The following is a 60,050-nucleotide window of genomic DNA, read 5'->3' on the forward strand; positions in this document are numbered from 1 at the left end:
CGTAAGATACCTTCATTTATGCATAAGAATTCCAAGTATGATGAGATAATACTTTTGATTTTAAAAATGGTAGAGGATTGTTAGTGTATTTTCAAAATAAAATAGCTTTTGAAGTAGTTTACAAAGAAAAGTGCTTTTGTTTTGTAAAAGTGGTTGCTTTAGATTAGAGAGTAAAGTAGCTTTAAAAAGATAGTCCCACATCGGTTAGGCAAAAAGTAGAAGAGAGGTTTATATAGCTTTTTCCACTTCTCTCTATTGCTTTATGGCACAATGGGTTTTAGCCATTGGGTGGACTCGTGGGACGGTGCAACGCACCGTTCGCACACCGCACTCGCACGCATGGTGTGGGCAGTGGATTGTAGGGCGCTAGTAGCGCTTTTTATAGTGCACTTTGCACTTCGTACGATGCATCGTCGAAAGGAGCAATTGGAGCACTTAAATTTTTCCATATTACGTAGTCACAAGGAGCAATTAGAGCACTTAAATTTTTCCAGATTAGATCTGGAACTGTGGGACCCGATCCCGCGAGATGGGGTGGGGCACGAGCCGCCACGCCTTCTCTCTTGGTCTCTCGTACCCACGCGATTGGCGTGTGCTTCTTAGTATTGATTTTAATTCATCTTTTATGTGAACTTGAGATCACGAAGGCAATCCGAATTCCACACAAAAGAAACTGACAGAGTCGCCACCTAGATGTGAGATCTAGGACTCGTAATTAACCAGAAATCTAGACTCGCTACCTGGTTACGAGAATGGAAGGTATGGGGAGTTATCCACCACATGCACCATTCCTGCCCGATAATCGGTCTTCGATTCCAAAAGCTAACTCTTTTAAATTTATTTTAAATGGCTCATTCAACTCTATGTTATTGTGCTAACTACGGGACATGCATCCCATGATCTAATTTCAATGTGAATCCTAAATGTGTATCTTGATTTCTTAATTTGTCTGGATTCAATCTACGTGAAAGTTCTCCTAAAATTCTAATTTCATGGAAAATCCTAAGTGATTTGATTAAGCATTTACAAGAAAATTAATATACAAAACACCACAATTTGTTGTGGTGCCGACTCGCGGTTGGTATGCCATCAGACATCCAAGCTGCCTACGTACCCAAGCCTCACTGGGATCAGAGTCGACGTAGTTCGGTGCACCTAAGCTAAGCTACTTATGCCTAACTCAACTAAGACACCGACCTAGACGGGATTGACTGTTTCAACAGTTTTAGGAGAAGTTATTTAATTCAAGTTGAAGATTTTATTATCCTAGGATTTCATCTAAGATGCTATATGATTCTTATCTAAATGCAAGTTGTTCCTTAGACTAATGCAGGTTAGCCTACATCCTAGTTTACTAGGCTTGTCCTAAGGAAAGATTGGGTGACTAGTGTAACTAGACCTATGGCACGGTTGCTATCCATAGCAAACGTACGTGATGAGGCTGGACTCCTAACTCTAGGACTCCCTAAAACCTAGGACACGACCTGATATAAGTGTTCCTAAACTGGGCTCTAATGGTTCCTATGACGGAAACCATAATCCAATGGTTCCAAAAGACTCGAGACAAATCGATTCAAGTTCTTGAAGTTAATGAATTTCAGATTTCAAGGATTTTCAGTTTCTGGACATTTAAGGATTACCAATGGTTCTAGGGTTCACCAATTTCGGCCCAGAATAACATCCAAGGAAGGGGATCGTGCGCTCTTTCCTTGTGCAATTTAATACTTAGGTTATAGCATCTTATTGCCTGGCATATCTCAGGATTTCCGTGGACAGTAACCTCGGAGCCAACAACATGCTATAGCTTAAATATTCAAATTGTCAAAGATCGGTTGCAATTTGGATACGATTATGGATGCACCGGCCATTTTTCCAGGGAAATCTAAAGATCCTAAGATTTCTGTTTCAATGGATTGAGGAGTGAATATGTGACAAAAATGTTAGGTTCTTTAGAAATTTTGATAATGATTTTTTGTTAATTTCGAATTTTCAATGGAATTTATCAATTTTAAACATGTGAGTGATTTTACAACTGAAATTGTTGCAAACGAATTCGAAATAAATCGAAATTTCTACAGCAGCAAGATGGGAATGTATGTAGCTTACTGGATGAATTTTACAGATTTTTACATTAAGCTCATATTTAATTTTGATTTAACAACAATAAGACCAGATTGCAAAAATAACACAGAAACTACTAGAAATAGAAATCTAAATTCATTAAAATTTCTAAATAAATAAAATATGAGTAAATATAGCATGCTGTGAGATTTTCATGAATTTTAGAAACTAGTTACTATCAATTTCGGATTTTTCAATTTTCAGCCTAGATTATGAATTAACACTACATCCCATATGAAAAAAGATTCAAAGCACTTGAAACTTTTACAGAAACACAAAATACAGAATATAAGACTACTGTAAAAATTTTAAGAATTTAATCTGTGATCTGATGTCTGTAAAAATTCTCCCAAAATCTGATAATTTTCAAAGAAAGCATAAAATAATATACCAAACCAATTCCAAAAATTTTCAAAAATTCATGGTAGAATGTATCAGTATCATATTATTTGCCCACAAAATTTCATTAGTTTTGGAATCTGTTTAGTATATATTTCATTTTTCTTCGTCGAAAAGATATTTTTGAAGAGTTTTCTATTTTTAAAACACGATTTTCGAGAAAATTACAATTCCGGAAAACGTCCTCCAACCTTGTTCTGATGTGATGAACACAAGAAAATTTTAAAATTCCAAAAAATAGATCATCCTGAGATGGCTATTTTTTCGAATTTCGTAATTTCTTAGCCAATATTTTAAATAAAATTCTACTCTTCACTCAAATTCTAAAAAATCGTTGATCCAATGTCCGATCCGATCCGATAGTTATTTTACTCTATTTAAGTAAAACATCGTATTAAATTTTGGGACAAAACGGATTTGAAACACTCATGCAGATCATGATTTTTAGTTCACACATTTAATATTGAATTAAATTTAATTAAATGCTAAAAACCATGCAAAATTCATAAAAAATGCCAAATCATGTAGGAAAAATCCGAGAATAGTGTACTAACCTGTAGGCGAGATCTCTGCCGAGTCCAAGAGTGAAAAATTCGAAATTGTCCCGTCGACGCTCGATCCGCTCCGCCGTCTTTCACTTTCTTCTCTTTTTTTTTCTTTTCTTTTTCTTTTTTTTTTCTTGCTGTGAATGGGGTGGATGAGAGAGAGGCCGAGAGAGATGTAGTGAGGGAGAGAGTTGCAGGTATAGAGTGAGAGAGAGATACAGACACAGGAGTGAGAGTGCAGCCGAGAGAAAGGTTGACAGAGAGTTTGAGAGAGATAGAGGGTGTGAAAATAGAGGGTGACAGAGAGGATAAGAGAGTGGAGGGTGGATGAGGGAGAGTGATAATGGGATTAAGAGAGAGAGAGAGAGAGAGATGAACAAAAACAAAAAAACAAAAAAACAGAGGCTATGAGGTTGAGGGAGAGTGGGTGAGATGGAGAGCACGGTTTTTCTTCCCAGTGTGGATCGAGTGCTGTTGAGAGAGAGTTAGGATGAAGGCCAGAGGGGGAGAATAAGAGCTTGAAATGGTGGGCGAGGAGAGGAGAGAAAACAGGGGATCGGAAAAATAGAGAATACGCGAAAAATACACAGAGGTATCGGTGAAAACCGATACTCTGTTTTTCTTGTTTTTTTCTTTTCTTTAATGTGGGTTAGGAGAGAGAGATAGGGAGGGAGAGTGTGAGGGGAGATGGAGATGTGGAGAGTAGGGAGAGATGACGAAAAAAACAGAGGGTGGGATGCTCTATTTTCGTTCTTTTTTAAGCTAGAGAAAGACGAGATGGCCGTTAAGCATGAGAGAGTGGGGAGAGAGCAGAGAGATTCAGAGAGATAGAATCGGTTGGGAGATATGAGGCATAGAGGGGAAGATGGGAGAGAAACACAGAGGGGAAGATGGGGAGGGATCGATGTTCTTCTTCTCTCTCTTCTTTTTTTTTCTGCTTCTAAGTTGCTCTTCTTCCCCTTTTTTTTTAAACAGAGCACCGTATTCTTCTTATTAGAATTCTCGCTTGCCCTTTTTTTTTCTTTCTTTTATTCTAGAAACTTATCATCCCTCACAGCAACTTTCCTTGTATATAACATACATTGCTTTTCTTAAGTGGAGAACCGATCGTTGCTATTCTTTTCTTTTCTATTATGGAACCTTGCTAAAATTCATCAAAAGACCAACCTCCTTCATAGCAACCCTCTTTACATTAATATATACCCTTCTCTTTCTTTCTATTATGCTATTTAAAAAAATGACATGGAGCTCAACCTGGATATAGAAAGGAACCGAACCAAAAGCATATTCCCGCGATCAAACAAAAACCTTATTTATTTTTAAATGACGAAACTACCCTCATGCCACATTCGACCAAGGCACCTCTCAAAAAAAAAAAATTTCGAAGTAATCCCAACTGTCCAAATGATTGGGCCATAATATAAATCGGTACATCCTATAAATCACATTCGTGGGATGATCCAAACGGTTCATTTGGTGGGTCACAGCGTGAGAAGCCATGAGCTCAACACTCTCACTTGAAAATAATGCGGAGCTTACTGACTTGATCCCATTCCAGTAAAAATGTTCGATGCGGGCCCACCCAATGGGTCTGAATTCTCTCTGGTTTGGATTTTTCCTGAATAACCCTTCTCAACACTTATCGGGAAAATGCGAAACATGGCAGAAACAATTGAAAAGATTGAGAAAATATAGGAGACAGGCACAGGGATGGAAAACACCGAAGAACCGATAGAAAAACACTAACTTCTTTGTTGATTAAAGTGGAACAAAATGGGGGTGTCTACAGGAACGTTGGTTGGATCGGTCGAGTGTATCGGTCGGATCGGGGTCGGTCAAGAGGCTTGATCGGATTGGGTCGGTCATGAGGCTCAGTCGGATCCGTGGGATGACCGAACGGTTAGCCCAGTGCTCTCCAATGGCTAGTGCTAAGGCGGGCGTGATCCAAGTCGTCGGATCGTATGTAACGACTAGTGGATGATGACCGTTGGATTGTTTCCCATCTTCCCAACGGTCATGAGCCCAAAGGGTACGATCCGCACCGTGGATGATCGATCAAGCGGTTACGAGACTGGAGGGAGGTTTTACACAAACCAATAGTCACTCCAGGATCGATCTAAACTGTAGAGTCACGGATGGGCGCGATCTAAAGGGCCAAAATCGAACCCGCTCAAAATAAATGCCCTGTAAGGGTGCTTTTCAAATAGAAAAGGCACCAGAAGCTGTATAAAAACAGCAGAAACGTTCAATTGCAGATAGAATTTCAAAATTCACAAGTGGGAACCAAATTTCCAAAGCAAATTACTCTCTTGAAAGGCTTTCAAAACTATTGTATACTTTCTTCAAAAGAAAAACATTTAAGTATACTATTTTCTGCAGAAACAGTAACTTGTATCTCAAATACTTGTTCCTTCCAAAGGTGATTCTTGGGCTTGTTTCCTCTAAGTGCAAAGCCTCAACACGCATTTTGGTGTAGACTACACCGGGCTTCATTGCATCTTGGAGGCAAATTCATGGTACCCCTTGCACATTTACTGGTGGGGGCGAATATTGTCTTAAGGAAAGAGACATCCATCTCTTTTCTTGTTCTATTTCCCACCCTCCACAACAAATTTCTCCAACAGCAATTAGGTTGTCTTCCTCGAATTTTGGATTTTCCCTTCTTTTTTCTTCCTCAAACACCGCATAGAAAGTAAAAAGAAATATGCACCACGAGAGCGAGCCTGTTCATGAGTATACAAATGAGAATGCAAGAAGCAAGTGGACTTTCCGACCTGAGGAGGGCGTAAAATAGCATGTGACAGGGTCCTATTAGCTCTATTAGCAAGTCAAGCCCTTTATTAGTTCTTATTAGAATAGTATCCCCTAAATGCTACTATACTAATAAGGGCGTTGTGATGCTTGCCCCTCTCCCTCTTAACTGACTTTCCGACCACTAGGCATGTTGCACATCTTCATCTTCCATCTCTTTGTGTGCAATACATCGGTGCAAAGCGTCTGTTATAAGCTTGAAAATTGACTTCATTTTAATGTGAACTAGCCTTGAATTGCTTGAAACAGCATTCTCCAAGCGTTCGATCAAGGTTCTTTGGCAAGAGGACAAAATGGTTGAAGAAAGAAAGTGATAAGGAAGACCGAACCAGTCACATGTACTAATGCAATTTCTAAAACCAACATCCCAATCAGGGGCGGAGGGACATATAGCGTGGGGGTGGCCATGGCCCCCAATGACTTGCAAAACCCATTTTCACTACAACAAAAATAATGGTTTTACCCGCGTTCACGAACGTCGGTAAGTGACCCCTCCCAAAGTGTAAATTCCTGGCTCCGTCCCTGATCCCAATCCTCTGTGTTTCAAGTGTTTGACCTGGTGTGTTAGTATTTTAATAATAAAATAAAATGAAGTCCCTTTTTGCCTTTTAAGAAGATTCCTTTTTTTTTTTTGCTTTTGAAACTTTCCACCCAAATTTGAAGTTTTCAAATTAATTCTCTCTTTTGTACTTTTCCCACCAAAGAATGCTTTGAAGTAGGGCTGCAACTCGGGTCGGGGGTCGGGTTTTTTTTCGGAAAACCCACGATTCCCAAACCCGGCCCTACCCATGATAAATCTAGGGTTGGGTTTTTTTACGTTGATACAATTTTTAAGGAAAACTCTTGTTTGGCAAGGCAACTCAACTAATAGAATTAGAAAAACTCAAGCATGGCAAACTCTTTATTGCATTAACTAATAACTAGTCCAAAGAGAATAAATTTATGCATTACCAAATGAAAATGATTATACTCATATGAGATAAACAACAAACTATTTAGTGCATTAGCTATTTAGTTGAAACTTGAAACCCTAGAGCTAAAGGGGGGGAAACGAACAGAAGATGGAAAGAGTCACTGTGATTGCGTGCGTGCGTGAGTTTTACTTTTAAGTTTCACTTTTAAAGTAACAAAGTTTTAGAAAAAAAAAATACATACTATAAGTTAAGTAACTTGGGTCGGGCCCCTTCAAACCCGGCTCGACTCAAGATTCATGCGGGCTTTTGGATCGTAGAGCCGGCTCAACCCGAAACTCGAGAAACATGAACCCAACCCAAGCTATTTTTGGGTCAGGTCGATGCGGGTCGGGTAAAACCCGACCCAAGTTGCAGCCCTACTTTGAAGTGAGCTCTCTTACCTCCTTAAAAAGATAGTCCCATATGAGAAAGTGGGAAAGATTTCTACACCCATATAAGAGGGATTGTTGAGTAAAGGCTTGGGCCCTTCAAGGGCATTCAACTTTGTTTGGGTTGGAGCTTTTACAAAGAACAAAATTCAAGTTAAAAACAAACATGCGCGCACGCCGGGCCGGGTCGGTCGGTCAGGCCATGGGCGTGGATGTGGGTGTGAATTTGGGGTTTCTTTCCTAAACAAAGTTATCTTTTTTAAACTTTTAGGGGTCGGTCGGTCAGGTAGCTCGGTCTGTACGGCCTGAGAGCTCGGGCCCGTGGGATGACCAAACGGCTAGTACTCGGGCGGGTGCGATCGGACTCGTCTGATCGTGAAAACATGTCCTTTTAATCCAACCGTTAGAACTCTTTTAGAAACGTTTTAAAACAGATTTATTTTTTAAATACTATTTAACGGACGCGTCCTTCCGTTTTAAAGGATATGAATACGTTTTTAAAGGGGTGCTTTTACTAATTTTAAAGGGTATCTTAACATACACGTTTTGCCTATAAAAGTAGATTATTACCAACGTTTTTCATATACTACCTACATACATTTTCGTTCTTCTCTCTGATTCTTATTCTATATAGCTTCTGTCTTTACAGAACAACGTTTTTTCGCTCTCTGTTGGTTCCGTCTTTAACCGGACAATTTTTCTATCATTTTCTTCCTTTTCACTTTTGTTTTGTTTGCTGGGCAATCGGAATGTTCGTTGTTTGGTTCAGATTTAACTGATCGTGCAGTTCAGATAAATATTGACAGTGCGTTGAGCTGTTGTATCCTGGGGGTGACTGCGTTCGGATCTGTTGCACCGGAGGTTTTTCCGCAGAGGTGCAAAATCACCTTAAAGAAAGCGACGGTTTCATCTGATCATTTATTTTTTTGTTTTCCACAGAAATCAGAAATCAGGTATGCCATAAGTTTAATTTAGGAGAAAAATTCTATAACATGGTGTTGGTCGCTGTAGTAAAATCTTTTAGCACCAATGGCATTACAACACCATTGTTTCCTTCCTTTGAAAAAATGGGATATTTTGAGAAAATTTGAAGATGAGAGAGGAACTCATTTGCAATTTGTTTATATAAAGCTGTTGTTCCTCTTGAAATTCTCTGTTTGCCAGAGGATTGTAAGGACTTTTTACGAACCAGGTTAAATAACGATTACAACAATTAAATTTGATCTACCTACCAAAAAAATAAATTTGATCTCGAGTGGTAAACTCCAACTCGATCCTTAGTTGGGAGCCCAAAACCTACTACAGTGAATTTGCAGTTAACGGTGTGATCCATTGATCTATTAGAGACCCGAAACCCTTATGGCTGGTTCTAATGTAGATATTCCATGGCAAAGGATGTCCCAGTTCAGGTCAGCCTAATTAAATGACCCGATTCATAATCAGCTTAAAATATGTGATCAAACCCGACCTAATCGGACCGATCTAAATAGTTTAGATAGCTAGGTAATTGGACAAAAAGTACACAAATTGGGCAATCCTAATCTACTTCTTGAGGGTTTTTTTTCTGCAAAATATGGAGCGTTGATTAATTCTATTTCCAACCATCCGAGTAAAGGGCATCGATGATTAGGAGCTCTTGATCAGTGTGTTATTTACGATTTGATCTTATGTATCGGGGGTCTATAATTGATTTCTTCTGTGTAATACTAATTGATAGGGCCTCATTGGTAAGTGCTACAAGATCTCGTGCATTGGAACCCATGGTTATGGACCCCCAATAGCTGGAGACAAGAGATTCATATGAGAAAACATTAGTAAACGAGCCCCGTCAATTCCTTTGAGTTTCATTCTTGCGAACGTACTCCCCAGGCGGGGGCCAACCAGCGCACTGTAAAAATTGGATAGGTTCGATGTTTGTATCATGGAGCATCCATGGTTGACTGCACTAAATGGGCGGTCAAGATCTTCTAACATTACAGTCATATTTACAGATTGACATGCAGTTCTCTATTTCAGCCGTCCATTCACTGGGTTCTGATTAACGTGCAAAAAAAAAAAAAAATCTAGAAAGCCGCTCTTTGAGAAATAAACATACTCATCCTCAATTGCTTTCTCTGAACATTTAAGGGCCATTTGGATACCCAGATTTTAGAATCTTAGATTTCCAAATTCCTGGATGAGAGATGAGAAAAGGAGACCATCCCATTGGCTTCTCTTTAGAATCTTGGATTTTCAGTAAGAAATCCAGGTTTTAGAAATCTCCCTCATCCTGAGATTTCTAAAACCTGGAAACATAGGATGATCTCCTACTGTCTTACTGATGGAAAGGAGGGTGAGAAATCAGAAAACGAATGCTGATCTCCTTCTCTCGTCTCATTTCTACAATTTTGAGCAAATCCAAGATTCTAAAATCCGCACAACCACACAGCGGTCATTTGGATGCGCGGATTTTAAAATCTAGGTTTTTAGTTTGAAAACAGTGTAAAAGAGGGTTCATGATCAAGCTGTTGTATGCTGTCCTGAAAGTTTCTTGGATTTTAAGTGAGAAATCCAGGTTTTAAAAATCTCTCCTGCATCCTGAGATTTCTAAAACCTGGAAACATGGGACGATTTGCTACTCTCTTGCCAACGGAAAGATGGGCGAGAAGTCAGAAAACAGCTGGTTCGCTTCTCGTCGTCTCTTATCTACAATTTTGAAGAAATCCCGGATTCTAAAATCCGGGTATCCAAACGGCTTATAGTTGAGGAGACTTTGCTTCTCTTTTTTTTCCTTCTTTTTGTAGAAAAAGGTAATTGGTATTCAGAAAAGCAGCAGTACAAGATTAGGTCCCAGGGAAAAAAACAAACATGCGCACTTTGCATTGGCATTGCATATTACACTGATAAAAAACAAAAAAACAGATATTTGTCCAGCCCCAATGAATAATGTTGGCTTACAACAGACAGTACTCTTACAGAAAGCCTTCAACACCACGACCAGATGTGGTTTCCCTATATATGGAGAGTGCTTCTTCCATGACTTTGGCATGAGACAAAAACTTGGCCCTCGTCTTTCCGGACGGATGGGTGGAGAGATAGTCTCTCAATGATGAATCACCAGTAACCTGTCCCAGTTTCTCATACACACTGGGTGCCACGCGAGGGTCATATCCAGCTGAAGCTACCAACAGCAACCCAATATAATCTGCTTCCATTTCCATCCTGACAAAAATATGACCAATGATAAAGTGGCACCTCATTACAGAAACTGCAAGAAACTTGGAATTGGTATTATCAACAACTGTTTACTAAGGCACGGACAATTGATTACTGGACAGAGAAGCACTAATCAACTCAACTAAGCCTTTGTCCCAAACTAGTTGGGGTCGGCTAATGAATCCTTTAGAAAATTTTCATGAAGAAGGTGAAATGGTCTACCCGGCTCAAATTGACTAAGTCTAATCCTGAAACTAGTTGGGTTCGTCTACATGTATCATTTTCTTCCATTCTCTCCTATCCAAGGTCATGTTCTCTGATATGTTCCTAGCCATCAAGTCTTTCCTCACTGTTTCTACCCAAGTTGTTTTCGTTCTGCCCCTGCCACATTTTACTCCATCAACTTGGCATGAGGCACTTCTTCTCATTGGAGCATCCAAAGGTAGTTGGATATGCCCAAACCATATTATATCACTAAATATATCACTAATCCTAACAGGAAGCACATACAATAATACACACACACACACACACACACACACACACACACACATATATATATATATATATATATATATATATATATATATATATCACTAAACAATGTAGCAGTATAAGAGGGGAAATGATATCGGCACAACCATATTATAATAATTGCACTGACCTATCTTGTCTTTTACTATTTAAAGAGATGTCAAAGATTATTACAGTTCCCAACTAGCTCTCACAATCCATTTAGAAAAGAAAAGACAAGCTGAGTTAGTGCAATTATTAAAACATAGTTGTGCTGAAATCATTTCCCTATGAGAGCCATCACCTTTCAAGAACTGCTACTTGATCAAAGAAAAGAGGACAAGGTATAAGATAAGCATCACAGTAAGTTTTTACATTGTAGAGAGGCAACTCAAGGTTAGGACAATCAGGTGGCACAACCATCCAAAAAAATTGCTGCTAAAAAATGTATCAAAGAAAATATAGGTCTGGATATAGATATGCATATGCATTGTGGTTGCTATCAATGCATAACGGGATTGATTCCCTGAAAATTAATATTTTCTGGTTTTGAATGTGAGGTCACCACAGAAATTGATACTGGGATCACCAAAGTCATGAAACAAACCAACTTTTATGTCAGTGGATAAATTCCAAGTTCTAAAAATCATATTGGTTACAGAACTGCACGGTCTGCACCTATGAAATTTTTAAATAAACAAAACTATATCAACAAGTTTAACCAGTACTGAAGCTACATTCACCTTAATTATTTTTATTTTTTTGAGAATGGGTAATTTGATTGCCGACCGCAACTAGTTTGGGACAAAGGCTTAGTTGAGTAGTTGAGCTGAGAATAGGTAATTTGATTCATTCAGAAAATACAACAAATACAAAAAGAGGAAGGAGGACCCAACGGAACTATAATACAAGTATCAAATTTACATAATAGCATCACTCCAATATGTTCAATGCCTTTTTAGCTGGCGTATCTGCTTCTTCGTTTGCTGCTCACAATCGGTGATGAAGGGTGGGCTAAATCCGTTTACACACCACAATTTCGAGAATGGTTGAGGCTAACCTCCATGTTCCCTTAGATGTATAGTTTTCCCAAGAGAGTACATTGCTTGAATCACCTTCAATTGTGCACTTTAATAGCACTTTCGCTTCCACTTCATTTGCAACTACTAATCCATACGGCCCGGAGTACCATTTCAGAGTTTTGCCATCGTGGTTTCTAAATATACCTCATAATCCAGCTGACCTGGATTGCCTTTGGAACTTCCACCAAAATTTAATTGGATCACATCAATTGGGTGGGTCGTCCAATGTGGTCCTGCTTTGTGATTCACATTCTTTTCCCTAATTATTGTCTTCCAACAGTTCATTGTAACAATTGTCGGTAGAGTTCCTACCAAGGAAGAAGGATACTTCCTTGGGAGTGGGGAACCTCGATTCCCGGGTTCTCGAATCCAAAACGGGAATCTTCTCGAATCCCCAAAAACTGGGAATCCCAGTTTGGATTCGCCGGAAACCAGATTCCTACTTTTGGGAATAGGGGTTTATGATTCCCCGGAAACCCGATTCCTACTTTTGGGAACCGCGGTTTAATATTATGTGAAACACGATTTCCCGGCGATTCCCCAGATATTCCCTGGCGATGCCCAACTCCCCGACAATTCCCCGGCGACTCTCCGGTGACTCTCCGACGACTTCACGATTCCTGCTTCCGACTATCCCGGGAGCCTTCGATTCCCGCTCTGCCAACCTTGGTTCCTACAGCCATTTTGTCTGACACATGAGAACAAATTTGCATTAATTCCATTTATTATTCTTTCGATTGATTACTTTCATTCTTGAAAGATTCGGTTGTTATGCTCTAACCAAATGTACCATATGATGGCAAATGGAACCAGTTTCCATAGAGCTTTACTATTATGACCAAAAGGATTCGCTTCCCATCAAAAAAGGATGAAAGAAATGGAGTTTAGAAGTGCCCAATACATAAAGAATTCAGATAGGATAGCTCCCCATACTTGAAATGAGAAGTGACAGTGACTCTTAAGGCGATTGAGGGATTCATTGTCTTGCTCGCAAAGAATACACATACTGGCAAGGTGCATATTGCGCTTTTTGAGGCATTCGCAAGAATCGATCGTTTTTGGCACCACTGTCCAAGCAAATGCCGTTATTCCTGGTGGTTCCAAAGAAACCATATCTTTTAGCAACGGTTGGGAGCGTGAGGCCAAATCACCAAAAAAAGGACCTAAGTGAGAAGTTTCCTCTTGGGTCAGGAGTCCAGATCCTTCTATCAGGTTCTCGGTGAGGAATGTATACACCATCGAGAATCTTAAGAAGGGAGGAGAAACTGTCAATTTCACTATGCTTGAGATGTCTTCTGAGGGTTATGTTCCATACAACATTTCCATCCCCTTCTCTCATACATGCCTTTGATCCTCACCCCTCTATGGTTAGCTACTAAATATAGATCCGGGAAAGTATGGCACAAAGTGATTGATCTTTTTTGCCGCCAGTGTTCAACCAAACGTCATTATTCTAGGTGGTTCCAAAGAAGACCGTGTCTTTGACCAACAGCAGTTGGGGGCATGAGGGCAATTCACCAAAATGAAAAGGACCGAAGTTTCCTTTTGGGCCGGGAGTCCAGATCCTTCTATCAGATTTTTGATAGGGAATGTAAACACCATCAAGAATCTTAAGAAGGGAAGCAAAACTGTCAATTTCATTATGCTTGAGATGCCATATGAGGGTTATGACCCATACAGCATTTCCATCCCCAATCTATCATACACATCTTTGATCCTCACCCCTCTATGGTTGGCTACTAAATATAGATCCAGGAAAGCATGGGAGAAAATGAAGGATCCTCACCTAACCAAATGTCCACCCAAAATCTAATAAAACCCCCGGCACCCTATCTAATGTTGGTAGAAAATAAAGGAAGACACTTACACACGGAATGCCATGCCATGCTCCCAATCCTTTGCCTACATGCGGGTTCTTACTCTCCCATCCTATCCCGTATTTTTCCCCAATGATGTCATGCCATAAGGCCTCTTTTTCTTGCCCAAATCTCCAGTCACTTTCCCAATAAAGCTTTGTCTCTTCCTTTGAGGTTTCCAATACCAATACCATAATTTCTTTTTTGTTTGCATACATTCTCCCATCTGATGAGATGTTTGAATCAATTGTTTTCTTCTCTGTCATCCCATAGAAAGTCCCTTTGAACTTATTCCAATTTTTAGATACTTTTTGAGAGAATTTGGAATAGAGGCATAACAAGTCGGCAGATTTGGTAACGATGTTTTAATCAGTGAATCTACCCCCGAATGACAGATCTTTTTCCGGGTTGCTAGTTTCTTTTTAACTCCTTCAATTACTGGGTACCATAGGTGTGGTGCCGGTATTCCAACTCCAAGTGGTAGGCCAAGATAGGCTACAGAAAATTTTTCAAAAATGCATCCCAATAATGTTGAATAACTTGATAATTTGCTTTCCTCCTAGTTAATACATGCCCACCAAACTTTTCTCAAAGATGATATTTAAAGAAGATAACAGTTCGAACCATCTAAAGATCTTTTTGATGTTCCTTATTTTACACTTCCTTGGCATTGAGGAATACAAGTATCTCATCCACACATTGCAAATGGGATATAGTCTATGATCCTCTTTTTACTTGGAATCGTTTTATCAAGTTTCTTTCCTAACCTTACTTGACTAACCTGCTCAAACTTCCTAACCTTGATTAACATGCTGAATGTTCTACCACCAATATGAAGAAATAGGGTGATAGTAGATCTCCTTGGTCCTTACCTGATGGGGGACATCCAAGATGCCATAGAGAATCAAGGAGTTAAGAAGATGGAGCCCGTTGTTAATGTTTTTTTTTTTTGAATGGCAGCCCACTGTTAATGTTAAAAGAGTTTTATTTATGTTTTAGAAATGCTATTTTAGTCTTTTTAACTCATAGGGGAAGTAAAGTCTTTTCCCATCAAAATCACTTAAGTTCTTTGAGGTATGAGTGTTTTACATAGGCTTCGCACGTGTATTATGAACATTTTAATGGGAGAGCAAGTCTTTAAGTCATTAAAGGGTATTTTAATCCAAAGGTGTTAGGTTTCTGTTTAGGGTTTTAAAACTTTGTAGTTCTCTTCTTTTCTTATATATTGTAAGCCTCGAGACACATTACTTTGATACCATGAAAATGATGGACAATGTTATGATGGGATGAAAAAGATTTAGGGGCAGTTTGGATACTCGGATTTTAGAATCCAGGATTTTAGTTTGAAAACAGTGTAAACGAGGGTTCATGATCAAGCTGCTGTATGCTATCCTGGCAGCGTTTCTTGGATTTTAAGTAAGAAATTCAGGTTTTAAAAATCTCTCCTGCATCTTGAGATTTCTAAAACCTGGAAATATGAGAGGACCTGCTACTCTCTTGTCGGAAAGAAGGGCGAGGCTGGTCCACTTCTTCTCTCATCTCTTAGCTACAATTTTGAAGAAATCCAGGATTCTAAAATCCGCGTATCCAAACGGCCCCTAAATGTTTTTTTATCCCTTATGTGGATGGGATATCTGTTCTTAAGGGTGCGACCCCTTAAGAATGAACTTTGGGTTTGGCGGTGATTGGAACATGCAACCCCTCATTAGCATTGGGGTTGACGAATGAATTAATGGAGAAATTGGAAGCGCCACTTTGGCGCATTCAATGATGTTTCATGATGAAGGGAGTTCCATATTGGATTATTAACTCCCCTTTCGTATCCAGTTGGAGGCGATACGTTGTTGATTGGCAATCTTTCTCTGTCTCCTGTGGGTTTGGGATCTGGAACCCATAAGGAGAGTTCGAGCGACTCGATATCTTCTTCTCCCTTTGCCATTGGCAAAAACAGAAGGATGCCAGTGGATTTAATTGAGATGGAGACCTGCCTCGGAGTTCTGGAAAGAATGGTATTCGCTGAGGATATTGCATCCATTCACTCGCCAACTCCAAAGGAAGTTGCCAGGGATACTTTATAACAGCAATGGGAACTATTAAAAGAAGAGGCCTCCAAGACGCCGGAAGCTCTCTTCTGGTTTACTGGTAAATGGACTATCGAAGAATCACAATCCCCTCTGCATAAACACCCCCCCTTTATCAACCTATTGGAGGAGGAACGGACCTTAAGGCGCCTTCGCTGGGAGGAGGGCAAGAAGATGGGAATCTAGAAAGTAGAGGAGATGATTACTAGAAAGAAAGCTTCAGAAGTGCAAAGCCCATCGGATGAGGATCTCTCAATCTTGAGTCTAGACGAGGATGTGTTTGTCTCTGAGGTGGCCGGCCTAATTCTGGATTTAAAGAAATCTTCCACCTAGTCTGTCCTTCTGGGGTTTCGTGTAAAGAGGTTCTTGAGTTTTTTAGATAGAAGGTGCCGTCAGGTATGGCTTGAGTGACCATGGTTGTTTGTTTGCCTAATGTTTTTTGGTGAGGCTTTTGCATCGCAATCATAAGAGTGACCTGATGAATTTTAGGGCCTTCATTATGCGGATCAGATTTGGGGGAGTAGTGTGAGTGATGGGATAATGACGTTGAATTTTGACTAGATAGGTATCACGGGAGTGGTATGATGAAGGAAATGTGTAATGGTTGTAAAATTGTTTCTGTTATCTTTACCCATACTGGTTCTGAGCATGCCCGATCCAGGCTTATTGATATTTTGTAATGCAAGACGGGACTCCTGGTCCCCATTGCCTTTATAATATCAATGAAATTGTCACTTTTCAAAAAAAAAAAAAAAATTCCTTCACCTCACCTAAAATCTTAATTTTTTTTCCTTGTTTTACCCGTCCCATCTCACTGTAAACCCTGTGCCCCATAGTCTCGCTAAAAACACTTATCTGCACCTTCCAGGCATATGTCTACACCTTTCCAACATACGTACACCCATCTAAACCTATGCTAAACCTAGTATAAATATTTATCCATTTTAATCACATATTTTAAAGGATTCAAGAGGTGTTGGATATGGATGATATGGATGAAGTAGTCCAAGGAATACCACATGGAGAGAAGTTATTTATAGGAGGAGATTTAAATGGTCATGTGGGAGGAACTAGTGGAGGTTTTGAGAGGGTTCATGGAGGATTGGGTTCTGGCAATAGGAATGAGGGAGGAGAAGATATTTTAGAGTTTGTAGTGGCATATGATTTGATGTTAACAAATACTTTTTTTAAGAAAAGAGATTCACACTTGATAACCTTTTGCAGTGGCAACAACTGTAGCCAGATAGATTTTATCCTCACTAGGAGAGAGGACAAAGCTGCGTGTAAAGATTGTAAAGTCATACCCGGGGAGTGTTTAGACACATAACATAGGCTAGTGGTGTTGGATATATGCATCAAACGTTGGAGGAGAAAAGATAAAGATGTTAGACATCCGAGGACTAGGTAGTGGGATCTTAAAGGGGAAAAACTAAAGATGCTTAAGGGATAGACTACTTAAAGAAGGACCTTGGAGTCTTGATGGAGGGACTAATATTATGTGGAATGGGATGTCTAGTTATATCAGGAAAGTGGCTAGGGAGGTACTTGGAGAATCTAGAGGAAGTGGGCTGCCGTCTAAAGACACATGGTGGTGGAATGAGGAGGTCCAAAAGGCGATTAAGTCTAAAAGAGTGTTATAAATGTTTGCATAAGTGTAGAAATGAGGAGAACATTGAGAAGTATAAATTGGTTAGAAAAGAAGCTGAGAAGGCAGTAAGGGAAGCTAGAGGCAAGGCATATGAGGATTTGTACCACAGGTTAGGGACGAAAGAGGGTGAAAAAGATGTCTACAAGCTTGCTAAGATGAGAGAAAGGAAGAGCATGGACTTGAATCATATAAAATGCATCAAAGACGAGAATCAAAGATTGTTAGTAAAAGAAAACGAGGTTAAAGAGAGGTGGAGAAGTTACTTCGATAAGTTGTTTAATGGAGAACCTGTAGCGAATTTGGGAGAACTTGATAACGCTTTTGATGATACAAATCAGAGGTTTGTTCGTAGAATCCGAACATCAGAGGTAAGAGTAGCTATGAAAAATATGAAATTAGGTAAGGCTAGGGGGGCCTAACGATATTCCTATTGAGACTTGGAGATGCTTGGGTGATGTAGGTTTGGTTTGGTTAACTAGATTATTTAACAATATTTTGAAGACTAAGAAGATGCCTGATGAGTGGAGGAAGAGTACATTAGTACCTATTTATAAGAATAAAGGGGATATTCAGAGTTGCACCAATTACCGGGGAATTAAGCTAATGAGTCACACCATGAAGCTTTGGGAGAGGGTAATTGGGCATAGACTAAGAAAAGAGACTACAGTGTCAGAGAATCAGTTTGGCTTCATGCCCAGACGATCGACTATGGAAGCTATCTTCTTGATTAGGCGGTTAACGGAGAGATTTAGAGAAAATAAAAAGGACCTTCATATGGTTTTCATTGATTTGGAGAAAGCGTATGATAGGGTTCCCAGGAGTGTTATGTGGTGGGTCCTTGAAAGGAAAAAAGTGCCTACTAAATATGTTGATGTGATTAAGGATATGTACGATGGAGCAGTAACTAGTGTCAAAACCACGGATGACACGTCTAGTGAATTTCCAATTACAATAGGACTGCACTAAGGATCAGCTCTAAGCCCTTATCTTTTTACGCTAGTTATGGATGATCTTACGGAGGGTATCCAGGATGAGGTGCAGTGATGTATGTTATTTGCAGATGACATAGTATTAATCGATGAAACCAAAGCAGGAGTAAATGCTAAATTAGAGTTATGGAAAACTACTTTAGAATCTAAAGGTTTTAGACTGAGTGGGACTAAGACAGAATATATGGAATGCAAGTTTAGTAATGTAAGGAAGTGGGACGAGGATGTAGTAAATATGACTGGACAGAAGGTACCTAAGAGGGATATCTTTCGCTATCTTGGTTCAATTCTACATAAGGAATGAGAGATTGAAAATGATGTTAACCATAGAATAAGAGCAGGTTGGTTGAAGAGGAAGCTTGCCTCAGGAGTTCTGTGCAACAGTAAAATACCTAACAAGTTGAAGGGAAAGCTTTATAAGACAACTGTGAGGGCAGCCATGCTGTACGGCTCAAAATGTTGGGCCACCAAGAAGCAGCATGTTCATAAGATGAGTGTAGCGGAGATGTGAATGCTTAGATGGATGTACGGCCACATAAGGCTGGATAGAATTAAAAATGAAGACATTCGTAAAAAGGTGGGGGTGGCTCCAATTGAGGAGAAGATGAGAGAGCACCGCTTAAGATGGTTTGGACATATCCAACGTAGGCCTTTGGATGCTCCGGTGAGAAGAGGCGACTCGTGCCAAATTGATGGAGTAAAAAGAGGTAGGGGCAGACCGAAGACAACTTGGGTAGAAACATTGAGGAAAGACTTGATAGCTGGGAATATAACATAGAACTTGACATTGGATAGGATAAAATGGAAGAAAATGATCCACGTAGAAGAACCCAACTTGAACTAGGATTAGAGACGGGTAGATTCCTTTTACCTTCTTCATGATTTTTTTTTCTAAAGGATTCATTTAGCCGACCCCAACTAGTTTGGGACAAAGGCTTTGTTGAGTTGAGTTGAGTTGAGTTTTAATCACATGTTTTACGATCCAAAACCCTAATATCCACCCATCATTTTCACCTCTAACTTCTCTTCCATAGATCCGTCCTACATCAGTTTGGTATTAGAGCGAAGTATTAGTCCTTCGATCGTCCTGCGTCAAATTGCTATTAGAGCTGCAAATTAGTGTTTTTCTCTGAATAGCAACAAATTAGTACTTTCTTAGCACTTGTCCTACATCAGTTTGGTATCAGAGCTACAAATTAGTATTTCCTTGGCACCCGTCCTACATCATTGCCTTAAGCCTCTTAAGCTTCCAAAGTAACAACTGAGTGCCATTAAGTAATATGGAGAAGGAATCCGTTGATAAGCATGCCTTGATCCAATTTCCCCAACGTGTGCCACCCATCTTTGCTTGTACGAAGTCCACAAATTCTCATTCGACATGGTCATACTCATTTTCCATACCAATTTTGCAAACTATTATTGGGTTACCTTCTATGTTACTAGAATCCAGACATTCACTTGATATAGTATACCATCTAAAATCTGTTTACCCTTAACTCTCCAACCACTTGTTTTAAGCGAATAGCCAAAACTTTTGCTAGAATCATGTCGAGGCTGTGGATAAGGCTTATGGGTTGAAAGTCGTCAATATCCAATGCACCTCTTTTTTGACATCCAATGCACCTTCTTTCTTCGTAATCAAAGTAATGAAACTCTAGAGTTTTCAAATAAATCTTTTTACTTCTTCAAAGGTATGGTAAAATGCCATTGAAAAGTGATCAGGTCTGGTGCTCTTGTCTTTTTCATAGAAAATACCAATTTTTTTTCTTTCTTCTTCAAAATCTCTTTCCAAATGGATGATAGTGATTTGAATGTTAAGCAGTCCACTCTTGGTCTTTGCAAATGATTTTCTCCACCCTGCCTTCATTTTCATAAACTTGAGTTTGCTACAAAATGGAAATCTTTTCGATCCACTGTATGAGATTTCCTCATCAAGATTTCAACTTTTCAGTGAATTCTTTATATTCTAACCATGCTATGTCCATTCTGAAAAGAAATGATGTTCGAGACCTTTTTTTTAATTTTAATAAGAGGGGGTGGTGGTTAGATATTGGTCTTGGTAGGGCCTTTTGCATAAAGGTTGTGCCATTGTCCTCTCAATCCTTAGAAATTAGGAATTAATCCAATCTAATCACAATAGGAGTATTTTGTTCATTGAACAAAGTGTATTTATGTCCCGAAAGGGCTAGATCAATTAGTTCATTCTTTTGGCTGAAATCTGAAAAGCGCCTCATGCTTGTGTTGATTCATGGAAATCGAATACTATTGAAATCACCAATGATGATCCAAGGACCTTGCCAAGTATTTCTTATAGAGGTTAGTTCTCCCATAATCTTATTCTGCTTTTTGGATTTGTAGGGCTATATGCCACCATTAATAGTAAATGGTAACCTTGGCTAAGAGCGGCCCAGTGCACGAGGCTCCCACCATTGTGGGGTCTGGGGAGGGCTAGATGTACACAGCCTTACCCCTGCTTTGTAGAGAGGCTGTTTCCGTGACTCAAACCTGTGACCACCAGGTCACAATGGAGCAACCTTACCGTTGCGCCAAGGCTCGCCCTCTAAATGGTAACCTTGGCTATGTGAGTAAATTCACCCAATAGTAAGAATTCACCAATATTGAAACTTTTAACTTGGAAAGAGCTTTCTTTCTAAGCCAATATTATCCCTTCTGCAGTGCATACCGTGGGATGAAGGACCATTCCTGTTGTGTCTCCCCAAATTTGATTTATTAATCCTTTGTTTACCAACTGAAAGTTTGACTCCAAAATTTCCATTGCTTCTAGTTGCCTTCTGACTAAATCTCGGATCACCCTATAGTTTTTCGTCAAAATTTTCATCATTTATGATTCGGTGATAGTTCCCCTTCTCCAGCATCCTCCATTTGATATCACCAGGTCTCTTCTTGAATTTGGGGAAATACCTTCTTTTTTTTTAATGGCAAAGAATTGTATTAGAAGAGAATAAGATACAAGCAGGAACCCCTCAGGATCGAGATGATGAATATAAGAGACAAGACTGAAAAGGAAAAGAACCAAACATTAACTGCATCAAGGGGGGAAGGAAATCGAATATTTCTAAGGCCTCCCTCGAAGCTCCCTCCCTCGCTAGTCTATCGGACCTCACTGTTAGCCGATATTCTTACATGATGAAAGGAGATGGATGAACCCACCACTCGGTCCATAATTTCATCATCCCAATCCTCACCTCCCTTTGAATTGCACATTGTTTCCCAATTCAGAATGTGTTTAAGCTTATTACCCTCCTCTTTTACCTTTCCATAAGAAACCCCTTTGTAGTCCCTCTATTCTATCAGCCAACCTGTTTGGGAAGCACGAATGAAGACATAAATACGTGGATAAGTCAGGCAATGAAGCCTTAATCAATGTAATTTGTCCCTTTCTTCTGTGTTGTAATGTTTTTCTACTTTAATAAATTATCTGTTGTTATCAACTGGAAAAAATGATATGGTTCATTGTCGATGACCCATTGAACAAAACCAGAGCATCTTGGTAGGAAATTGTCTGCAGATGGCAAACCCCTCAATGTGATATGTGGGGCTCAGGTGGACAGTAACACTTCGCAGATCATGCCAATTTTTTATGAGATACTGGAAATAATACATGTGCCAGATGATCCACAATTTCGCAGGGAGGATACCATGGTGATGGAGAGTAAATATGGGAACCATCGGTTGTGAGGACTTCTTCCATTTTACGGGCTAAGTTACTACACATTTGTTGGCATCCAACTTCTAGGTCGCTACAATTTTGAGATGTTGACACAATATAAGAGCAACTCTTCCAATCCATGCATCACTTAAGACTTGTCTCATTTTGAGACATTGCAATTGCTTTTCTAAGAGCAACTCTTCCAATCCATGCATCACTTAAGACCTGTCTCATTTTGAGACATTGCAATTGCTTTTCCTTTCATTAATGTAAGAAGTGACATAAATAGGTTGAAGCAACTCCTCCAATCTGCACATTATTTGGAGCCAATTTCTCAAGCTTATCCATGCCAAAAGAGGATAAGAAACCACTGCATTGTTAGTATCTTTATATCACTGCCTTCATTGTAAACCACAACAACTAGTAGAATTCACATTTGTGATGTTACTCTTACCAACGTAGACCAGCACATCATTGGGAAGGAAGCAATTCAGCCAAATTTTGTCCATCTTCCCTCCTTCATATATAGGCATAAGAAAAGCCCCACTATAGGGAATCTGTTCAAATTTGATAGAAATCCACTTACATATCTAATTACTTATCAAGAAACATATATCAGTATGCATAGTGACTTTATTATCATAGTCTCCTCCAACCCAAACATTACTAACCAAGAAGCTAGTGACTACTCTGCAAGCTTCAAACCCCAAAACTAATAAAGATCCTAATTGTTAAGTACCCAACAGGCCCTAATTCCCATTTATAAATCCAAGTGAACCACATGGATATAGCTAATAGATTGATTCAGTTAGGCTCTTGCAGCTCTCAAATTTCCTTTAATGCCCTTAACAAACTAAACTTATAGCTAATAGATTGATTCAGTTAGGCTCTTGCAGCTCTCAAATTTCCTTTAATGCCCTTAACAAACTAAACTAACAGTATGAATGGGAATGAAAGCAGTTCAGTCAATTCTTGGCTATTTCTCTTCAAAATGTGAATAGGAGAGGTCCCAATATAGAAAATGTACTCAAGTTCAATGTCATTCTCCTTACATAAAATTACTTACAAAAAAGGAAAAAAGAAGAAACCTTGTTACAAATGATTTCAATAGAGAAATTTCTACCAACTGAAGCTAACCAAGAAACCACCCAATGATTTCTCATTTTCCTCCGGAAAAATTAAGAAAACAATAGAATTATATGGATTGAGTCCATGTTCGGCCCTTCTACGCATGCTACACACTATTGGATAAGTTACCATTTCAATAACTTAACAACGGTATAGACCGTACGCTTGTCTTGTATTCTAAGGGAAACTCAAGTCATAAATTCAAGTCACATATACCCTATGATTTGTGGGCGTGTCGTGTGTCGACACTGACACGGAGTGTCGGACACTGCACACCCCAAAATTTTAGAAACAGGGACACGGCTAAAATAGAAAGTATATATAATCATAATTTGTCGATATGGATTCGTGTGTCGAGTTTCGACACAGATATAAGTTGTCTTATATGGCAACACATACATACAAATAAAATTATTGATTATTACACAAACGTGTGTCCACACACCCACATTAACTCTAACATTTCTAGTAATATATTTAAAAGTGTCCAAAGAAGTGTCGACAAGTGTGGACATGTGTGTTGTGTCAGACACGGCAGGACACGTGAGTCGGCAATCAATTCAAAGTGTCGGCTACATCATAGCATATACCTAAGAAACAGTGATACCAATGCAAGTCATTTCTGGTCGAGATAATCATGAACAGAAAATTACATACAAAACAGCTACAGAAAAACAGTAATATGCAATATGCATCCAACATAGGTATACAGTTGGGGTGCAGTACCAATGTTCAACAGGTTATTAAATTCAAAAGTGCAATTCAAACAAGTAGAGATCCTTTTTTTTTTTGTATAATTAGTAACAGATGAAATGAAAAAATTTCCAAAGTTCAGAATAGCCTCTCAGACTAACTTATATTAGTGAATTTGATGCCAAAAACTAATAGCTGCTGCTGGGACAACACCCCACAAGTTCAGCCACAGGCCCACAGCCATGACCACAATGCAGCAGGTGTAGGATATCATAGAACTCCATTATCAAAGAAACTTGGGAATATTTTGCAAAACCAAAACACAAAGAGAACAATCCTCAGGGTTTATCCCAACGTGACGATGACCATTGGAAAAATAAATAAATGGAAATTCGAAAAATTCATTAAAAGAATGCTATTACAAAAGTTACCTCCGAGAGAAAGGAAGTTTTAGGAGAAGCTGTGACATCGCGTTAACAAGATCAGGCATGGAGATAAATTGTAGAAGAACCAGCTGTACAATCATAAACCACATGTTCTTTGTGATCCCTTCCGCTGCATGTCGCGCAACAGCATGTCCAACCTAATCAAAACAACATAAAATCATATTCCTTTTTTTTTGAATGGTAACATAAAATCATATTCTTACAAGGGTGTTATATTATAAAAGATTAAATAACACCATCTCCAACAGATTAAGCTTTTGGAGTAATTGGTTGTTTCACATGGTATCAGAGCAAAGGTCCTAGGTTCAAAACTCCTTGATATTAAAAATCCACATGTAATGGGCAACCCAAAAGGAGGGGCCACATGTGCCACGTGTAGGACATGTTAGAGAATTTTGTTAAGAAATCTGTTTTTAGGAATTTCTGTTAATATTAATTAATATAGATCTAATCTATCAAAATAGTAAAAGTAAATTAATCAAGAAAAGGTTAGAAATTGCCTGTGTAATGGATAGAGGCACATCAGAAATGACACACTCTTTAGAGTCAAAACGCCCCCGTCTGCACTGGGTTCACTGGCGTTTAGCTCCCAAGATTCAACCATCCTTCAGGGTCTCTTCCGTGCAGGGAATTGATCCCACGAACTCATCATGCCCGTATCGCAAACAACAATAACATAAAGAAGTGGTAAACTGTGAAAACCAAGAGTAACTTGTACGGGGGTTTTCCAATGAAAACTTGGTTAGTTTTTGGAGAAGAGAGTGCAAAGGAAGAAGAGGACGTTGTCTTCCAAAGAGAGATAGTTTTGTATTTAGAGAGAGGGAGAGATATTATAGGGAATGGTGAGATTTAGAAACGCCACACTCCTTAAAATCTCTCTTACTTCCTCTTAACCGTTTCAATCCCTCAATTCACTCTCTTATACCGTTTTAGTTTCCCCATAAATAGTAAAATACGTTTTCTACCTTCTCAACTCCTAAAAGGTAGGTAACAACAAATCTCCTAATTTACTTGCTAATTAAGAAAAGCTACGATTGAAATATATTTTTTTAAAGATTTTAAATCAAAAAAATCTAACAATCCCCCACATGATTTAAAATTTTAAAATAAACATGCAAGTGACTTTACTGTGCAGTAGGTGCAGGTGTCTTCCGGACTTGAACCTACACTTAGTGTTAGTAAGATTCCATCCAAAAGAGCCTAGTGAACTAATTCTTGAACTAGGTCCTTGAGTTCAAACTTCATCTTACCACACACACAGTACGGGCAATTACTTGAGTTCTAGTCGGTTTGGCCCTTTACGGTCGTGAGCCCTATCTTGTTTTCATGAGTGTCTTTACAGAGTAGCCCAGCTTCCCACAATAGTGACCTCACTACCACACTCGCATAGAATATATAGATCAAGAAAATGTTAGAAATAACCTGTGTATAATGGATCGAGGCACATAAAAAATGACGCTCTTTAGAATCAAAATGCCCCCGTTTGCACTGGGTTCACTGGCGTTTGGCTCCCAAGATTCAACCATCCTTCAGGGTCTCTTCCGTGTAGGGAATTGATCCCATGAACTCGCCATGCCCTTTCCTGATATCCCTTTCTCCCCCTATCTTCTTTTCTTTCACTTTTCTGATCTCTTCCTGTTCTCTCTTTCTGCTTTTTCTACTCCCCCTCTTTCTTCCTCTCTGGTCTCTCTTTCTCTTAGACTATCTTTCCTATTTTTTGATCTTTCCCTTTCTCTCCCTTGATGGGCAAGTGAGGTGTTAGTGGCTGGATGATGCCCGGAGTTGGGCAGATCTCGCAGGGGATGCATCAATGGTGGACGAAGGTGCGAAATGGCCGGATCTGAGTCTGAGTGAGCCAGATTTATTGGGGAAATGATCGGATCTGGGTTGGGTGGATGGAGAAAGTGGGCTGATGAGTTATCGGAAGTGGTGGACGTGGCCGGAGTGTGAAAAAGGGTGGCCGGATTCGGGGGGAAAAGGTAGAGGTTGGATGTGGAGGGTAAAGATGGGGTTTGATCGAGGTGCAAGGTTGGGGCTAGAAGGGTAGGATTAGGGTGACCAGTTGTGGGCTCTAGGATTAGATGAAAATAAGGGTAGGATTAGGATTTTAGGTTCTGGTGAAGCTGAAGGGGAAGAAGTTAGGGTAAAAAACGGTAGTCTCTAGGGTTAGATTATGGTTTTTGGCTTGGTGGTTTAATGGGGATCCCCCGGAATGGGCGGTGGCACAAGGTGGAGGCTGCCGATGATCGGATTTAATGGATTGGCTATCATGCACGGTTAGAGGGGCACAATAGCTTTAGGCCTTTGAGCAGGATTTTTAAATTTTGAATTAGACAGCTAGAAAGTGGTAGAGTAGTCTGAGTGTCGTGTCAGGTCACAGCTATGATTTGATAAGGTCCACAAATATGGCACTTTCAAATGAGACATTTGTGCAATATAAAGGAAAGGAAGGGGGAATGGTGAAGGCATTTTCAGCTGCAGTAGTAGATGAAGAATTCGAAAGGGAAGTGAAATAGGTATTCGGTAGGGTGACAACGTATGGAAGTGAGGAACTCATTGTAGTGGTTGAGCCAGAAGATTATTTTTTGGCTTTTTACTGGTCTAGGAGCATGCTCCTAGCCACCCTTAATTGATTCTATGTAATGCAAGTAGGGACCTCTGGTCCCCAATGTAATCTTCATAGTATCAATGAAATTATCAATTTTCAAAAAAAACAATAACATAAAGAAGTGGTAAACTGTGAAAACCAAGAGTAACTTGTGGGGGGTTTTTCAAATAAAAACTTGGTTAGTTTTTGGAGAAGAGAGTGCAAAGGAAGAAGAGGACGTTGTCTTCCAAAGAGAGATAGTTTTGTATTTAGAGAGAGGGAGAGATATTATAGGGAATGGTGAGATTTAGAAACGTCCCACTCCCTAAAATCTCTCTTACTTCCTCTTAACCGTTTCAATCCCTCAATTCACTCTCTCTACCGTTTTAGTTTCCCCATAAATAGCAAAATACGTTTTCTACCTTCTCAACTCCTAAAAGGTAGGTAACAACAAATCTCCTAATTTACTTGCTAATTAAGAAAAGCTACAATTGAAATATATTTTTTTAAAGATTTTAAATCAAAAAAATCTAACAGAACCCTAAAAGGAGGGGCCACACCTGAGGAAGAGTGTTAAATTATCAAAGATTAAATAACGCCATCTCCAACGGCTTAAGCTTTTGACTTAATTGGCTGTTTCACGAAGGGAATAAAACCAAAAATCCAACTCTACATGCTTAAACAAAGACCAAATCATACTAAAAATGGGGCACAATACCTCATGGCCAATAATGGTAGCCACCTCTGCATCTGACCTAAAATGATCGAGTAACCCCGTGAACACTACGATCTTCCCACCAGGAAGACAAAAGGCATTAATCATGGCATCATTCACCACTATAACTTCCCAATTCAATCCTTCCAAATGCTGAGTCGCGGGCCCACGCTCCTGACCCGCTTTCCTACTCTTTTCAACCCAATTCTCATCCAGAATCTCATCCTCACGATGCCACTGCCCTTCCATTTTACCTTCTTCGTTCGATGAACTACTGAAAGACCCCTCAAACGATGGTTTATCAATCAATGCCGGTTTTTCAACAACATAGTCCAAATCTTTCCACACTTGTTCATGCCTTATCCCTCTTTGCAAAGCATCTATTATCTCCTTAGATATCAATCTCACTCTAACACTCATTGGGTGCAATGCAGGTAGAATTTTCCCCTTAAAAGAAGCCTTCAATTTTTCGAATTCTTGTTCTCCAATCTGTCTTTCTAAATTCCTAGACAAAAGAACAAAGTGGTTGCGTTTTGTGTAGGGAACAGTCTCTAAATTCCCAAAATAGAGGGTGATCGTTACCCCGGATCCGATGGCCACGATCGCAATCACCATGCGGGGGTTCTGAAACCATCGGCGCGGACCCCTCTGTTTGAAGTGTTGGACCTTGTACCGATCCACATGGTAAAATCTTCGTCCAGAGCAAAAATTAGGGTTTGGGGAAGAAATCAAAGATGAAGGTGAAAACCCAAGTTGGATTTTCTTACCAGGATTTCCAATTTGGGTGAATTGGGTGCGGATTATTGAATTTCGGGCAGTGTTTAGTAGCAAAGTTCCTCTAAGATCAGTGCCAAAGAGGATTCTAGAAGCTAGGGCATGGTATGCATTGATTGCTAACTTTGATTTCCTGTAGTAATCCATATGGGGCAAACCAAATAAAGCCCTAATTTTTAGAGGTTTTGGGTATCGGGTGGGGGAATTAGTGGGATCATTCGTCGTTCTCAGAATCTTCTTGGGTCTCTGTCAGTATAAACAGAGGGGGCGAAAAAAAAAAGAATTGAAATGGTAAGGGGCGAAAAGTTTCACAATAAACCGAAAGAAAAAGTACAGAAAATATCGTCGGACGATGGTACGATTAAAAGCAAGATAAAACAAACCACAGCAACAACAAAAAAAAAGAACACAAAAAAGAACACACAAATTTTTACATGTCCGGGAAAGCCGACGTCCACGGGCGACCAAGGAGAAATTTCAATAATCAAGAAGTAACAAAGATTATAAAAGGTTCCTCAATCAGTCTAACACTTGATCGAATCCCAAAACCCTATATTTCCTTCTTTCCTCTCTTTTTGCCCTAAGAGAGCTCAAACCATATCTGTGTGTTTTCTTTTCTTTCCCTCAAAGAGAACCGACCATCCCACTTTACTTGCTTGTAGTGGTCGTATCATAGAAACCTTACGTCTTAGGTTTTCCAATAGAGAAATAAAAGCCACTTTCCGTTTTGGCTTTCTAGCAAAAACGGCAAGCCATAGTGGCGTGAGAAACAAGCCACTTTCCGTTTTGGCTTTCTAGCAAAAACGGCAAGTCATAGTGACGTGAAAAACAAGCCACTTTTTCAACAATCTACACCTTGTCTTGTTTCAAAGCCAACCAAAAATAAATTGTATTGTGAACCATAAAGAACACAGCTCCACACCACCTGCACATGAGGTGCTCACCCCACTCTATGGGGTGCCCCACCAATCATCAATGTCTGGGGATGTTGCCCAAGTCCAAGCAATGCTTGAACTTAATTGATGTAACTGGCTCAGTCAACATATCCATTACATAGTCATTTGTATGTATTTTCTTCAAGTGAATACTTTCATCTGCCGCCCACTCTCTTATCTTGTGGTGTCTCACATGAATGTGCTTAGTCCTGGCATGATACACTTGATTCTTCGTCAAATAAATAGCATTTTAACTGTCACAATGCAATAAGACACCTCCTTGCTTCAGTCCCATCTGGCGAACAAGACCACTCAACCAAATGGCCTCCTTGGCAACCTCACCTGCCGCCATATACTCTGCCTTTGTCGTCGACAAAGCAATCGTACGTCGCCTTCCATGAAATAGGTCAATCGGCTAATGTAAACATATAACTTGTAGTAGACCTCCTCTCATCTAAATCACATGCATGATTGGCATCCACATATCCTAGTAATTGTGTAGAAGTTCAATGCTCATCAAACATGATACCAAGATCCGTAGTTCCCTTCAAGTATCTGAGAATCTACTTTATCGCATTCCAATGCTCTTTTCCTGGATTGCTCATATACCGACTAACCACATTGATTATCTGTGATAAATATGGCCTACTGCACACCATAGCATACATGAGGCTCCCCACTGCACTGGCATATGGAACTCGAGACATGTCGTCCAACTCCTCATATGTAGTAGGACATTGCCCTGCAAACAACCTGAAGTGATTCGCTAGTGGAGTGCTAATTGGCTTAGCATTTGACATGTTGAACCTCTCCAACACTTTCTCCACATACTTCTTCTTCATTACCCATAGCTTCTTTCCTTTCCTGTCACTATGGATCTCCATCCCAATGATCCGTTTTGCAGCCCCTAGATCCTTCATATCAAACTCTTTGCTCAACTTAGACTTCAGAGAAGTAATGTCATATTTGTTCTTGTCAGCAATCAACATATCATCGACATATAACATCAAGAGAATAAAAGAACCATCATTAGTAGCTCTAAAATAAACACAGCAATCATACACACAACGTGTGTAGCTAATCCGCAACATGTAGGAATCAAAGCGCTTGTACCATTGCATGGGAGATTGCTTTAATCCATAAAGCGACCTCTTTAGCTTGCAAACATATTCTTCTTTGCCCTGCTCTTTGAACCCATGTGGTTGCTCCATATATATTTCCTCCTCCAACTCACTATGAATGAATGTTGTCTGTCATAACATCGAGCTGTTCTAGCTCTAAATTTGACATAGCTACCATCGCTAATAAAACACTTATGGATGTGTGTTTATCTACAGAAGAGAAGATGTCATTATAATCGACCCCCTCTTCCTGTGCGTAGCCTTGAGCTACCAATTGAGCTTTAAATCTCTCTTCTTCCTTCTCTGATATAGCCTCTTTCTTTTGAAATATCCACTTGCACCCGATCACTTTTCTGTCCTTGGGCTTTTCAACAAGCTGTCAATTGTTCTTCTTCTTGAGTGATTCCATCTCTTCCATCATAGCCGTCATCCACCTATCACGCAACACATTGCTAATAGCATCCTGAAAAGTAGAAGGGTCACCCGTACCAACAACTAATGCAAAATGATAACATATCTTCAAAACCATACATGACCAGTGCTTTGATATTTCTCTTTGCTCTGCCATTTGCAAGATTCTCATGCTACCTCTGTGGCTCCTTGCTACTGCTAGACTGTAGTGTTACAATGCCCTCAATTTACTTAGGATCTGCATTTGTATCACTAAGCTCCCACCTCTATCGAGGTTCCATCTGCATGAATTGCCTGTTGCTGAGATTCTTTACCATTGTTTCCTTTCACCGTCAAACACCACATCTCTGCTGATGACCACCTTTTGAGCAATTGGATCACAAAGCTTATAGCCTTTATCTCCATCTTCATAACCATGAAATATACACGGCTTTGACTTGGGATCCAACTTTGACCGTTGCTCACTCCGAATGTGAACATATGCTAAACAACCAAATATTCTCAACGCGGAATAGTCAATTGTCCTCCCTGTCCACACCTCCTCTGGAATCTTAAAGTCAATAGGAGTAGACAGTGATATGTTCACTAGAAAACATGTCATGTTAACTGCCTCAGCTCAAAAATGCTTTGGAAGATCTGCATTTAATCTCATGCATCTTGCTCTTTTCAAAATGTCATGTTCATGCGCTCAGCTACACCATTCTGCTGTGGACTACCTGGAGTAGTGAAGTGTCTTGTAATTCATTCTTCCTTGCAGAATTTGTTGAATTCCCTGTTCTTGAATTCCAACCCGTTATCTGTTCTCAAGTACCTTATATGTCTACATGTCTGCTTCTCCACTTTTAATTTCCATTGCTTAAATTTTGTGAATGCCTCTGACTTGTGTTTCATAAAATACACCCATACTTTTCTGGAGTAGTCATCAATAAAAGAAATAAAGTAAACTGCTCCACCTGTAGATGGTTCCTGTAAGGGTCTCCATACATCCGAATGTAAGTAATCTAAAACATCATTGCTTGTATGTCGCACTGTCTTGAACCTGACCTTACACTGCTTTCCATACAAACAATATTTGCAGAAGCCCAGTTTACACATTCTTACTCCCTTAAGCAATTCAAAATCATGTGCCATAGAGCCATGTCATATGTACCTGAGTCAACTGCAGTAGTAACAACTACTCCACCTGTCACTGTATTCCCTAGCAACATATACAAGTTGTCTTCATTCTTTCCCTCCATGACAATCATTGCCCCCTTAGTCACTTTAAGGTTTCATCATGTTGCCATGAAACTGCATCCACTTGTATCTAAGGTCCCCACGAAAATAAGATTTTTCTTCAGATCTGGGACATGCCTCACGTTAGATAGAGTTCTCACCATCCCATCAAACATCTTGATTTTAATGGTGCCTATGCCGACTGTCTTCCATGCTACATCATTCCCCATCAGAACGGTTCCTCCATTATAGGGTTGGAAGGTGTCAAACCAATCCCTATATGGACACATATGATAAGAACACCTTGAATCTAAAATCCAGGTCTCACTTAAGTGATTTACTTACGTGGAGACTAATAAGACATCTCCATCACCGTCTGAACTCTCAGTTGCAACACTGGCCTGATCAGAAGTTTCATTCTTCTACTTTTCCTCCATTTCTTGCTTATATTGTTTGCAGTTCCTCCTCATATGGCCTTCCTTGTTATAATGGAAACATCTGAATTTACCACATTTTCTCTCAACTTAGATCGAGATCCCTTTCTGAAAGGACTTCTATCTTTTGGCCTTCCTCTCCCCTGGTCACTACTTTTCCCTCTTGCAATTAAGCCTTCACCTTGGGAATCATCCCCACATGTTTTTTTACGTAAATTATTTTCTAATAATACTGCAGCGACATCATAAAAAGCCAAAGTGTCTTTCCCAAATAACAAAGTAGTAACCAAGTTATCATACGATGGGGAAGGGACACGAGAAGAAGTAAAGCTTTATCTTCTTCTTTAATCTTCACCTCAACACTCAACAATTGAGTTATAATTTTGTTAAAGGTGTTAAGGTGAGATATAAGAGGAGTCCCTTCTTCCATTCGGAGTCCATACAATTGTTTCTTAAGAAATAATTTATTTGACGAAGATTTAGCAATGTACAGACTCTCTAATTTCTTCCATAATTCATGTGCGGTTTTAATTCCAAGGACATTGTACATTACCTCATCTAAGAGACATAGCCGAATAGCGTTGAGTTCCTCCCACTCTTCATCTTTCATTGTTTCCAGCTTCTTGCTTTTCCCCAACAATGCCTTGTATAACCCTTGTTGAACCAAGAAGTCTTGAACTCTTTGTTGCCATAGGCTGAAATTACTCTTGCCATCAAACCGCTCCACGTCAAACTTCGTGTTTGAGCCTTTCGCAGCCATCTTGGACCAAACCCACAAACTCGGCAAGAAAACTCCACCTCGACGAGAATCTACCACAAACGCCAACGCTCTGCGGTTCTTGCCCGGCAAGATTGATCCAACAGCTCTGATACTAATTTGTAGAAAATATCGTCGGACAATGGTTTGATTAAAACCAACGATTTAAGGCAAGATAAAACAAACCACAATGGCAACCACAAAAGGACACACAATTTTTTACGTGGTTCAGCAAAGCCTACGTCCACGGGTGATCCAAGAGAAATTCCACTAATCAAGAAGTAACAAAGATTACAAAGGTTCTTCAATCAATCTAACACTTGATCGAATCCAAAACCCTTCCCTTGCAATCCTTTACAAAACCCCATCTTGACTTCCTCTCTTGTAGAAACCCAAGAGAATAGCAATAGCAAGATTTCCCTTACCTCACGTACTTGCGAGAAATCCGTCGCGTTTCCTCCCTTTCTCTTCCAAGCTAGAGAATCCAATGAGAATATTTCCTTCTTTCCTCTCTTTTTGCCCTAAGAGAGTTCAAACCATGTCTGTGTGTGTTTTCTTCTCTTCCCCTCAAAGAGAACCGAACATCCTACTTTACTTGCTTGTAGTGGTCGTATTATAGAAACCTTCCCATCTTAGGTTTTTCAATAGAGAAATAAAAGCCACTTTCCGTTTTGGCTTTCTAGCAAAAACTGCAAGTCATAGTGGGGTGAGAAACAAGACACTTTTTCAACAAAAAACTTGTGGTTCTAAAAGGGATTGAATTCTAGCTTTTGAACTCACTTGTACAAACGGATTCTTGTAAGATTTGAGCAATAAAAAAGTAAAGAAAGACGGAAAATTTTCACATAATTTGATTAAATTAATGTTTTCACAAGAATAGATCCAACAATCGGGAAATGCTTGGAAGACGAAGTATGAGTTTGCCAGGTAAAGAAACTAAGAAGACACAAATTAGAGCTGAAATGACTAAAATACCTTTTTAATATGTCACTCTTTGGAGCGTCCAAAACCAACCCCGAATAACATCTACCAATCTACCACCTGAGAACACATGGAAATACCCAAACATCTTGTACAAACAAGATTGAGTAAATATATACCAACAAACCACAACCACCGAAAGGAAGCAAAACAAATAGCCACAAGAAGACAAGAATATACGTGGTTCACCACAATGGGCTACTCTACAAACAAGGCAACACTCAATCTACTATTTAGAACCAAAATAGTACCTCCACCGATAAAACCCTTATCTCCAACCTTCTATGTAATTACAAGGTAACCCTCAAGTCTCTGCACCGAGTATGAGGAAAACCCTCCAATATAATGCTTGTCTAGCAAAGAAGAAAACTGTATAGAGAAGAAGTGTTGGTGGGAATACTTGTATTGATAGTGTTGCTTTAAGGCGTGAAATCGCTTTCCTTAAGACAAATTCTACCACCATCAATTGTGTGCAAAGGGGATCTATGAATTGCCTCCAAGATACCTTGTAGGAAGGTCCTACAAATGTTTGACAACACTTTGCACAAGCGGAATCAAACCCAAATGCCTTTGTAGAATTTCAAGCCTTAAAGAAATCACTTAGTACTGTTTCTGCAGAATAACAATACTTAGAATGCAAATTTTTTATGAGAATCAACTTGAAAACAGTAGAGTAGGGGATTTAAAAAGAGAGTATGAAAAAGTACAGCTATAACTAACTCCGTATCTCTCTGTATATATCTAAAAAGACAGAGTTTCAACTCTTTTAATAGAGCTATTGATGTTTTTTCAATGTGAAAAGCATCGCTTCAAAACATCCCATAGATTGGTTTCAATAGTGACCATTTGATCACAACTCTTTGCAATATAAGCGGTTTGGATCATCCAAAAAGTGTCCCTTCAGCTTAAAATCATTCATGACTGTTGTAAAGGAAAAAGACATGAAGATGTTTAAAATTGAAAGTGAAAAGACTCGTCAAATTTTCCCAATGGATAGATTTTTGCACGGCCGCAGTCAACCGAGCTTGGGTTGGTCTCCCACCTTTAAGGCGCTAGAACTTTTTATTCTTTGTGATCCGATGAACCGAGGTTGACCGGCCCTCCAAGGTCGCCCGGAACCACCCTTCTGAAAGTAAAATAAATTTCCAGTAACCAAACCGCGGTCGACCGACACTCCACGGTTGACCGGGCCTGAATGTTGTTCACTTCCTTTTTCTTTTCAAAATACTTTGATAAACTTCTTTTTCAAATATTTGACCCCAAAAATATTTTGAAAATTTCTACCAAGAAGAACACACCTTGAGTAAACAAGAAGATGAAGAAAAACCCTTTTTGCTTCACCACAAAATGCTTTCCAAGAGCCCGAGAGAAGACCCCTCTTTTTGCTCTAACCTTTCCTCCTCTGCTCTCTTCTAAATACCTTGAGTAACCAAATAGAGAGCCTTGCTTTTACTTCAGCGCAAAAGCTCTCCAGAGCCCCAAGAGAAAACCCCTCTTCTTTCCCTAGACTTTCTCATCCTCTATAATGTTCTCAACACCTTGAGTCCTTATCTTTGCTTCACCATAAAAAACCCTCCAGATACCCAAGAGAAAAACCCCTATCTAGATACCCAAGAGAAAAACCCCTATTTCCTTGTGCTAGATTTTTCCTCTCTTCTCTTCTCTTCCCTCTCAAAGCCATTCTCTCTTTTCTTCAAACCCTTCCTTATGGACTCGTGTTTTTGTACTTACAAAGTTTTTATATGGTGAAAGCACTTATAGCCCCATTTTTTCAAAAAGTACTGTACGGACCACATCATAGGATGATCCAAACAGTCCATATGATGGAACTCAACATAAATAGGTTGTGCCCCAAAAATCATTTTCATAGGATGATCTTAGCCCTCCGATCTATAGAGATTTCCATAATATGAAATTCCTCTATAGATCGGAGGGTTGGGATCATCCTATAGAAATGAGTTTTTGGGCACAACATATTTACGTTGTGGCCCATCACATGGACGGCTTGGATCATCAGAGTGGTCCATACAGTACCTTTTGAAAAATAAGGGACTTTAAGGGCTTACACCATATATAATCTCGTATTTACAAACACCCCACCCACTTAACATACCAAGTGGGACCCACACACTACAAAAGAAAAAAATAAAAATGAAGGTGATTATGTATCACCGACTCTCTCTCATTAAATTATCATCTTTTGTGCTCTTTCTCCCACTCTTGCATTGTCTCATGCAGTTGCAGTCACATGGAACTAATGAACTGCCAATCACTCTATGGTGATAGTTCATTTTGTGACGATTTTATGTTTTTTTTCTTTTTTTGTCCTACATTCACCATTTTGTTCTGATTTTATTTTCTCGGTTAGATCTACAATGGCCCAACATAAAAATACATACATGCACTAGTTTAGATATTCTCTAATCGTCACCCGTTTGGTTAACGGACACTACCTTTATATGATAAAACATGGAATTTGCTAGGGACAATCACAGAAGGCATTTTACAAGCAGGCTGTTGCATGAGGGACAACCACCTATGATAATAAGACAAAATCTGTTGAAAAGTGAGCCAATGTGGCTGCTTTCACATGCAACAGCCTGCCCGCAAAATTCCTTCTACGATGGTCCCTAGCAAATCCCTAAAAACATTATTTTTAGGAATTTTCTAGTGACCATAGCATAAGGCATTTCACGGACGGGCTGTTGCATGTGAGAGCAGCCACATAAGCTCAGATTTTGTCTTATTCAGTTAATTCATTTGACGTGGCTGCTCTCACATGCAACAACCCATCCGCAAAATGCCTTCTCCCTAGCAAGTCCCTTATTTTTATGCTATACAAACGCTACCCAAGAATAATAAGAGATTTCTAGTGACCATCGTAGAAGGAATTGCTCGGACGGGCTTTTGCATGTGAGAGCATCCGCATAGGCTCAGATTTTGCCTTATTCAGTTAATTCATTTGAGGTGGTTGCTCTCACATGCACCAGCCCATCCGCAAAATGCCTTCTGCAATGATCCCTAGCAAATCCCTTATTTTTATACTATGCAAACGCTACCCAAGAATAATACAATCACTTTCTTAAAAGGGGACACAATCTATCTATATCTATAAAGCTGAATGTGGTAAGCGGGGTGTTGCCACGTGGCACCCCCACGTGACACCCCGAAATTTAAAAACGATTGCATTCCCTTATTTAAAAAACGTTGTTTTTTTTAAGGATAATACCACAAGGAATTCCAAAAGTTACTCTTTCCAAATTACATGGCATGTTTCTTAATGCCTTAATTAATAAATTATCGATATTTATATTGTTGATAATTTATCTTTGAATGATTTGGTTAGACGACCCATCTTATTTTTCTCCTTTCCTGTCTCAAACAGGGGCGGAGCCAGGAATTTACAGTTGGGGGGGCCGGATTAATATACACTTGTCTGCATTGGTCATTGGGGGGCCATGGCCATTAAAATAGCTAGGCATGCATGTATATGTCCATGAATCATAAAAGGAATTTTGCAAGTCATGGGGGGTGCGGGGGGGGGGGGGCATGGCCCCTCTCAAGCTATATGTGCCTCCGCCTCTGGTCTCAAACACGTTTTATATTCCTAAGCAAGAGTTAAAACTCAAACGACACTTCTCTTTCTCTCCATCTCAACGAATACGCCACGTGCATCGCACGGGACTGCAACTAGTATCTTCATAAAATACAAACCCCAACCTTTTGGTTTCTTTACTTAATATATTTCATCCTTTCCAAAAAAATAGGGAAAGAGGTGTGTTTTACACTCTACTTGTACAAATATATGAAAGAAGATTGCTCACATAAGTAGTTGATGGTAAATAAAAGTCTGTTTTTATCAGGCAATAATTAAATTTTCTTATATATCAAATATTATCCATAGAAGGATTGGAAGTGGACCTTCATAGATCGGCTTTGCTGCGGCAAGAACCCCCGCTAGAAATCTAGTTATTGGAGACTACACAAAGCAAACAATGACAAATAGCCTCCAACAACTCACAGAATTAGCCCAAACGAGTGTATGCAACAAATCAAGAGTGGAGTGAAATAAAGAAAGAAAACAAGAGAGCAAGAGATACAAGAGATTTACACGGTTCGGCACTTTGGCCTACTCAATGGGCAAGCCGGCAAGTATAAATTTACTATCAATGATGGGAAATCACAAACAAGGGTCAAAACCCTTACCTCTCCAACATTGGTGAAAACCCCACCAACACCCTCTTCTTGCAACCCAAGCAAAAACAATACCTTCTTCCCAATGCCTTCAAAACCCAAAAACATCATAAAAGAAGCCCAATAACCTTGGATCAAAGCCTTTGCAAGAGAAGAAGAAGAAGAAGAAAAAGAAGAAGAAGAAACCCTCGGAGAGAGGAAAGTTCTTTTCTTGTAGAGAAAAGCTCTAAATTTCTTCTTGATAGGGATATCAACAATGGGCGTGGATTCAAAGTTTACAAGCACAGACATGGACGAGACTCATGGCGGAGACTCTAGAATGGGCCACAGACATGGGCATCATATTTTATTATTTACTTTCTATTTTCGTCATTTTATTTGTAGTCTACTCTTTAGGTATCAAATCACAACATTTGATAATCCATATGCATAGGCTTAAACAAAACAACTTATCTGTTGACGAATACATGAATCAATTCGATGAGGCCAAAATCCATAGCGGAGTCTGAGAAAAATCTGCGCAAACTCTCACAAGATTTCTGGATGGACTTAAACCAGAAATCAGGAGGGAAATGAGAGAGTGCATCTTTGGGGTGATGTTGATCAAGCTTTTCAAGAGGCTTGCGAAATTGAGAAGCACCAAAAGATGTTCTTCCCCAGGAAGTTTAGCAATCAAGCTTGGAAGGCTTCTTACAAGAAACCTTAACAATCAAATCCCAATTATCCCAAGTCCGACAATAACTACAAACCTCCCAAGGACTTTAAGGGTAAAAGAGTTTTGGGAGAAGGTCCTAAGAAAGGACAGTGCTTTCAATGTAAGGGTTATAGACATTATGCACGTGACTGTCCTTACCGTGTTGCATTTGTAGAGCCCCGACAAGATGAAGGAGTGGAATATGATGATCAAGGCAATGAGGACGAGAATGATGAGGAAAATTATGTGGCTGATGGCTATATTACTGAGGAAGAAGAATTCGAAGCAGAAGAAAATTCGAACAAGGTTGGTTTGATGAGATGTATGATCATACAACCAAAGGCAGATGAGGACTGGAGAAGAAGCAGCAACTTTTACACTTTCACTAAACACCATGGCAAGAACTGTAGAGTTATCATTGATAGTGGAAGTTGTATGAATTTAGTTTCTGCCGGTGGAGTTAGCCGAATGGGACTTAAACCTGATCCACACCCAAATCCATATAAGGCTACTTGAGTAGATAGTCAACCATTCTGGTTACCCAGAGATGTCGTGTGCCTCTTCAATTCTTATCATACACAGACATAATCTGGTGTGACGTAGTTGAGATGAGTGTTGCTCACATTTTACTATGACGGCCGTGGTTGTATGACAGAGATGTGGTACATTATGGAAAATCTAACACATATTCATTCGAGCACAAAGGCAAGAAAATTACTTTGCAACCATGCCCACCGCAACCATTCAAAGTGGATGAAAATAAGGATGTTGCTTCCACTAGCAAGTCAAGTCCAAGAAACCCTTAGGTATTCTTAATCAAAAGAGTTTTGAAAAGGAGTGTAAAGAGTCTACAAAGATTTATGCTATAGTAGAAAAAGATGAATATGTCCTCCAGAATGAGGCCCTTATTGAAATTCCTCCTGAGGTGAAACCGTTAATGAAAGAATATGAGGAATTATTTCTTGAGGAACTGCCAGATGAACTTCCTCCTCTGCAAGACATTCATCATGCAATTGATCTAGTTCCTGGATCCTCTTTGCCAAACTTGCCTCACTTCGCATGAACCCAAAGAACATGCCGAGTTAAAGAGGCAAGTAGATGAACTTTCGAACAAAGGCTTGATTCGAGAACGCCTGAGTCCATGTGAGGTACCAACATTGCTTATGCCAAAAAAGGATGGAAGTTGGCGCTTGTGCGTCGATAGTCGAGCCATAAACAAAATCACTATCAAGTATCGATTTCTAATTCCCAGGCTTGATGATATGCTTGACATGACGGCTGGCTCTGTCATCTTTTCAAAGATAGATCTAAAAAGCGAGTATCACCAAATTAGAGTTCGAGTTGGGATGAGTGGAAGACCGACTTTAAGACAAATGATGGTTTATATGAATGGTTACTTATGCCTTTTGACTTAACAAATGCACCAAGAACATTCATGAGAGTAATGACACAAGTGCTTAGACCATTCATTGGCAAGTTTTTGGTTGTTTATTTTGATGATATCTTAATTTATAGTAAAACTAAAATTTCCCACTTGTCACATCTTCGAAAGTATTTGAGACACTCTAGAGAGAGAAACTGTAGGCAAACCTGAAGGAATGCACGTTCTTCAGCAATCAAGTTATATTTCTTGAGTTTGTTGTCTCAATTGATGGTGTGGAAGTTGATCCTGAGAAGGTACGATCAATTATTGAGTTGCCAGAACCGACTAATATTCATGAGGTTCAAACCTTCCATGGATTGACAACATTCTATCGAAGGTTCATTAAAGGGTTCAGTTCCATTATGGCTCCCGTGACGGATTGCATACAAAAAGGGGAGTTCATGTGGACCAAGAGGGCCACAAAAGCATTTCAAGAAGTTAAGAAGCTCATGATTGAGGCCCGAGTATGGCGTCTACCTAACTTTTCTAAGGTATTTGAGGTTGCATGTGATGCATCTGTGTAGACACCCCATTTTGACAGAACTCCAAACCTTGTTTGGATAAAAACCCCATCAAACTATTGAACTAGAGTCCCAAGTTTCATCATAAAGTAGTTTAGGATCCCAAGAAGGTCCCTTTAAATTTTCTTCGAAATTCATCAAAGTTTGCCTAATAAATGAGTGTAAGTTGTAGTATAGTTTAGTATAATGTAGCAGAAGGTGAGTGATTTATCTGGTTGAGGTGTGTGTTAGTTAGTTTAATTTGTAATAAGGGGGTTGTCCCTAGGTAATCTAAAAGAGTAAATTTTAGTGCTAATTTTCATTAAGTGTTTCTACCATAGACTACCTTCATTATCACAAGTTAAAAAATGCACATAAGGGTGTGCCATGGGATAACTAATTTTGGTACAAAATTATTAGCTACATCTATAAATAGGCATCTAACCCTCTCATTTAGAGGGAATTGAGGGTTTTCTTGCAAATTTTAGAGAGAGAACTAGAGAGAGAAAGGGGATCTCAAAATCCCAAACCCTAATCCTCTTCTTCTCCGGCGAGATCTCACCGGAGTCCGGCCGTTTCGTCGGAGATCAGACCGCCGGAATTATTCTAAATCATCTCCTTCATAGTCTCTTCACTTCTAAACTCTTTAAAACCATAGATCCATGTATTAGAACCCTAGATATACCTATTAAACCCCTAGAAAAAACCCTAATCCTTCATCTTTTCCGGGAGACTTGCCAGAATCCGGCCACCCATCATTAAATCAGGCTAAAATCTTAGATTCACCATCTCCTTTTTAGATCTATTGTCTTCACCATCAACACCATCATTTACAAGCTCTAGATTCATTCATCTCCACATTTTCAGCGAATTCCGTACAAATCCGGTCATTGTCAACCTCATTCGTATCTCCGATTAAAGCAACTATGAGAAGAACCAAGATCTGCTAAGATTTGCAGAGAGAGAGAGAGAGAGAGAGAGAGAGAGAGAGAGAGCTTCATATTTTAGGGTTTGGAGAGGGTTTTTCTGCATAGACTTATCTACAGGGAGTTTGGGAAAAATTCAGAGCAGAAATAGAGAAGAAGGGAATTACATCCGGTCACTGGACTCCTTGCCGGTGGCCACATCTCCGATAATCTGCCTTGATCCCCCTTCTCTGACTTGCATATACTAACACCACTATCATCAGCAGATTTCAACTCCTCATCTGTATTTCAGAATTATCAGGTCCTTTGAAGAGATTTGCTAAGACAAGAGTTCAGCCGGTGTGATTTATGTCAACATGGAAGCCATTACCCAAGCTTGAATTGTTCAGTGACCTGTAATCGTCCATTGGCTTCTACGACGATCGCCGAAAATACTCTGTTGCAGATATCTCATTCGGATTTGGTGATAGCATTGTGGTTCAATTTAGCCTTGACAAAACAGAGCTCTCAAATTTTGTTTAAATCAGCATTATTTAGACCCATTGTGATAGGGGGAAAGTAAAAGAGAGATCGATTAAGCTACTGGAGTGATCCAAAGGAAAAGAAAAGAGGATTAGCATGGGGTTGCATAGGTAATAAGAAAAGGCAATTTGGAGTTGAGGTAGTCCGAAGTTTCGCAAAATAAGAAGATCACAAAAGAAGTAATTTCGAACTCTTCTGTTTCTATACCTGATTGGAATTACTTTCTCTTTGAATGTTTTCTTACTTTACACTAGTCATTGTGTTTGCCTTCAAAATTATTGCTTTCAAGTTTATACTAGAAGGAAATGCTCTAAACTTTTTTTTCTCTCTCTAAAATCTAATTTTCCCCTTCATTATTCATTTTGGTCTTATGATACTAACTCTCAGAAATATGGGCGCATATTGTGCTATTGTAGCTATATAAGTTTCCCAATTCCTTTTTCTTGATTCAAATTCATCTCTGAATCATACATGTTGAGTTCTTCAAACACTCGTTTAGTTTCAAATGAGGCTCAATTGCCAAAGACCTGAATACTCATGATCCCTAGGATGGGTTTTGAAATGAGGGGATGAGTCCACTAACTCAATTTGAACCTATGAATCAGGAAGGGCGCATCACTTAGCCTCAAGTTATAGTGTCTTACAATAGAAACTAGTTTCGACACCGTGGACGGTCAATGTAAGTAATAACTCACTTTTTAAAGTAGGCCGATGACCTTGAAGTGATATTGTTCTCTATTTGACTATGTTCATTGATCTCTCATGATATATGATGCTCTTTGATTTGATACCTTTGAGCTATGACTTTGTTGACCATGTTTCTCATTTACTTTGCTATATCTATTGTAGACATCTTCGACCCATGATATTCCATTCCTCGCGAAAACTCCGTATTTTGTTTTGCACCTACTGTTTGGCCTCTTTTGTTACATAGCATGCATAGACCCAACTGTTGTAGCACATTATTATGTACTGGGCTTTGGCTAACCATGGTTTAACAATTTTTAGATTCTGATCCTTGTGGAGATCTCGAGGGAGTGCAATTTACATCATCAGTTATTGGAGTCTGTTTAATCTAGCATATTGAGTATTTGTGTTGAAAAGACATTTAACCTAGTGATGTTGAGTTAGAATGCAATAATGAGAATTTTTCTTTAAATTTTGTAAGACTTTCTAGTTTAGTTTTTGCTCTGAATGGATTTGGTATTATTTTGTTTAGTCTTATATACTTATGGAGCTTACTTTGCAGGTATACGACGTTGTCATGACCCTAGGCCATGCGTACGACGGTTTGAGGCGTGATAATCAGTCTGTCATCTTCTGACTCGCCTTCCTGAATCTTGGCTATTCCTGTAGACACCCAATTTTGTCAAGGTGGAACTAATGATAGATTGTCGCGAGGAAGAGTCTCATGACGAGTCCCAGAGCCCATGTTCTCTTTCTCTCGATCTCTCTCTAGGTTATTGAAACGGAAAATATTTCTCAAAAACGAATTTATCCCAGAGTTACATGAAGGCCCCTCTTTACAAGGCACCCGCTTTTTATGACACAACCAAAAAGCCCGTTTTCACATGGCGTTTCAACCAAGAAGTTAACTTTGAGTCGAAAACATACGTTTTTTACCCAAAAACACTCCGCGTCCCAAAAGCTTGCGATATTAGACTCGTTGGAACCTCCTTGGAACAAGGAATCTAATGGATCTAATCGCGTGCGATTTGGAGTCCAAAGAAAGAGTTACGGCCCCTGAAACTCTAAGAAAATACCCCACAAAAGGACAAAATTTCACAAATTGCGAAATTCTCTAGGCAAATTCGCAATTTACGAAATTCCTTCCCGATGTCAAGTAAATTCCGCAAATTGCGAAATTAATACGAATTAATTCGCAATTTGCGAAAATTTCCTTCGAACTCTATAAATAGACGCGGGGGGGGGGGGATTCAACTTTACTGAATTCAGAGAGAATTTAACCAGAGAGGTTTTTGTTTTAGATTTTTTTAATTTAGAATTAGATTTTCTAGTTATAGAAATTCTAGTTCTTTGCTTCTCAAACCCCTTTGAAAGAAGATTCTGTAAAAAATACCCTAGTTTCTTTACTTGAGAGAGAGAAAGGAGAAATTCTTAGGTAGCTCACATTGGGCGTCGGCACTCTACCGAATTTCTGAAGACTCGGATCGACATCCTCCAACTAGCGTCGGTGTTCTGCTTAATGTTTGGAGAACCCGAAGCCCCTTTTTTCAACTAAAGCCATTGTTCTGCCGATTTTTCTGAGAACCCAAAGCCCCTTCGTTCGACTAGCGCTGTTACGCCACCGAATTTTCAGAAAGCATCCTCGCTTCTCTGGTAAAATTACATTTATTTCCTTGCTTTCAGCACTATTATTATAAAACCCGGTACAGGGTAGGTACGGGATCTAGGGATCCTTTTGCCTTGGGTCCTGTAATGTAAAACCCTTACCCCTCTTTATAAGTAGGGCTACGTTCCCTCTCCTTATCCCGCCACTATGTCTCCAGTCCCACCATAGACAAAAGAGACAGAGACGAGAGCCCTGGTGCTCCACGTTGTTGGACAAATGGAAGGAATTATAAACCCAGTGTTTTCTTTCCTTTATGCTTTGTCATTTTCCGTTTGTTTTAGTTATCCTGATTGAAGTCAACTGAGAGACCCTCCTGGGACTCAAAACATGCAGTGCATGACTTCAATCTGGATAACGCCCAAATCGTTTTTTCTTCTTTTCTTTGCAATTCAACTTTATTTTACGTACATGAATTAAGCCCAACCGTAATAAAGGATAAAAAGTAAAGATTTCTGATAAATCTGTCCAAAAATGCCAAATCAAGTCAAGAGACCAGATTTACCCTAGGCATGAGGAGTGCCTAACACCTTCTCCAAATATAACCATAACCCTTATTCAGATTTCTGTAAGGATCAAGGCTTAACAAACCGAGCAAAATTATGGGTTCTAGGCACCCGACCTAGAGTACAACTGCGGTTACTGCTCTTTCAATGAAACTTGGATTTCTATCAATGTTTCATTAAAAGAGCAGACATGGATCCTAGGCCCTAACCTAGGTGGCGACTCTGAAGCTCTTTTTCTTGTGAAATCCGGACCTAGATCCTGAGTGCACAAGAAATGCAGACGAACAAACACTCCCACTCTTTCAAAAGGAGCACCTGACGTGGTGAAATGGTTGAAGCTTTAGTGGAATAGGCCACCTCTTTCTTAGTATTTTTTCTCTATTTTTGGGGCTTCTCTATGGGTGCCGTTTTTGGGTCGCCATTCTAAGTAGTTCTTTTTCACTTTGACTATTTGCATGTTTGGGCAAGCTTTAGTGGAATGGCGGAAGCTGTGGCAACGCTGGCATGCGGATGGTCGCCATTCATATTCAACTTTTTGGTTGATCATTTTACCTGTAGATTGACATGTGATGAACTTGGGGAGGAGGGAATCTGCTTGTACTTCTATGCACAAATGGGCGTAACACAATCTTGTAGCTTCTACAATTTGTGTATCGGTTTAAAGAGAATTCCCCAGCCCACTAGTGATTTTACTAAGGCCTTTTGGATTCCAAAATTGAAGAGGAAGTCATGGTAAACGAATCCCAATTGGAACTGATGTGAAGTTTGTTAGAGTATTAGGGTTTAAGCAAGGATGCTTAAAGCATTACACCCAAGGTATCTAGTTTGGAATACCAAGTTTGTTGCCTCCAGCCCCTATATATAGAGATACACTAGGGTTATAAGAGGTTAATGGGCTCCAGCCCAAATGGGCCCACTACACCTGGTCCATTACCTATTGGGCTTATATTAGAACATACATGGGTTATATTATATATACCTAACAATCTCCTCCTATGTTCTACATATAGTACAATCCAATAGATAGATAATGTGATGTCCAAACAAAATTATTGAAGCATCCATATCACCATATCAATAAAGATTTGTAATCCAACTGAAAACAAAATACTTTAAAGAATAACCAAAAGTTTTAGAAATAATCTAAACTCAAACATAAGCAGTTTCATATGTAGGTGAACTATTTAATCAACGGAAAAGAAAATAATAGTTCCCACTGCGCTATAAGGATTCACTTATCAAGTAAGTCATCCTCATCAAGATCCAAATTGAGGCAATCTCCTCCATTTTCGCCAATTCCTGTAAATTATCAAATATGAATTTCATTAAAAAATGAATCCAATCATTTGTGTATTTTACTAAAAGTATCTAGTTCTACCAGAAGAACTTAGTACAATTTTATAATGGCTGAAAAAATAAATATTAATATCAATAAGCATCAATGTCAAGTTTCAATCAAGAACAAGGCCTAAATAGTTTCTTTTACAAAGAACGATTCTATGTTTCCATTTGGAATGTTACAGGCATCATATCCAAATTGAATTAAGCTGTATCATCAAGTTTGGAATGAAACAACCTTTTTCCAAGAAGGACATGTCATCAAATGTGGAATGACATAAAGATAACTGTAAACATCATTGAAACATATCAAGTGCTTATCTTGGCCAAGATAGGGAGATTCAAAAAATTCAAAATAATATGAATGTAGGTTAAGGCACGTCTACACAGTCTTTAACCCCATCTCCCCCACAGTTTTGAATATTCGATCTTTGTTCAGTCCCTTCGTAAGAGCATCAACCATATTATCCTTCGATCTCACATCAACCAAAGTGATAATACCTTGTTCTAGAAGATAATTCAGCGTGGCATGTTTCAGCCTGACATGTCTCCTCTTACCATTAAAGAGTGAGTTTTTCACAATCGTAATTGTAGCTTGATTATCACAGAACAAACTTAAAGAGTTAATCTTTAAATAGGTCAATGGAATGTCCAGGATCAGATCTCTTATCCACTCTGCTTCATCTCCTGTAGAAGCTAAAGCATAAAGTTCTGATTCCATAGATGACAGAGCAATACAAGTCTGTCTCTTTGACTTCCATGCAACAGCGGCTCCACCCAGTGTAAAAACATAACCACTGGTAGATTTACTGTCTCCTAATTCTGAGTCCCATGATGTATCAGAATACCCTTCCAGGATAGGAGGATGGCCATTATAACATAGAGCATATCATTGAGTACCCTTAAGGTATCTCATCAGCCTCATAAGGGCATCCCAGTGCTCATGGCCAGGATTACTAGTGAAACGACTCAGCATGCCAACTGTAAAGGCTATGTCTGGCCTAGTGCAACTCATAGCATACATGAGACTACCAACAGTTTAGAATAATGTAACTGATTCACACTGTCTCCTTCATTAGAGATTAGCTTCTTGGTATAATCAAATGGTGTCTCAATCGGTTTACACTCATTGTATCCCCATGTAGAAAGTAGTTTGTCAATATAATGGGCTTGGCTAAGAGTAATCCCTTGCCTTTCAAAACTTACTTTCACACCAAGAATGGTGTCAACCACACTAAGATCTTTCATGTCGAATTCTTGAGCCAAAGTGATTTTCACGTCACTCACTACAGAGAGATCGGAACCAAGAATCAGCATATCGTCTACATACAAACAAATAATCGCAACCTTATTCGACACAGAACGATAGTAAAGGCATTTATCTGAGTAACTGGTCTGAAAACCAAAGCTCTTTACTACCTTGTTAAATTTTTGATGCCACAATTTAGGTGCTTGTTTAAGACCATACAAAGATTTGTGTAACTTACAAACTTTGTTCTCGAAACCCTCCATGACAAACCCTTCAGGTTGGTTCATGTAGATTTCCTCTGTGAAGTCTCCATTAAGGAAAGCCATTTTTACATCCATTTGATGCACAACATACTTCTCAATAGAAGCCAAAGCAAGAAGAATTCTTATCGTTGCCAAATGACAGACCGGTGAGTAAACATCAAAGTAGTCTATCCCACTGACTTGAGTATAGCCCTTAGCTACTAAACGTGCTTTATACCGAGCTATGGATCCGTCAAGATTAAGTTTCTTCTTCAAAATTCACTTACAGCCCACAGTCTTAGCCCCTTTTGGCAAATCGACTAGCTGCCAAGTTTGATTTTGTAATAGAGAGCTCATTTCATCATCAATGGCTTCTGCCCACAACAAAGAGTCCCTAGATCTCATCGCTACCTTATAAGTTGATGAATCATTCTCTACATGGTAGGTCACAAAGTCCTCACCAAAGTTCTTGGGTACTCTATCTCTTGTAGAAACTCTTAAAGGTTCTGATGTAGAAATCAGTGTAGGACAAGTGTCAGAAGTATTCTGTTCAAACTCTACATGCGAGTCTGTAACCATCTCAGTATCGCCAGGTAGGTTCAAACCATGATCTCTGAGAAATTTATTCTCAAAGAATACTGCATCTCTAGATTCTATAACCAAATTGGTAGATAGATCCAAAAACCGATCAGCAGCACTATCTTCTGCACCACCTAGATAAATACAAGTGTTTGTTCGAGGTCCTACCTTAGGTCTCCTAGGATCTTGTATCCTCACATAAGCAATACAGTCCCAAGTCTTAAGAGTGTCATATCTACAAGGATGTTTATGCCATAACTCATAAGGAGTAGAGGGCAACTTAGAGTGTGGTACTCTATTCAGGATGTGATTTGCAATTAAAGCTGCTTCTCCCCAATAGCTAGTAGGCATGCCAGCTGTCAATAACATAGAGTTTAACATTTCAGTTAACGTCCGGTTCTTACGTTCAGCTATGCCATTAGATTGAGGTGAGTAAGGAGCAGTAGTTTCAAGTATTATGCCCTGAGAGGCACATAATTTCTTGAACTCTGTCAAAGTGTATTCTCCTCCTCTATTACTCCTAAATCGCTTAATTTTCAAGTTCAATTGATTTTCAACATGATTCTTGAAATTTTTAAATTTATCAAAAGCTTCATCTTTCGATTTTAGGAGATAAATATGACAATATCTAGAAGAATCATCTATAAAAGTGATTAAATACTTCCGATCGAGTAGTGAAGCTTTTAAAGTCACAGATGTCAGAATGTATTAACTCAAGAAGTTGTGTGCTCCTAGAAACCGAACGAAAAGGTTTTCTAGTGATCTTGGTTTGTGCACACACTTTACATCTGTCAAATCTAATCGATGTATCTAAAGATATATTATAAGTTTTAGCAAGTTTGACCATTTTTCTATAGTTCACATGTCCCAATCTAGTGTGTAACAACTTAGGATCAATCAAAGTGGAACTAACCTAACTAACGGTTTCATTTGCTAAACTCAGTCTATACATACCATCGATTAAGAAAGCATAACCAAAATAATAAGAGTTAACAGCTAAAGTTACTCTACCACCCCAAAAAGATGAACACATGCCAGCATTGTCCAAGAGATTAATAGAAATTAAATTCTTTTGAATAGCAGGAACTAGTTTAACATTTTTTAAAGTTAGTATTTTACCTGAAGAAAGGACCAGGTTCGCAGTTCCAGTGTGAGTCACTTTTGCCTCAGCTCCACTAGCCACTATAACGGTCTCTTTCACGCCAACATCATCCATAAGTAGTTTCTTCGAGTTGCAAACATGGCAGGTGGCTCCGGTATCTAACCACCAGTCTGAAGAAGTACTGGCCTTGCCATTGCCTAACATGGCAATAAAATTCTTAGGCGCAGCACTGCCCACCATCATACGAGCTTCCTTTTGTGGTGTGTCAGATTTAGCCTTCTTAGGTTGTTTACACTCTGCAGCAAAGTGACCCCATTTCCCACAGTTGTGGCACTTGCCCTTCTTTTTCTGAAAGATAGTCTTTTTAGCCTCCAACTTGGGATGTTCACTTTTAGGTGACTTGGATTTTCGAGGAAATTTCTCGGGATATATTACCACGTTAGCAGCAGATTGTTGCTATCTAACCATCTCCAAGTTATTCCTAGCTCGATTCTCATCTTCGATTCGAATGAATCGTTTGAGATCATCCAGTCCCACTTGCACCTTTTTCCGATACATCTCGGTTTTGAAAGAGTGCCATGCAGATGGTAACTTATATATAATAGCACCCACAAGAAACGAATCATAGACAACTATTTTTTCATTATGCAACTTAGATCTCAAATTCTCTAGATCATTTACTTGAAGAGTGATTTCCTTGTCTTCTTGAAACTTGAAATCCATGAATTTGTCCACAAGATGGGTCTTGGACAATTCCTCCTCCTTCTTGAATTGAGCATCTAAGTTGTCCCATATTGCTTTAGCAGTGTTAAATTTACTATAGGTTTCTGCAAGACGATCTGAAAGACAATTCAACAAGTAGTCTTTGCAGAAATCCTCATCTCTAAGCCATTGAGATTCATCAACTTCTTCATCCGTCTCAGCAAAGATACTCAAAACAGTGTAAAAACAATTCATATATTTTAGACTGAATTGAGTCTTTCGCTTCCATGAGTTAAACTCAGATCCACCAAATGAGTGAAGTTTGACCATCTCAAAAGGCATAGAAATCTTTTCCATTTGATATTTCAGATGAAATTAAAAGTGGAAAGAGTGCACCTGATTGGCGAATCGCAAGAACCCAATCCGTAAAACCGAAACAGACTCCACCGGCAAGAATCGGATCCAAGAAACGACGGCTCACCAACCAACCGGCGGCAAGAGAGGAGGCCAACGACAAGTTTAAGAACCGATGTTGCAGAGGAACAATCCAAACCAAGCAAAAGAAAAGAGCACGTCCAAATCTGTTTCTATATGGGAATAAACCCACGCCCAAAACGGAAATTCTGTTCTTATACGAGAAAGAAAGCACCTTAAAGAAGAACCCACTTGAGAGGGCTGCAGATTCGATTTTGCAGAGGACTTGAGAGGGCTGCAGATTCGATTTTTGCAGAGGTGTCCTCCTCCAACAGGTCGCTTGATTCTTCAAAAAAGATTGTGAATTTCAAATGGGTACGAGAGAGGGTTACAAGATCTGCAAGATGAGAAACCCTATACCCAAGACCTTCCTTTTTAGAAGCCCAGAAACAGAAAAACGAGAAAGAGAGACATGGGTTTTAATCGATGTCTCAACTCTATGGAAACAGAGGGCTGTTGGTAGGCGAACTTGGTGGGGAAGAGAGAAAACGAAGGTGCAGCGGCTTTTCCTCCTCCTTGATGCCAACAGATTTCTCAATGCGTGAATCCAATTTGGGAAATTCGTTCAAACGCCCAAAATCGACGGCTTCTTGAGAAAAAAAAATTTAAAAACTCGGTTTCTCAAGAGTTGCAGGTTATTTGAAAGATGGGTTAACGTTCTTGAAACGTGGAGATTAACCATCAGATGGTCACCGGTCCAAAGGAGATAAACATTCAGAGAGAAGATCCAACACCCAACTCCTTTCTGAGGGATTAAAAAACCCACGCACAAACAACAAACGATGTCTCTTCCTTTGTGGGAATAGAAGATGTTTCGATGTTCCCCAAAAATCAAACGGAGAAACCCTAAAATTTAATGCTTTAAGATTGTTAGAGTATTAGGGTTTAAGCAAGGATGCTTAAAGCATTACACCCAAGGTATCTAGTTTGGAATACCAAGTTTGTTGCCTCCAGCCCCTATATATAGAGATACACTAGGGTTATAAGAGGTTAATGGCTCCAGCCCAAATGGGCCCACTACACCTGGTTCATTACCTGTTGGGCTTATATTACAACATACATGGGTTATATTATATATACCCAACAAAGTTTAATCTTTTCATGTGCATCTTCGGTGACCATTTACGCAAGATTAGTGGTCTGCCTCCATACGAGTGACTTGCTTCTAGAACTTGAGCACGGTCTTTCGGACATGTGAACTCAAGCAGAAAGAAACCATTACTCATGGTGAACAGTTGGAGTTCATCCCTGAGGTTCCATTTTTCATAGAGATTGTCTCATAAGGCCAGGAAGCTTGGATGATGTTGTTTCCAACTAGGCAGTTGTTCCATTTGTTTTCAGCCTCCTTTGTCTCTTCTTCCTCAAACCGGATGATGTTGTTTCCATCATCGTCCTTGTGGGGTTTTACGTAGTGTAGAGTAGAATCCGAGTTGCAGTTTTGATGGAGGGGAGAGATTTCTCCGTTGGTGAGGTGCAGGATTGGAATGTTGGAAAATTTGTTGAGGGTACTGTTGATGATAGAAAACAGAAACTTGTTGCTTCAAGGCGTGATATCACTTTCCTTAAGACAAGATTCGCCCCCACTAGTAGTGTGCAAAGGGGATCCGCGAATTGCCTCCAAGATACAATGAAGCCTAGTAGGGAAGCCCTACTAATGTTTGATGACGCGTAGCACTAGCGGAATCAAACCCGAAATGCCCTTCTGAAATTTCAAGCCTTAGAGAAATCTCTAGATTCTGTTTCTGCAGAAAAACAATATCTAGAACAGTAAACAAAAGAAAAACAGTATGTAGAAATACTTGGGGATTTTTGTAGGAGTGTAGAAGAGAGTGTAAAATCAGTCAGAATTGCCAATTCGATTTCTATCTGAAATGACTGAAGTTTGCACATTTTTTATAGACCATCTGGTGTCTTTTCAGTGTGAAAAACACCTCTACAGGGCACCTTTCCAGAATGTTTGAAATCTGACCGTTAGATCGCACCCATTGATATTGAACGGTCCTAATCGATCCTAGATGTGACTGTTGGCTTGAGTACGTTGCGTACGTGCGAAGTGCAAAGTGCGCCTAAAAAAGCGCCAATAAAGCGCCACTATGCGCCCTATAGCCCATTGCCCACGCCGCGCGCGCGCGCGCGCGTGCGTGTGCGCGTGTGCGAACGGTGCGTTGCACCGTCCCGCGGGTCCAACCATGGGTTCAACCCAATGTGCAATCAACAAGAGTTCGAAAATGTAGTGCTTTATAAGCCCTTCTCTTTCTTTTCTCTCATCCGATGTGGAACTATCTTTTTCAACTACACTTCTACATCCTTTTGTAAAAGCAAATATTTCCAAGAAAACATTTTCTTTTTCCCAAACGCTTTTGATAAAACATTTTCCAAAACACTAAAACATGTAATATACATGATTTTGAAAATGCAAAATCACTAACAGTGTGAACCCTTTTGATGGGCAGGTTTATGCTCAAAATTTGAATTTGCCTTGGGGGAAGTTTCTCACCCGCTCACTTCTGGAATGCGGTAGTGTGAAGTTTCATACTTGCTCACTTCTCGACGGTGAATTCTTTTTTATAAAATATTTTTGTTCAAGCTTGTTGGTTTTCTATAACGACTCTTCATTAATACTGATATTGGGTGGGCCAGTTGTGCTGTAAATTTTGGATTGGGTCTTGTTGGCATGATTCATTTTGTGGGGTGACTGTTTTCTCCTGCGACCTGGCCTTCTGGAAAGTTTACCATATATGTCAAGAGATGGTTAGCATTGCTATTTTTAGAGTGGTTCGATGTGGATTGACTCACTCTTACTTTTTTGGTGTTGCCTTCAACCTCTCGAAGCTGCTGGGAATTGAATCATGGATGATCTGGCCTGGTATATCTCCGGTCTCCTGCAGTGAAACGTTTTGCCCTTAAGGAGTTCATGGTTTGGTCATATCCTTCAGCAGGTGCTGGCCGGAAGCAAGGTTTTGAATTTCGATTTCGGAATGCGTTTCTGTCCTCACCGAAACTGAAATTCTGGCCTAAATCTCTCGAAATCAAATAACGTAATATTCGATCGCCTACAAAATTTCGGCGAAATCCCTGAAATTTCGGCCGAAGTTAAATTTCAGGATAATATTAAATAGAGAAAATGGTTTCTACACGCAAGTGTAGATAAGTTATCTACACACTAGTTTAAAATACAGTGGGGGCCCACTTTGTTTGGGTGATCCAAACCATTCATTTGATGGGCCCTCACATAGATAGGGTGTGCCCAAAAAATCAGCTTCATAGGATCATCCTAACTCTTCGAACCATGGAGGCAAAAAATGGACAGATTTGTGAAGGTTTATACACGTCAGTTAAATAATGAATAAAACCCATAATTTTTGGTGATATTTCTTAAATTTCGGCCCTCCCCAAAATTTCGATCAAAATTTTGAAATTTTGCTTGATCAAAATTTGAAAATTCGCTTAGAAATTTTGTAATGTTTTGAGTTTACCACATTTCGGTTTCGGTTGTTTCGGTCTCAACCGAAACCCGAAATTTTGGACCGAAATTTCCGATTTCGGTCGAAATTTAAAACCTTGGCCTGAAGTAGTAAACAAACCTCTCCCTAAGCCGTAGCGGAAAGGGAGGATTTGCCGACCACAGCCGCACTGCGATTTCAGGGGATGAAGCAGATACCATCCTCTCTTCGTAAATTTTTCCCAAATTCCTGATCATTCTCTCAAAGATAGTATGATCTGGATTGATTTTGTTTCTTACCCGAAGAAGTCTGCATTGCATCGTTCTTTTTAAAAAGTACAGTAGGGCCCACTTTATTGGATGGTCCAAACATTCATTTGTTGGGCTCGACATAGATAGGCTGTAAGTTGTAACCCATAGATAATTTCCATAGGATGATCCTAACCTCTATAGATCGGAGGGTTTGGATCATCCTATAGAAATAATCCACGGCATACAATCATTTATCTAAATTATGTTGTGGCCCAAGAAATGAATGGTTTGATTAATCCTATAAAGTGAGCCCCACTACTTTTTGAATAATACTGGACTTAGTGTGCAGAGTTTTGTATGGTGCCCGACCGTCAAATACCGTCAAATACCGTCAAAGCGGTACCACCCTTGATATTTGATCCAACAACGGAGCACTTTTTAAGAGTCTGCTGTTGAATCAAATATCAAGGATGATACTTCCTAGGGCTGCAACTCAGGTCGGGCGGGTCGGGTTTTGGAGAACCTAACCCTACCCGAGAAATATCTCGGGTCGGGTTTTTTTTTGGAAAACCGACGATTCCCAAACCCGGCCCTACCCATGATAAATCTCAGGTCGGGTCGGGTTTTTTCATGTTGACGCAATTTTTTAAGGAATATTCTTGTTTGGCAAGGCAACTCAACTCATAGAAGCCAAAATTACACTCACATTACACTTAAATCAAACAATGATGTAATTACACTCACATTACACTTGAATCAAACAGTGCTGTAATCAAACAATGTTGTAATTACAATCAAACAATGCTGAATCAAACACTTGAATCAACTCAACTCATAGAAGTAGAAATTACACTCACATACAATATCAGTGGGTGCGTGGGTTTTCACTTTTAACTTTTAACTAACAATAGAAAAAAAATGTACATACTATAACTTATGTAACTCGGGTGGGGTCGGGTCGGGTCCCTTCAAACCCGGCTCGACCCGAAACCCATGAAACCTGAACCCAACCCAGGCTATTTTCGGGTCGGGTCGGGTAAAACCCGGCTCGAGTTGCAGCCCTAGTACTTCCATCGTACTTCCTTCTTAGGACTTGACGGTCGGCCATCATATAATTTCTATGTGCATACAACATATAAAGACAAGAAATTATATGATGGGTGGCCATGCAAACACATGATTTTTAAAAAGTATGATAAGACCCACTCTATACGATGATCCAAACCGTCCACTTGTTGGGCCATAATGTAAATAGGTTGTGCCCCAAAAATCATTTCCATAGTCGTCCTAACCCTCCAATCTATAGAAGTACTGCCCCAAAAATCATTTACGGAATCTTCTATGAATCAGAGGGTTACGATCATCCTATGGAAACGATTTTTGGGGCACAACCTATTTATGTTGTGGCCCAACAAATGGACGGTTTGGATCATCATCTGGAGTGGGCGTATTGTGCTTTTTGAAAATCAAGTGTTTGCACCGCCATCCATCATTAAATTTCTCAATATGAGACACATACTCTCTCTCTCTAGATTAAGCCCGTATAGTCCATTATCTTACAAAAAGGAGGGTACGGCTTACACCATAGGATGATCCAGACCGTCCATTTGATGGGCCACAACGTAAATAGGTTGTGTCGTAAAAATCATTTCCACAGTATGATCTAGACCGTCCATCTATATATATGTTTCCATCATAGGCGGTCTGGATCAGCCTGTGGAAATGATTTTTGCGACACAACCTATTTACGTTGTGGCCCATCAAATGGACGGTCTGGATCATCCTATGGTGTAAGCCGTACGGAACTTTTTGGAAGATACTGGACTATACTGGCTTACTCCATACAAAATCTCACTCTCTCTCTCTTTATAAAGAGGATTAAGGGAAATGAATTTGGGCGGGAAAGGAAAACGAAGATGAGCTCGTCAGCATCGGAACCAGACACCCCTGACCTAGTTTGTCAGCTCGACAACGTCCAAGGCATGGTCGACGCGCTCACTTCCATTCGATGGAAAAGACACCAGGTTTCCTCCTCCTCAACAAATTTCTCATGCCTTTCCACCATTTTTCTTACAAATTTCCACAAATTTTCTTCCTATCTTCAATCAGGACGCAGTCGTAGAGTTATCCGAACACGGCATTGTTTTGATTGTTGAAGAAACCGGTTGCCTTCAGGCCAAAGTCTATCTAAAGCGCGAGGTATTCATACATTTTTTTTTTTTTCAATTCTCGATAGGACAAACCCTAATATGAAGGAAATCAATTTTTTTTTTTTTTTTTTTTTTTTCAATTTTGTTAATTCGTTATCGTTTTTCGTCTCTTCCCACCCAATTTGCAGCTTTTCCTTGTTTATGAGTACCACGCGGAAGGCCGCCCTAGGTTCGGACTGAGTTTAGGCCTCTTTGTTGATTGCTTGAATGCATTTTCCACCCCTAAACATGGTGCCACCATCGAAATCCGTTATCCGGGTCCTGATATGCAGCTCCTTCTCAAGTAAGTCCTCTGTATTTCTCTCTTCTTTCTAAACGGGTGCCACGACTGTAAAATTAATAAGAATGGTCTGAAAATGAGGAATGTTAGACTGACAGGTTTTTGCAAGGGCGCCTGTCAGTCTAGCATTCCTCTCTGAAAATCTATTCTCTGTATGAATTATAAGTACCCTTTAATGCAATCCATTTGGGTGAATGAATGACTTGGTTTCTATTGTTTTCCTCCTGGGCATTAAACTTTATAAGCATTCGGTTGTTTGAACTGAAAATGTCTCCAGAGCTCTAAATTAGATTTTCCTATTATTTTTAAGGGCTTTCATGTTTGTGGAACTCTATTACTCAAGGATTCTAGGTTTATGTTCTACAAGTCTCCTAGCATAATGCTTTTCTTAATAGTTAATATGTATCTGATGGAGTCTACATCGTACGTGGAAAGTGCAATTGCCAAAGCCGGCTATTGAGAAAGCAAGAGGGTCTTTCTCTACTACTGTTGGTATCGACTTCTGGATATGCTTCTGCTTCTACTGGAGCTTATGGGTCACTTGCTGGATTGCACTTCTCCCGTCTAGTGAGTTAGCATATAGAATAGAGTGTTAGAAAGCATATATCTATAGCACTGACATGTGCATTAGTAGCATGTAGGTGGCAGAAGTCTCGGAGGGGATTTTGGGACCGCATACTGCAAATTTGGAATTTGAATAGAAGAGACCGCCGGAGCCAAGAATAGGAGTTTGTTTTGGCCGACGAAAGGTTCGAGCCAAAAAATCGTTAATTTGAAGATTTATTTGAATTTTTTGGTTTATTAGATCTTGAATTTTGATGAACCTTGTTTCGTTTTCAACAATTCATGGAATAATGAATCGCCAGGGAACCATTCATTCCTCCCGGGCTGGGCTCTCGTGTGTCCGGGGTTTGATCAGATCAACCAGCCACCCGGTTTACGGAACAAGGAGTGAAGCAAGGGCCAGGAGATTGATGGAAGAACCTGGCAGAAGCCGAAGCCCGTGGTCGTGTTGGGGTTAGGACCATCTTACTTGCTGACCATCGGTGAACTGATCGGATTAACTGTTTGAACCATTTCAGTCCTTGATAGGAGGGCAAAATAATTTTTCTTTAGAAATTGGAATACGATAGTTACCCTTGATAAAACTAAACCCGTGTGTAAGTGAAATTCCTTCTTTCCCTTGGAATTTCAGCTACCCTAATTTTTAGGGATAACTTGACTACTTAGGATAATTTAGTTGAAGGACAAGTGTCCACCAAATACCGAATACCGGTTTATTCGGGGTTTAGTTTTATCTAGGTAAACTAAACCTCAAATCAAACAGGCCCCAAAAATCAAGAAACAATAACCAAGAAGCAATAATACAGGGCAAATGATCGAGCTTAATTTGAATAGTATGATGAAAAAATTGAGAAAATTATGCGTAGGGATTGGGTTAAAGAAAAAAAAAAGAAAAAAAAGAAATCAAGATTTGAATAACGAATGACAATGGAAATCAAAAGTTGTTCAATAACCAATTGATAGGGAATAATTGGTAAAAGGAAAAATTCAAAGGGAAAATCAAAGTAATATCTAAGGCAATTGAGGGAGTGTAGAGAAACAACAATAATGTAGAAAGCACAACGAGATAAGGTTTACCAAACGAATCCACCAATGATATCTAGAAATCCACCTTGAAGAGAAAATCTTATCAATGGAATGCTCTTTTGATCTCTAGGATTCCCCCTAGAAGAGATAACAATATGAATCAATGAAATCCACCTTTGATCTCTACTAATCTACCTAGAAGGTATGCAAAATAATTTGGCTGCAAAGTTCACAGAATTTTATTTATCAAATCATTTATGTTTACAATCCCACTTTCCTTTATAAAATTTTGAAAGGAAAGATTCCTAATTGAAATTAACAACGAACGCATATAACTCTAATTCTATTCTTACCAAGTAACAATTTGAAAATAAAAGCTTCCATATTAAAATAAACTCCTACGTAATGTAGAAAAGAAAACATCGACAGATTGACAATTATCCCCCTACGGCATTCCTAGTGGGCCCCTCTTATTTTATTTCTTGATCAATGGTGCCTATCACATTGGTCTATCCGATCCGAATTAGACCTTTTGACAGCAGAGTTCAAAACATAATTGTATAATACTGTAAATATTACATTAAACATACCTAATTCGACATAAAAAATGGGGCGATGATATTTTCACCCCCCCTGCATTAAGCATGCCCCACCCCTTCTGACGTGATTTGACGTCAAAAAGTTAAAGTTGCCCACTTTTCATGTCAAATCACGTTATAAGGGGAGCGTGCGCGTAATGCAGGGGGAGTGAAAATATCATCTTCCAAAAGATATTGTGACTAATGAGTAATGATATTACTCCATATCTGAGTTGTAGAACCACAAATTATTAACTTGTGCCTTTTCATCTTGAAACAATATTTAATTCTTTATTGCTAGGTCGGTTGACTCACCAGATGCTTGCATTTATGCGGAGATAAGGACAAGGATCCCAGATACCATTTCCTGGGACTACAATTTTGAGCCTACGGGAAACATCCCAGTCACTTTTACTGTTAAGGTAGTCTTCTTCTGTAATTTTATTAT

General features: G+C 39.5%; 2 protein-coding genes across 3 annotated transcripts in view; one reads left to right on the top strand and one right to left on the bottom strand.

The window, feature by feature from the left end:
* Window positions 1–10,047: 10,047 nt before the first annotated feature.
* Window positions 10,048–28,963, bottom strand: LOC143885430 (mitochondrial metalloendopeptidase OMA1-like). Its single transcript, XM_077389597.1, has 3 exons — window positions 27,825–28,963; window positions 24,505–24,656; window positions 10,048–10,419 (listed from the first exon to the last, which is right to left on the bottom strand). Exons 1-3 carry the CDS (start codon window positions 28,740–28,742, stop codon window positions 10,170–10,172), a joined length of 1,320 nt encoding a protein of 439 aa, XP_077245712.1. The 5' UTR covers window positions 28,743–28,963; the 3' UTR covers window positions 10,048–10,169.
* A 27,859-nt stretch (window positions 28,964–56,822) lies between these two features.
* LOC143883707 (PCNA domain-containing protein) overlaps window positions 56,823–60,050 on the top strand; it is a 16,436-nt gene continuing 13,208 nt past the window's right edge. For both annotated transcript variants that reach the window (XM_077387025.1, XM_077387024.1), the window contains exons 1-4: window positions 56,823–56,968; window positions 57,054–57,143; window positions 57,283–57,437; window positions 59,904–60,024. In XM_077387025.1, coding sequence (XP_077243140.1) covers window positions 56,861–56,968; window positions 57,054–57,143; window positions 57,283–57,437; window positions 59,904–60,024 — 474 coding nt within the window. In that variant the 5' untranslated portion in view covers window positions 56,823–56,860. The remainder of the gene's footprint in view (window positions 56,969–57,053; window positions 57,144–57,282; window positions 57,438–59,903; window positions 60,025–60,050) is intronic.

This window comes from Tasmannia lanceolata, unplaced genomic scaffold (genome assembly GCF_043159265.1).
Source record: "Tasmannia lanceolata isolate RefF3 unplaced genomic scaffold, GAP_Taslan_0.1 ptg000008l, whole genome shotgun sequence".
Classification (NCBI taxonomy): Eukaryota; Viridiplantae; Streptophyta; class Magnoliopsida; order Canellales; family Winteraceae; genus Tasmannia; species Tasmannia lanceolata.

Excerpts from the sequence above, each read along its gene's own strand:
- LOC143885430 (XM_077389597.1), bottom strand. The coding sequence starts at position 28,742 with ATGGATTACTACAGGAAATCAAAGTTAGCAATCAATGCATACCATGCC. Across the intron at positions 24,657-27,824 it reads CTACCATTATTGGCCATGAG|GTTGGACATGCTGTTGCGCG; the intron begins GTATTGTGCCCC and ends TGTTTTGATTAG. Across the intron at positions 10,420-24,504 it reads AAACTTCCTTTCTCTCGGAG|GATGGAAATGGAAGCAGATT; the intron begins GTAACTTTTGTA and ends TATTTTTGTCAG.